The sequence below is a fragment of the Nelumbo nucifera genome, chromosome 8 (genome assembly GCF_055504915.1).
Source record: "Nelumbo nucifera cultivar China Antique chromosome 8, China Antique-T2T, whole genome shotgun sequence".
Classification (NCBI taxonomy): Eukaryota; Viridiplantae; Streptophyta; class Magnoliopsida; order Proteales; family Nelumbonaceae; genus Nelumbo; species Nelumbo nucifera.
This window is the reverse complement of record NC_142656.1, coordinates 18783560-18847812: the sequence shown is the minus strand read 5'-3', so window position 1 is coordinate 18847812 and position 64253 is coordinate 18783560. Positions and strand designations below refer to the sequence as shown.

Genomic DNA, 64253 nt, shown 5'->3' with positions numbered 1-64253 from the left:
GGGTCAGACGAGTGGTTCTGGCTCCAGAAATTGTCCTGATGGGTCGGTTCTGGTTCTTGAAAAAGATTCCCGAATATTATCGGGTTGGAACCAGGTCCGCTTTGTCCCGAACTGATCGGGACCTAAACCAATTCTTAAAAAAGATTCTCGGTTTTTAATTGTTTTTAGTAGGATTTTCGTTGCATTTTAGGTTTTTACAGGGTTTTTATTGCATTTTTTAGCAAAGCATTATTAGCATACATATCAAAATCGGGTTGAATCCGATTGTCCCAAGAACCGATCGACCAATGTACATACAATAACAATTCTTGAAACAAAAATTATAAAAGTTCAGGCTATGTATGTATGTTTTTTGTGGAGAATGGACGAATTTTTTAAGACTGAAATGTTTTAGCTATTTTCTACGCCCTCCTTTATAGAAAATACGTTCGTTTTGTTTTCTGCCCCCTTATAATTTGCTTTGAAAGGACATAAAAACAGAGTTTTTATCATAGATTAATGCGCCAATATTTGAATCTTGATACTTTGCCATGTCTACCATATATCTAAATACTGTTGGAAGCAAGCCACTTCAATGACAAATGCCAATTTCTCTTTTTTCTTTTGATAAAACCACAAAGGCCAATTTCTCTAATCCAGAGCATGGATTCTCCAGACTCAAGACTCTGAATCTCTGATAAACTAATAAAAGCATAATCAATCTCTCTAATTAAATACATTTATTATGTGACCGTACCGTGCATTCACTCACACTTGGAACTTGGATACGTAAAATCAGATTCCACTGTTCGGCCACCCGTGAAGGCCGGTCGTCAGTTGCAACTTGCAGGTGCTCAGGGAGGAGTGAAAGTGCGAAATCTTTTCTTCTTGTACATTTTAATTCCGGTTAGACGGTTCAGATGCGACGCATTTACTCCTTCAGCCTGATTGCTTGATTTGGCTAATGGCTAAAACTCTATGGGTACCCATCAAAAGCTGGCCTCAAGGAACCTGTACTGGTGGTGGGGGTGGCCATATGTACTGCACCACCACGCCCGGAGGGGGTATAAACTGGGGTATTGTCGGTGGTTGTTGCGGAATAACCGGTGGTTGCTGTGGCAAAACTGGTGGTTGTTGCGGAAACACCGGTGGTTGCTGTGGCAAAACTGGTGGTTGTTGCGGAAAGGCTGGTGGTTGCTGTGGAAACACTGGTGGTTGCTGAGGGAGACCAGGTGGGTTGACAGGCATAACCGGTGGAGATGGGTAAATGTAAGGATATGATGGCGGGGTAGTTATTGCCGGAAAAGATGGTGGTGGCGGTGGTATGTACGGATAGTAAAATGGTAAAGGAGAGGGGTTAGTTACCGGCTGCGGCGGCGGATAAACTGTAGGCAGTGAAGGTGGGAGTATCACTGGCAGTGGTGAGGAAGGCGGAGATGGATAGACGAAAGGAAGAGTTGGTGGTGGTGGAGGGAATACGGCAGGGATAGTTGCACCGGCAGCAGGAGATGGAATTGCACTGGGTGGTGGAAATGTGGGGAACACGTAAGGAAATTCTGCTACTGGCGGAGGAGGAGGTGGTGTCAGTGGTAAATATGGAAAGACATACACTTGTGGTTGTTGTGGTGGCGGTGGTGAATATGGGTAGACGTATAGAGGTGGCTGTGGCGGTGTCGGTGGCAAATATGGAAAGACATATACTGGTGGTTGCTGTGGTGGCGGTGGTGAATATGGGAAGACGTATTGAGGTAGTTGTGGTGGTGTGGGTGGCAAATATGGAAAGACATATACTGGTGGTGGTGGTGGTGGCGGTGGCGGTGGCAAATATGGAAAGACGTATACCAGTGGTTGTGATGGAGCTGGTTGCACCGGGAATGTAGGAAGATCCGGCGACGATGGTATTACAGAGGGGAAGGCTGGGGGTGGTGGGGTGGCAGCAGCAACTGCTGGGAGTGACGGAGAAGGGAGGAAGGGATAGGCGGAAACAACGGTGGCCGGAGGAGTTGGGCTACTGTATGAGTACCCAAACGAAGAAGCTGACTGTGGTGGAGGGAGGACGACAAATGGTGGTCGGCTTATACCGGTGAGAGCACATGTCTTGAAAATGAAAGAGTAGATTGGGTGACAGAAGCGATCGTTGCTGTAAGGATTGTCTGCTAAACTGAAGATTGCTAGCTTCAAGAGATGAAAGGCGAGAAGCAGAGATAAAGGATAGGATCTTGGCATTGTTGGCTAATTCTAATATATGCGTCCTTACTCCTTTTTTGATTGGTATGTTTTGTTGTGTTTAGTTTGTGTTACATGGTTGTAATATAGAGATGAAGGCAAGAGAGAGAGAGAGAGAGGAACTTGGCCCACTCCCTTAAGGAGCGCTGCAAATTGTATCTGATTGACACAATTTAAATTGGATCCTTTAAGGCCCAAAACGAAAGAGTAGAAATGCAAATATGTACGGTGCAAATACATATAAAATAATACAAAACATAAGATTTTGTACTCCACATATTTGCATTTGTACTCCTTCTAAACTGAGCCTAACAGTTGTATTGAACTTGGATTTTATCCCAATCCCATCAGTTAATATTTAGTGTCAGCATTTACATTTATATGCAAAATCTATGGTACATCCATGCATCAGAAGAAGTGAATGCGATTAATTGAAGATAATAGCAAGTACAAGTACACCATGAAATATGATCTAATGAAAAGAAAATTCTAAATTTAGGGTAGTAGCCAATATTAATGAAGTTGATGGAATTCTTATGCTTATTTGCACAAAATTAATATGTAACGATAAAGTTGGTTTGAATTTTGTATGTTTACTAAAACAGTTGCGTTGTAATAGAAGTAAATTTCAAGCCATTTTACTGATGATATAAAAAATGAAGTTTAATTTTAATTTATTTTATTGATGGTAATATAATGTTCTGGTAATTTTAATTTAATTTATTAATGATATTCAATATCCAAATCTGATTTAAATCCGATGAATAAGATTCAACTTGAATTTGAATATTAATGAATTTAACTGGACTTCAAATCTGTCTACCTAAAGGTTTTATGCAAGTTAAAAAATACGAATTTAAATACAAATGCTCTGGAAATACATGGTGTGAACCAGAAATGGGAAGTTGGAAATTTTGTGAAGGTCTGATTTGCAAGCCAGATTTCTGCGAAACCCGCGGAAAACTATTTCAATTTTCACAGGCTGACAATAGTACTAAAGTACAAAATTAGAAAACATGTAGAATTTGGAGGTATTTTCATGGTTTCTTAATCCTTTATCTACCCAAATCACCATTTTCTCAACCTAATCCTTTTATCATCTTACTATTCTAATTTTTGTTATGATCACCATTATCATATCATTGTCAACATCATGTTTTCTCTTTCTTTTATCATTGATAAAAGAGAAATCTTATTCAATTAAGTGAAGGAAAAAGGGTACAAAACCTAGTTAGTAGTCACCAACCCAAAATAAGTATGGAGTGTACACCACAAGATAATTCTGCTATGCAAGGCCAAGAATATAAATCACTCCAAGTAACAAACATTCTAGAGAGCAATTGGGCCAAGTTGGCAGACCCAGCAATCTAAGAGAATGAGCTGCCACAGGCACCCAGATGACTTATTTATTCGCAAAGAGAGAGAGAGGAAAGAAAGAAAGAAAGAATAATAAAACATCATGACAATTATTCTTCTTTGTCTTTCTCATTTAACATATTGCAGATTTTCCCTATTTCAGTGTGAAATGTCTGACAACATATTAACTAACAAGCTTTTACCAAGAAAAAAGAAAAATCTCTTCCTTTCATGCAGTATAGATACTGAAGTTTTTACTTCAAGGTTAACGTTAGCCAGTAAAACTATCATTTCATTGAATTAGATACAAAATTCTTTTACATATCTGCACCACCTGCACAAGAATATGTTCAAGAGGAAACAAAAAGGAGGTAACTTTACCTACCTTTTAGTGAAATATATTGTGCACACTTCTTATGTGTTTTCAGTGCACAATTCAAGATTCCTGAAAACAAAAATGAAAATAAACTCTAAATGAATCAACTGAAATATGAGACTAACTTGTTTCACAGACATAACCCCTGCCTTTACCATACCCTTTTATCATAGAGATCTGCATGAGGGAATTGTAATAATTACAAGCATGATACCCCCTTTTACTCCTTTTACTTAGAGAATGCCACTCAAGAAACCCCTACAACAGAAATAAACAAGTTAAACCAGTTCACACAGCAAACCACTTCTAACATTAAGGAATAAGGACATTAAGTTCTCTCACCAAATTCCTGAGGCTCTTTTTTCTTGGTTTCTGTGGATGTTCGTAAAAAAAACAGTGTATCAAGACATGTGCTTCAAAAATCAGGAGGTAGAGAAAAAAGATCGCCTTTTAATAATAACTAGAAAAGATGAGAGGAATTACCTTGGCTTTCCTTCGAAAGCGTTATTAATTTCATCAACATTTGGCTTTTCCGGAAATGTGGCAAGAATGACGTACTTTTCCTTCCCAGAAGGTTCATCAACCCGCTTATAGAGTTCATATCGGTATGGATAGGACATCCTAAAATCATGAAGTGGCTATAGTCACAAATCTTGGGAATTTCAGTAATGACGGACATGCTGGAGTTTAAAAAGAAGAAAAAAGAAATAGGAAAATATATATTATAATTTGGAAATATCAGACTTCTAATTCAGTAAGATATCAATATGGAATTAACATCACACTAGACTCCTATTCAAAATCATTCAGAAAACACAAAGGAGAAAAGAAGTCTTACATGACGGATGACACAATTAATCATCATAAAAAATGAAGGATTCCAAAGCCCCATTTAGATTTTAGAATTTTCTAAAATAGAAACTAAAAGAAAGTAGTCCCTGTTGGTATGTTATATTTCCCACTTGGAAGCACTTAAAAAGTGAAAAACTTTGGTTGTTTAGGAGCTTCCTGCACATGACACATTGCCATGGGTGTGGGGAAAATGAATATTGACCCCTTAAAACGCACTACAAAATTGGTTAAACTGTTTTTCCCAGCTCTTGCCACCACCAAGGAGAACTATTAGATACATGCAAGACTTTCTCAATATATATGGTTTGTAGTTCTGAAGCTACCAGTATGCTTCATGCCAAGACATGAAGAGAAATCAAAGAGGTTATGGATTAAGGGGCATAGTCACTGTTATTAAGGGTATATGTTGATGCACCCCTAGTGTCCACGATTAATCCATGTGAAGCAGTGTAAATTGTTCTCCATTGTTCCTACAAGACTTGTCAAGATGAGTGTTAATAATTTTTTATTTTTGGAGAAAGAGCCATATAGGAGGATGTTATGGAGTTTCAAGTCATCAAACAAAGTGGTGGCATTCTCAAAAGAAGAATTTCTTTTAGTTTATTTAACTTGTTTAGTGTTGCTAATAGTTCTATAGGTTATCAATTGGATTTAAGTTGCTATTTTCTATTTCATTTTGAGCCCTAATTTGATTAGGATTGGTTGAGGTACTTTGTACACTTTATCCAGATTTCACTGTAATCAGGAATCAATAGTGATAACTTGTTGTACAAGTTTGACCTTAAAATGGGATTAATTGGCCTTCATTTATTTCCAGTCCTAATACAAGTAGGAAATAGTCTTACAGATAGGTTCAGTAGGGAGTATGTGGTCAGGATTTGAATTGTTAGTGTGTTTTCTGGAATTAATAAAGAAAGCTTTTGTTAACCCATTTGTTCTGATTTCTAAATTCTGTAGTCATATTAGTCTTGACCTTGCACACAGTAGAAGTCCTATATTTCTAAATTTTCTTGCAACTGATTCAAGCGCACTGTAGATTTTGGCGATCTCCAATACACATCAGTACAGGCTGCAAACTAAAAGTCAACTGTCGGTATACTTCCCTTTATTCTTTGCTGCTGTAGCTACAGTTAGGGGTGTCAATGGACCGGTTTTGGGTTGGATTCCATCCAAATCAAAATCCATTTGGATGGATTGGACGGACCAATAAGACATTTTGAATTTGGATGGACTGGACGGGCCAATATGACATATTGATTGGACCTGGTCCATCCATAATGAATTTATATTGGATTGAGCCAATATCTGGTCCATTGATAGAAGACAAAAAAATAGGTGTCAATGGACCAGGTTTGAGTTGAAACCAATCTAAATTAACAGGAATTTGAACAGATTGGACAGTCGCTGGACCAGTCCAAAATGGTCCAAAATATTCATTGGACTGGATTGGACCAGGTCCATTTGTAATGGACTCACATTGGACTGGACCGGATTGGACCAAATCCAGTCCAATTGACACTCCTGTCTAAAGTACTCATGAATAGTATTTACTGTTCATACAATTAACTTTTTTTTTGGTAATGCCATACAATTAACTTTAGGTTCAACTTTATTCTAGTTGAATTTCAGAAATTCTTACCATCAAGGTATGATTTTCTCAGATATCAAGTACTGGTATTCACATGATCAGGTAACTTTTCTAGTCTTTTTCCATTTAAGATACAAAAGGTAGCCAATCAAGAATCCATTTATGAAACAAGGGAGGCCATGTCAAAGTTGGTTCCCTCCCCTTTTTTCATGGTAAAAACAAATTTCATAAAACACAAATAAGAAACAATCTAAATTGGTAAGGCATCACAAAAATAAATACAAGAAACTAAAATCTCATTCCATAACCTTAAAGCATAGACATTTTCCACTCAACAATATTAAAAAGAACCATAAAAGTAGAAACATTACACAAAATAACAGATTAATTCCATTAATAGACATCCACCCACTCCTCAGACAGATAATACAAATCAACTGTAAAATTCCTTGTACACCCTTGACTTTTCACCAAAACAAGATAACATCCCAACCAGCAAACCTTTTAGGGAAGCTCTTGCTTCCCTCATTTGTTTAATCTTTTTGAACTCCTTTCTACAAAAAACAACTCATAAAATGATCCCATTAGTAGACATTCACCTACTCCTCAGACAGAGAGTACAAATCAACTATAAAAACCCCGGTACACCATTGACTTTTCACCAAAACAAAATAACATCCCAACCAGAAAACCTTTTTGGGAAGCTCTTGCTTCCCTCACTTGTTTAATCCTTTTGAACCCCTTTCTACAAAAACAACTCACCCACTAGTATACATCCACCCACTCCTCAGACAGAGAATACAAATCAATAGTAAAAATCCCGGTACACCCTTGATTTTTCACCAAAACAAAATAACATCCTAACCAGAAAAACTTTCAGGAAGCTCTTGCTTCCTTCATTTGTTTAATTTTTTCTGAGCCCCTTTCTACAAAAATAACTCATAAAATGACTCCCTTTCTATTCAAGGAGGGAAGGATCTCCAATTTCAGGGAAGCTTAGATGTTGTTCGCTCGTTTAAAAGCAACATGTGACTTTCTTTTAGATCAATAAACAACACAGGACTTTGAAACTCGTTTAAAAGAATCAGAGTTGTTCGCTCGCTGGGGACACAAGCGCTTTCTTGGATCAAAACAACTTAGCTGAGACATCTCCAAGCAACAGAACCTCAATGGTGTTGGAGGATTAAGAAATTGTTGAGTTTGGCTTGGAACGAAATCAGGCTGATTTAGAAAAAGTTGATTGCCTAATGGAGGTTGTTGTGGTACTGGTACCTGACTTTGAGGCTGGACTTGCAGAGTTGGAAAAGATTGGGTCAGATAAAAATGAGGGGAAGAAAGAGGAAACAAGTCTTTGTTAATGATTTGGGAGAAGAGTTAGAGTTGAACTCCTTAAGAGATGTTACAGAGGTGTTTGCAGGCAAACTAGGAGTCGATTTAGTATGGCAAAAGATGGTATGAATAGATGAAGGGATTAGAAATGATGACAATTCAAAGGAGATACAGAACAAACCATAATGAGAACTTAGTTCATATCACTAAGGTCTTTCATCGTCTGAAAGATGGTCTTCTGGGGGCATGACCCTCTAATAAATAGAGGGTATAAGAATAGGGGTGTCAAGAACAAAAATAAAAAGCAGTTTCGCCACAAGAAGAATAGCTCCATCAACAAAGTTCAGAGAAAGGTTAATAAGAGTAAATTGAAAATGAGCTCTGTTGCTCAAAATGAAGGAAACAGAATGGAAGTGGAAGAGATGGAGGAAGAGAGCATTGATGGGGGAGAAGATGATAAAAATCCAAATGAAGACAACAAGCAGGCTTTGGATAGAGTGAGGGAGATAGAGAAGAATGTTGACACGGAAACAATTGTTGAAATGGATGTCCAAGTAAGCAAATTGTTAGGGGTGGTTTTCTTGGGAGGGGAGGAATTTGCAAGAAAAAAGTTCATGGAATTAGAAAAGAAATTCCCTTTTCATGTTGATTAAGTGTTGAAGAAGATTGTTTTTCTTGTTTTAACTGTAATTTGGGGGAAGGATTTCAGTTTGAATGCTGAGTGTGATTTTTGTTATGGTGGGAGGTTTGTAAGAGGCATATGGTGGGCTTTTTATTGTTGGGAAATCTGAGCAGGGGCTCAAATTTGTACTTCAAAATTGATTGGAGGGTAGTGATATTTAATTTGTATTTATTTTGGGTGACAACTTATCACCTATTTTTTGTAATTTCTTTTTTTTCTTTGAATAAAATTTTCTTTTTATTTATTATCCAAAAAACTGAAAAAATGGAATACCAGTATACTAAATCTATAATCTATAGACCTTATTTAACTACATTTTGAGGGAAGATCTCCCTCCTTTTATCATAAATCCTTCTTACTTATCAAAAGAAAGTGAGAATTGCAAAGTTTTTAACACAAGTTTCTTTCAAAATTTACCTAGAGTTTATCAAGAGCATAAAAAAAATAAAAGTAAACCAAAATATTAGTCAATGAAGAGAATAATAGTAAAAGTAAACTATCAAACCTGAGAGCACCCATAATTGGGTACTGAGTTCCAGCATAGTAAAGAAGTCGGAAGAAATAGCAACTTTGGAATGATGCTGCGTACTCCAACCTCTTATCCCTCCCCATTGTCTGCAATAGAAATGATATAGTTAGAAACTACAAGGTAAAGTTTTGTTAACAATAAGTCACACCTAAAAGTTTGCACTTACTTGCATAATGCCACTTGAACCAGGTAGATCCTAAATTTGAAAAACAGAACAAATGTCAGAAGAATGAGAAAATTATAACACGCAATCAATATGGTGGAGATATTTGTGCTAAAGAATCTATTGTATATTAATCTTTTTTTTTTTTTGAAGAAGAAGAAGAAGGTAAAGTATTGAATTGCAAAAGAAACCCAATTACATCAGCCCATGTACAATGAGAACCTGTACATTGAGAATTTACAAAAAGGTCTGAGAAATCAGATAAAAAAGATCCAGCTTGCAAAAAAGGTAAAAGTTGAAAACCAATGAAAGCTCTTTGTAGTTTGTACACTTAACAGGAATATAGAGAACCTAAAACTTTGTTCTCGACTGAAGCTATGTCATTGGAAATATTGTCAAAAATCCGGATGTTCCTTTCCTTCCACAGGGCCCAAAGGATAGCATCTGGAAAAATCCTCCAAAGCAGCTTGCCTCACCCCTGAAGAAGCTGTAGGACTGAACCAGGTGGGCAAGAAGAAACCCCAAAGCAGGATAGAGCCATTTCCCAAAGCTGCTGAGAAAAGTTGCAGTGAATAAAAATGCGATTAGAGGATTTAGGAACCTCATTGCAGGATAGAGCCATTTCCCAGGAAGGCAACTTTTGAAGGAGCATGGGATTTCCAGATTATAGCCCAAGGGAAGTCTCCTTCTTGACCAGCCACAATGTTTTTGTAGAAGGACTGAGAGGAGAAAGTGCCAGAAGCCTCCCAAGACCAAATTCTTTCATCATCTGACTGTGGATTGGGCTTGATACTATGAATGACTTAAAAGATCTGTTAGTGGACCAATTTCCCACTCGTTAAGATTTCTTCTGAAAGTAGGGCCCCAAATAATCTCACCATTCATCAATTCAAATCAGTCTTCCACCATAACATCTTTATCCTGTGCAATATCAAAGAGAGAGGAGAACCTTTCATTTAAAGCAGTGTCCCCACACCAATTGTCAGACCAGAACTTAAAGTGATTACCCTGGCCAACTTTGCATTTAATCCACTTCAAGAAGTCAGGAAGGATAGAGACAGCATTGCTCCACAAGGCACATCCCCTTGGGAGAAGGCTAGGACCCAAGTCCCACCCCAGATTTGTGAGTCCATACTTATCTGCAATGGTTCTTCTCCAGAGGCTATTCCTCTCTTTGCTGAATCTCCAACACCATTTACCAAGAAGAGCCTTATTAACAGTTTTAATATTTCTGATTCCTAAACCACCAGTTCTCCTTGATTTGAACACTGATTTCCAGCTCACTATATTAAACTTGAAGTTATCCCTCCACCCAACCCATAAGAAGAGTGGGCTTACCTCCTTTTGATAAGTATTTAGATTTCCACATTGACAGTTTTCTGTCAAATCTGTCAATAACCGGATACCAAATCTTCTTAGAATTGCTTTTGGCTCCCAAGGGAAGGCCAAGGTAAGTCATACTGGGATCAGGAAGACCCTCCTCTGTCTTCAATAATTCACTCTTAAATAGGTTAATTTTGAGACTTGAAACTGCTTCAAACCATCTAAGAATGTAACCCAAAGAAACCAGCTGATCAGAAGAGCAGTCATAGAAGAAGATGGTGTCATCAACAAATTGAAGTAAAGAGATCTGATCACCTCTCTCACCAACTTTAAACCCATGAAGGAGACCACTATCTGTTTCCCTACAGGTGAGCTTACTTAAGGCTTCCATTATTATATTAAAAAGGAAAGGAGGCAAAGGGTCTCCTTGCCTTAAGCCCCTTGAGCTTTGAATCTTCCATAGGAAACACCATTGAGGAGGACTAAGAAAGTGGGAGTGGTAACACAGACCTTGATCCAATTTCACCACTTGGAACTGAAGTTCATTCTGGAGAGCATATAGTCCAGGAAATTCCAACCAACATGATCAAAAGACTTTTCTATATTCACTTGAGAATCAACCCCTCTCTACCTTCCCTTCTACGTGAGTCAACAACTCATTAGCAATGAGGACCCCATCAAGAATCTGTCTCCCTTCTACAAAAGCACCTTGGGAGGGAGAGATGATTTTGCCTATCACCCTCTTCTTGAAGCTAAAACTTTTTATAGTATTTTATAAACACACCCTAAGAGACTGATGGCTGTAATCATTCAACTCCAAGACCCCTTCCTTCTTAGGAACCAAGGTGATAAAAGTTGAGTTGAGACACCTTGATGAACTCTGCAAAGACCTTCAGCAAGTCCTGCTTGATGAACTGCCAACCCAGTTTATAGAACTCCAAAGTAAAGCCATCTGGGCCTGGGGCTTTATCCCCCTCCATTTGAAAGATAGCCTCCCTGATTTCTTCCTCTGAGAAAGGTTTCTCTAAATCAGCAGCATCTTCTTCATAAATTCTGTTAATATCAAGACCATCCAATCTTGGCCTTTTTTTCCACCTTTCTTTATACAGATCTGAATAGTAACCCACTACGGCATTTTTAATTCTGTTGTCCTTTTCCAACACTTCCCATTTACTTTCAAATATTTAATACTGTTATGTGCCTTCTAGCATTAACCATTTTGTGGAAAAAACCAGTGTTGTTGTCACCTTCTTTCATCCATAGGTCCTGGGACCGCTGCCTCCATGTAACCTCCTCCTGAACTAAAAGTTTATCCAAAATCAGCTTGGCTTGGGACCTTTTTTCCTGTTTTCTTCACTCATAGGGCTTCTTTCCTCCTCCAAATCCAGGTCAACAATTTTCTAAAGATACTTAGCTTTTTGGACTCAACTCCTTTAAAAACTTCTTTATTCCAAACTTCAATTTTTTGTTTCACTTCCTTCAGTTTTAGATGGAAAACATGGCTAGATGAACCCATGAAATTCATGTTTACCCACCATCCCTGAATCAAGTTCATGAAACCATCTCTTTTAACCACATGTGCTCGAACCTAAAAGGGCCCATGGAGGAGGCATCCCTCCACTGTCTAGGAGAAGGGGGTATGGTCTGAAATGGATTAGATTGGGGAAGCTGTCTTCCCAGTCAGGGGAGATAAGGAAGCGATCCAACTTTAATAAGGAAGGAGCAGCCTGGTTATTTGTCCAAGTACAATTAGCACCAGCCAAAGGCAAGTCCATCAATCCCCACCACTGTACAAAACTTGCAAAGCCTCTCATACCTCTGTCTCTTCTAGCCTGTCCATTTTTCTCCGAGGAAAATCTGATGGTACTAATATCCCCTCCTATGCACCAAGGGGTGGAGTCGTCTCCCTCTCTGAATGCATTTAGCTCATTCCAAAATCTGGGTCTGTTACCAGCATCAATAGGCCCATAAACTGAGGTCAACAATCCCAAGAAGCCCCCAATTAACATCTTAAATTTCAAAGAGACTGAAAATTCCCTGATCCGGTCGTCAGTTACTTCTATGGTGTCACTGTTCCAAATCACCAGAATTCCACCTGTCGTGCCTATAGCTAGAAGAGCAAACCAATCACAACGCCTTTGACCCCAAATGTTTCTTACTAAGAAAGCATCCACCTGCTGAAGTTTTGATTCCTGTAAACACAGCACATCTGGCTGCCATTTATTCAAAAAAGAGCAAATGAGCATTCTCTTCCTTCCCGAGTTTAGCCCCCTAACATTCCAAGAAATTATCTTTAGGTTTGACATGGGGGTAAGAATAAGTTATTTCTGCCTCCTAGTCCCTGTACCCTGCTACTAGAGTCACCTACCCTATCAATGAGTCCCCAAACCAACCTAAAGAGTTCTCGGTCAGTTCTCCTCCCCTTCCTTCCTTTTTCCTCAATGAAACTGTGATTCAACTTCATCGGGGATTACACCAACCCGCAGCACAACTGGTATGGGTAGTGAAAACATGATGTTTCCCATGCCCATTACCCCTTTAAATGGTCTAAACTACTTGGAGTGGGCTAAAAGTGTAAAACTTTATGTAACAGCAAGGGGAAAAGCTGGTTACATAAATGGAAGGGTGAAAGAACCCAAGAGTGAGACAGCTGAACATGATAGGTGGGACCAAGAAAACAGTATGGTGATGTCTTGGCTCCTTGCAGCCATGGAACCTGATGTGGAGAAGAACTTTATGAGGGCAGACATCGCTAGTGAGATTTGGGAACAGGCCAAAACCACCTATTATGAGCAAAGGCATTATGCCAAGGTTTACCAGTTGCAAGCTGAATCCTCAACCTGTAAACAGGGAAATCGTAGCTTGTCTACTTACTATTCAGCCCTTACTTCTGTATGGAAAGAATTGGATCATTATCAGGCTATAGAGTGGAAACATGATGATGATACTAAGGCCTACGGGAAGCTGGTTTCTTAGCAGCGTGTGTTTGCCTTCTTGTTGGGACTGAACCCTGTCTATGAACCCTTGAGAGTTCAGATCTTAGGAAGTAAAGAGTTGTCGTTGGTTCACGAGGTATATGCCCTTGTTCAATCTGAAGAAAGTAGGCGGAGTGTGATGGTTACAACTGAGGGGGAGCAACAAGTTGCATTGGCTGCAATGAGTAATAACAACATGGGGAAGAAAAGTGACACCAAGAAGGCTGATGATAAAGACAAGTTGTTTTGTACCCACTATCGGCACTCACAACATACACATGACACATGTTGGGACATTCACGGAAAACCCAAGTGGGTAGTGAAGAACCAAGAACAGGGTAAATGGCAAGGTCAGAAGAAGAAGAACACAACACATAATGCAACACGTGGCAACCCAAGATACTCAGGTTTCTGGTACTACCCGGGACCACCTTACTAATTCTGACCCCAAGGAAGATATCACGAATTCCTTCAGAGACCACTTGGAGTCATATGGTAGGGCTTTGTGACAGATGGATAGTTCAGTCACTGGTACTCCTACTTCATTTGCATCTACATCAGGTAATGCGGCTTCTGCATTCCATGTCACCACTACCACTGGTTCCCCTTGGATCATTGACTCAAGGGCCTTTAACCACATGACCGGTAAGTCGAACTTGTTTCAGACTTATAGCCTTTTGTCAGGAAGGGATAAAGTGAAGCTTGCAGATGGATCATTTTGCTCCATTGCAGGCCAAGGATCAATATCTCTTCCCCATGGCCTTAACCTGAATTGTGTATTGCATGTCCCTCAACTTCCTATAAATTTGCCTTCAATCAGTAGTGTCACAAACTCTTTAAACTGTAGTGTAACCTTTTTTCCTGGTTCATGTGTTTTTCAAGATCTAACTTCTGGGAGGACGATTGGTAGAGGGAGCCTAGTGGATGGTCTCTACATTCTCGACAACAAAGTTGGTCTCTCGGTGTCATCCTCAGAGTCATATAGTCAATCAAATAAGAGTCAAATTTTTTTGTGGCATAGTCGGTTAGGTCATGTTTCTTTTGAAATAGTAAAGTCTGTGTTTCCGGTTTTATGTAAGTCATGTTCAGTGTCAGAGTTCCAGTGTCAAACGTGTCAGCTGAGCAAACAATGTAGAACAATTTTTCACTCAAATAATAAAAGATCAAGTGTTCATTTTCATGTTGTGTATTCTGATGTATGGGGGCCTACTACTATAATCTCTAAAGGTGGATATAAGTACTTTATCACATTGATCAATGACTTCTCTCGCTATACATGGGTATTCCCTAAGCGTAGTAGAGACGAAGTTCCAAAGATTGTGAAAGGCTTAGAGAGGATGGTATTTACGCAATTCCATGTTGAAATATAGATCTTCCAATCAGACAATGCAAAAGAATATTTCCATGGCGAGCTCAATGAGTTCTTTGCCTCCCACGGATCTATTCATAGGAGCTCATGCGTAAGAACACCACAACCAAATGGTGTTGCAGAAGAAAAAACAGACACCTCCTTGAGGTAGCTCGTGGGATGATGTTACACATGAATGTTCCAAAAAGGTTTTGGATGGATGCTATACTTGCAGCTGCTTATGTCATCAATCGCATGCCCTCCAGAGTGCTGAACTACATGGCCCCTCATCAGTTGTTGTTCCCTCAGTCCCCTTTATTTTCCATTCCCATGAGAGTTTTTGGTTGCCGTGCCTTTGTCCATGATTTGTCTCCGGCTCGAGGTAAGTTAGACCCTCGGTCCATTCCTTGTATCTTTCTGGGGTATCCCTCCTCTCAAAAAGGGTATCGGTGCTTTGATCCCGCTAGTCATAAGTTTTTTGTGTCTATGGATGTGTCCTTCTTTGAGTCTGAACCGTTCTTCCCTGCTTCTCCTCAGGGGGAGTGTAGTAGTGTGGAAGAGGAAAAGCAAGTTCAGGTCCACCAAGTCTCTCTTCCTCCTATTCTGGACCTTGCTCCCTTTCGTGTCTTCCAATGTACACACCGTAGAGATCAGCAATGTGATAGAGATGTGGAGCAGCCAAATATTGAGCAACCAACACTGTTAGACTCCCAGGAGGTAAGCCCAAACCCTATTGCACCTACTGATACTCCTACTCCTACTGTGGATGACCTTGACATTCCTATTGCTCAAAGAAAGGGAGTTAGGTCATGCACTACCAAACACCCCATTACCCAGTATGTCTCCTATGATCACATTTCCCCCTCATACCGAGCCTTTTTATCTGCAATTGATTGCATTCCTGTTCCCATAAATGTTGTAGAAGCCTTAAAATGCCCTGAATGGACAGATGCTATGAAGGAGGAGATTAATGCCCTTCATAAAAATCAAACTTGGGAATTGGTGGATCTTCCAAGGGGGAAAGACCCAGTGGGGTGTAAGTGGGTGTTTACAGTTAAACACAAGGCAAACGGGACAGTTGAAAGGTACAAAGCAAGATTAGTAGCCAAAGGGTACTCTCAAGTGTACAGGGTTGACTATGATGAGACTTTTGCTCCAGTAGCTAAGATAAACTCAATTAGGGTCCTCCTATCATTAGCTGCTAACCTTGACTGGGAATTGCATCAACTGGACATAAAGAATGATTTTTTAAATGGTGACCAAGAGGAGGAAGTATACATGGTTCAACCCCCTGGATTCTGTGCCAAAGGAAGTGAAAATAAGGTGTGCAACCTAAGAAATTCTCTTTATGGTTTAAAACAATCTCCCAGAGCTTGGTTCAGTAAGTTTCACATGGAAATTCAGCAGGTAGGCTTCAAACAATGTTAGTCTGATCACACACTCTTTGTGAAGAGATGTCAGGAACAGGTTGCTGTATTGATAGCTTATGTGGATGATATCATCATTACAGGAAATTGGAGTTCAAAAATACAAAAATTGAAACAATTCCTTGCATCTAAATTTGAAGTGAAAGATTTAGGTCCCCTGAAGTATTTCCTTGGAATTGAAGTTGCCCGCTTAGAAAGAGGTATCTTCATTTCTCAAAGGAAATACACCCTTGATCTATTACAAGACACAGGCAAATTAGGCGCAAGGCCAGCAGATACTCCCATGGATGTTGATCACAAGTTGGGTGACTGTGATGGTGAACCTCTGAAAGATGTGAAATAGTTCCAAAGGTTAGTGGGAAAGTTGATTTATTTGTCCATGACCCATCCAGACATTGCCTATTCAATTGGGGTTCTAAGCCAATTCATGCACTCTCCTAAGAAACCACACATGGAGGCAGTAGAGAGAGTTCTTAGATACTTAAAAAAGTATCCCGGAACAGGTCTACTATTCAGTAAACATAATCACCTAAAGGTGGAAGTCTTTACAGATGTTGATTGGGTAGGTGCTGTGGATGATAGAAAGTCCATAAGTGGGTATTGCACATTTGTGGGAGGAAACCTAGTGACCTGGAAAAGCAAGAAACAAAGTGTGGTAGCAAGGTCAAGTGTTGAAGCTGAATATAGAACTATGACACATGGGGTGGCTGAAGTCCTTTGGCTAAAAAATCTTCTAGGGGAGATTGGAGTTGTTGTTCATAATCCTATGTCTCTTTACTATGACAACAAGGAAGCCATAAACATCGCCAACAACCCTGTCCTACATAAGAGGACCAAGCACATCGAGGTGGACAAACACTTCATAAGGGAAAAATTGGAAAAAAGGGAAATTTGCATCCCTTATGTCAACTCCAAGGAACAACTCGCTAATGTCCTCACAAAAGGACTTCCATACTCGCGGAACAATGAGTTATGTGACAAGCTGGGCATGATAGACATATTCAGCCCAACTTGAGGGGGAGTGCTGTTAGTGTGTTGTCAGCTTAAGATGTTGTCAGCCAGTTAGTTTCTTTCTTTCTTATTAGTTTGTTACTAGGAGTGCCACCAGGGGCATACTTGTAATCTCCCATTCCTTTTATATTAAGTTAATATAAATAACTAAACTGGCGGTAGCCAGAATAGTTTTTTTCGTGTCTCTCAATCATATCTTCCTCTTCTCCTCTTTTCTCTCTTCTCTTCTCTTCTCTTTCTCTCTCTCGTCTCTCTCTCTCCATGAATGATTACAACCTTTTCAAAAAGAAAATATCACTGAACATAAAGGAATGGTGAAACAAGATTTATGTAGCTGACCCATATAATTGGGACAAGGCTTAGATAATGATGATGATCTTATGGTTGTTTGTAGATTGATCTTTATATTGAGATGCACTTTAGGTTGCACCAACTATCACATGCATGTTTGATACATTTACACACATACAAATGTATATGCACAGATAAAGGTATTCATATAATGCATGAAATATAAAGTTAAGTGATTAAAATACTGTAAGAAATACAACCTTGAGCCTTGGATTGATAAGAATAACAGGTTTGCTACCAGCAGCATCAGTCATAGCTTTTAGATCCTGCATATTCAACCTTACAATTGGTAAAAGGGAAAAAAAAGGCAAAACTAGAACATGTAGTGCGCATACTCCAAAAATCATTATGGAGAGAAAGTTACTCACATCAATAATACAATTTCCAACAGCATTTTGAGGTGCCACCAGAATAAATATGTCATCTTGTTCACTAACCTCTTTCGCACCTACAATTATAAACATTTATGCTACATTGATTTTTGGACAAGGAAAATATCCATAATATATGCACATTTTCTTAGTTATCCATTTAAAAGGAATGTTGGGAATGAAGCAAACATCCATCATGAATTAACATGTTTAAGAGAAATGAATTATGATTAGTATAAACTAAACTACATTAAAATTTTCACATAAAATCTGGGTCCCAAACCTATAGAACCAATGTTGATAAAGGTCCCCTTGGCACCATAATCCCCCCAATCCATGAACTCCAAAATATTTCGACTTCCAGCAAGCTGCAATGGCATCCCAGAAAGTGCACCTTCTCCCATTGATCCTTGAACACAAACCTGAAAGGTAAAAGCTTCATCAATCAAAAACTATCAACTGCTTCTCCATTGATCCATGATTTCACTGTCAAGGAACAACTATATATACCTTCACACGTTTTCCATCATCAGCAAATGAAAGAGCAAGAACCCGAACAAGTTCCATTAAAGTACCAATTCGATAAACATCCTGTGCATGATAAGGTGTTTTAATTCACAAGGCCCTCCTTCCTCTCCACCAAAGAAAGAAAGAGAAAAAAAAAAGAAAATAAACAGATAAACTGTCCTACCATTTCTGGATTCAGCTCTGGAATGCTAATTTCCACCTGCCAATACAAATTGTCATGTAAACTCAAACTAAATTTAAAAGACTCCTGATAGCAGAATTTTCATAAATTATAAACTAATTGAGGGGAGGGAGGATTTCCTTGAAACAACTGAGTATGGATTGGAACATAATAACAACCATAAACCAGTATATAAGACTCATCCTTATCAGCTTTGCTTACTTGCATGGGCCATACTACTAAAATAAAAAATTATTACCATTTTTCACCTATGAGTAAAATGGACAATGTTAGGTTTTCTATTTTACTGGGGTTACACATATCACCAGTTTCAATGCCCCTCCTCACCCAAAAAAAAAAGAAAAGAAAAGAAAATGTATATTGCATGATCCTCATACAATACATGTAGAATTAGCAACTAGATTTTCCAAGTGATTTAGGAGTCTGGAGTTAGAAGCCGGCAGCATGCTTCACCGAAGGGGATCAACGTGCATCTGGATTTTCAAAGCAGGCAGATAAAAGGGATAAAACAAGGAGTTATATAATAATGTCATTTTGACCCTAATGTTGAAAGTGTGAGATCTGAACTCAGTTTCAGATTGAAGGTATGCTAAAGAGGGCCCTCAATACATGAAGTTAAGGATACAAGTTTTTCTAGTGGGGATAAAGTCCAGAGAAGTAATGTAATTGATTCTATTGTAATTTTAGGGGCTTGTAGGGGGTTGGAGTAAAAGGTTACAATTTTGTGGTGTTTGAGATTGTCCATGCTTCATGGTTGTTCCCATGGTTAGTTGTGGCTTCAGTGTGATGCATTACTGTAACATCTGGAAATTGATAGTATGGGATTAGTTTCTATGCCAGTGCCCTCCTTTAGAGTTTTGAGTTTATGGGAGGTGTCATTCTAGGGGAAATAGTTGTATCTGGTGCTGGGGAGTTCTTATCTATCCTACATCACATATTTGTTTTAACCAAATTATAGAACATGATTATTCAGTCAAAGCATAGCTTGATAATTCTTGAGATGATTACATGTTTTATATGTAATAGCCTCAAAACTTATCATTCATAGAAGGTACATGCATGAAAGAGTACCATGAGGAACCCAATGCATTTAACAAAATAAATAGAATGAACTACTAACATTGAAAAATCAAGGGTAACTACTAAATGGAATCACAGATTCAGTAGTTTGGCTTCCCATCTAAAAGCCAAGGTGAGAAATATCTGACCTTCAATCGAATTCCTCCATCATTAATGGCCCTTTGGGTAGCTTGTAGCACATCATCATAGAAATACTTTCTTATTTCTCTAGAATGAGGAATATTATTCAATCGAGTAGGAATTCCTCTCCAATTATCCTGGAAGAAGCTTTCAAAAATAAGGAAAAACCAAGCTGTGGGAGTTACGGGTTCATTTTATACAATTTGACATATGGGAATATTTGAAAGCAGAGTATTACTGACCATCCAATTAACAAGGGAAAAGAAATTACATACCGGACTTGAAGACACCAAACTTGAACGAATGTCACTTTCAGGAATTGATATTCCTAAATAAAAAAGAGGCAAAATGAGATAAATTTGATGGTTTAAAAATTCAAAGTTCTAAAAGGGCAGCCCAGTGCATGAGGCTCCCACCATTGCGGGGTTTGGGGAGGGACAGATGTAGACAGCCTTACTCCTGCACGTACAGAGAGGTTGTTTCCAAGATTTGAACCCTGGTAGCCCAGGTTACAATGGAGCACCCAACCATTGCACCAAGGCCCACCCTCAGTATTGCCAAAAATGTTGTGTAATACATAGTGACCATCCCATATGGAAAACGCAAAGTAATATTGAAATCCATAGATACAAGGATTAACAAATATTACATAAAACTGCAATTCCAAAATCATAGGAGATATTTTTTATCAGTAACTGATCAGTTTATAAATAATTGAAAATGAAATATACATGTTGTGCCAGGCATGCCTCAGAATTGGCTAGCACTGCTATGCATCCCTCAGTTGCTACTTTTTAATTCATTAGTTACAAAATTCCCCCTTGAAAATTAACCCCCTCCCAAAAAAACAGTAGAATTGATCCCTGTTCACTCCTTGTCTTGCCAGCATGTCAAACATACTATTGGATGATCTTTAGAAGTAACATTTATTTCCTCAGCCACTTGTTTTACCTTAATTACATGCCTATGTAACCATGGGCCCGTACTATTTTGCTTAAACCAACCCACTACTACTTTGAATCCCCTTCCACCATTATATGTAAACTGTAAAGACTCCCCAACTCCTTGCTCATACAACACTTTTTTTGGTAATAAATGAAAAGAAAAATATATTCAAAAGAAAGACAGAAGTACAAACAAAGGTGATAAGACATCACCCAGAAGAAAAAAGAGAAAAGCTCAACACCCTCCTAACAAATATTTTAAAGAACAACTTTGAGCTCTTTCCCAACCTTTTACAAAAATAGATCCCTTCTCTAGCCTTTTGCAGAAAACACCCAATCAGCATTCTAAAACCATCACCCAAGATCCAAAACACCTTTCCAGTAAGACTCCAATGGTACAGAATGCATAGGCATATTCTTTTCCAATTCCAAAAACGCTTTTCGTGCAAATTGCTCTCCACCTTCCTCACTTGATCAAGAACCACCTCCTTATCTTCTTGGTCTTTATCATCCCTTTCATCGACTTCAATCTCTTCTTCCACCGCTTCCCAGCCTAACCGAACCTCTTCTCCTTGAGAACCTAGAGTCATTTTCAACTTGCTTTTCCTAATCTTCCCCCACTCTTTAACAACACAACTATTCCTCATCACCTCTCTGAATTTTATTTTTGGTCTTCACTCCCTTCTTGCTTGTCCAACACAGCCATCAATCTTGCCCTAATGGAATGATAATACATTCCATAAGTATCTCTAAACACAATGTCAATTCCTTGAGATCCCCTGGATTAGCCAAACTACAGCCATCAAAGTTTAACTTTATGAGGTTAATGGCTGAAGGGATCAGGATCAGATAGTGATCACTTTTTACCAATGATGAACATGCTACAGTTTTCCAATTTTAAATAATATCATTAGTAGAGAATGATTTGAACAATTTTCAAGGCACCTTTAGAGAAATGCTTTCAATTGGTGCATCTTTTGTATAGATTTTATCCATAATGATTCTAGCATTCCTTTCTTCCCAAACCATTCAAAGTAAGTTTTCCCTAAACATTATTTTATCCCTCATTTTTCTTGGTGAAAAAAAGCTGTTGAACATACTTCCCACATACCCTATAGGATACCACCTACATCTAAAAAGAGGAAAGAAAAAAAACTCCCAAATGATCGATATAAAAGGAAAAGAGATTAGCAAGTAGTAAGTTAAATTTCAGCCTGCTCTACAAAGAAAACATGTATGAAGTGATAGACACCAAAACAACCCTCTCTTCTAGAGATTCTCACAAGTATTTATTTTCATATATACATCTCAACAAAAACACTTTAAGTGGTGCCTGCCCCCCCCCAAATTGATTTCACAAGGAAATATCTCTAATTATAAGAATTTGAAAACAATGTTTTGAAGAATTAAGCACAATAGAATAAACCCAATGAAAAGGAAAACCAAATTCCAGTATCCAAGGAAGAATGACCAAGACAAACACCTTCCATAAACTCAACGAGGGAAAGAGCCTAAATAATTTCAAGCTCACTTAAACCTCTCCTAAAACCCAAATTCCAACTGAGTCTTAATTCAGAAAATGATGTGCAATAAGAAATTGTTTTGTCTTCATGTAGATAAAGGGAATAAAAAGATGGAAATTGGGCCATTCACATCACCCCATCTCAGGCAAGCAAGCATGAGAATGCAGGTTCAAGTCTGAGGGCGGCCACTATGTGTGAAAAAATGCCAAAAGCTAGGACCATACCTAGTCTATCCCCCCCCCAAGACCCTAGATAGCTGGGACCAACATTGGATAACGACCTTTGACAAAGAAAACAAAATCACTTTAGGTATGGCTGGTACTGGCATGTATATGTACATGTAATGCTATCAAACTATTAATAAAAAATGAAAATCACATCAAAGAATATTAGAGAGACTTATTTAATAAAAGTACCATTCAACTAAAGTTCTTGGAGAATTATATAGTAAATAAGCAGAAGAATATCATACTGCTCTATATGAAGTCATGAAATGCCAAATTATAAATGGAAGGCACTGTGATGTTCTCAAAGAGTCCATATAGATGGTTATGAATGGATTTGCACCAACCATCTAGTTTCCTAGGTCTCTATTTAAAAGCCAACATAGAGTCCTATCTCTAACTTAGGTCACCTAACCGTTAACACCTCCCCTGTATCCAGACAGATGATTGATATCTAGTGGGGAAAACACCATGTCTATGCTGTCCTAACTCCTTCCTTGTCCTTGTGGCAACAAAATCAAGGTTCATGATTTTTTTATTCTCAACAACAACAACAATATACAATAATAATGATGATGATGATCAATGTTGTAATATGGACCGGAAACTAAAACAAATGCCTGCCAGGTCATGGGTCAGACAGTCTGACCGCCATGTCAAACGATTTGACAACGGATCATATATAATATAGTATTTTCTGTTTTTTCAATATATGTGTAAGTGATGGCTAGATGGTTGATTTCTTGACTTTTGATACAAGTGACCAGAGTTCAGGTTTTCTAACTCACATTTTATTCAAAAATACATACATATTTAATCAATATAGATAAATCTGCCAGTTCAAGTATTGTCTTGCACTACTAGTCCCAAGCTTGGATAAAGGAGGAGGGTTGCATCAAGTTGGCAGTCGACACTAAAACTTTTGCCAAACCCTCATGAATATGAATTTAATCAATATAGATATTAAAGAGACAAGGTAGAATAATAGATTAATTGTAGCATGTTAACGTACATAACAAAGAAGTCACAACTCACAAGTCAAGTCTCCTTATTTTCATTTTGAAGTTTGTGGTAATTTAGTGACCCAGGAAAATCATTGAAATCCAGCCGGTTTTCAATGGTTCTCACTGTGTTTTGACTGGTTTGCCAGTTTTTTAGAAATTTGAAAAACCAATATATCAATAAACTGGAATGGCTTCTAATTCCCAAGTTTCACAATCCGAGCATCTAATCCGGTCCAAGTGTTGATAATAATAACAACAACAACAACAACAACAACAATCAAGTGTATAACCCTCCAAAAGGTATGAATCAACAATAACTTTGACTAGAGTTACAAACTGGTTAACTAAACATATATGTGCTTAAAAATCACTTGATAACCTTACATCAAACTTACCATTCAATGGATCGAAATCCACCAATTCTTTGGTTGTTATAACAAATAATTCATGAGATGCATGTTGAAGGAAAGAAAACATTGAAGCATAACATATAAAAATGCTACCTGTTATTAGATAAGGGGCCATTGCTTGATACTATGGAAAAACCTCAGGCTGAAAAGGATGAAAAGAAAAATTGAAGACTGGGAGCAACCACTTAATTCAAAAAATGCCATATATTAGGTCCAAATTCAGTTCACCCCTCCCAATACTCCAGATAGTTGGGACCAGCATTGAGTAGTGCCCTTCTATGTATTAATAGACATCTTTTTAATTGTTAACTGAGAATTTTTATTACTGAAAAGAAAAGAGAGAGTTACTAGATGATGTTATTCTATTTTACATGATTGAATATTGACTTCAAGATTACCTAATTTTTTTGTCTCCACCTTATCCTTTTGCAGTCGCAGCAGCAGAGAGTCTATCTCCCCAAAAACTACATCTTTTGGACGATTTCCATCTATCTGTATTTGTGTAAGTTTTGAAACAAGTGAAAATTACTTTACATCTCCATATAATGTATGGGTTAAAGGAAAAAATTATAAATTACATATGCAACCACCTTATTCAGTATATTCAAGTACGTTGAAGAGATAGCTTCAGCATTTTTCTTATAAGTTGTTAGTCGTGATTTCACCTAGTTACGCAAAAGGAAATATGTGTCAATGATACACCATAGAGACCAGAATAAGCATCTCAAAGAACCATACTTTAATAAAAGCATTTTGATTCATTTGGAAATAATAGGTCTTACCTTTGTAGCCTACCAAAACCTTATAGAGACTAAAGGAAGCAGATTACATCCTACACTAAATATTTGGATATACATTTTTCTATTTGCTCATTGAAAAATAAATATATTCTTTCAGGATCTATTACATGTGTTAGACAGTTTTGTATGCCCTTAGCTTCAATCAGAATGATGTACTTTATGAGTTTATTGTAAATGAATAAAAGTGCATATTTGATTCATATTCCCTTGGTATGTTTCTGTGTAATACCCTTAAACTGGACACTTAATGAGACTCGTGTTAGTTTAGAACGTTCACAGCCAGTGGATCGGTCTGGGGAGACCTATCCTGACAAGGCTGACACTGTGGTGCCACCAAGTCGGTTGGGGTGGCCTGTCTTAGCTGCCAGGGTGAAACCCTAGGCACATACAGTGTAGGATTAATAGAACCTTTGAACCGGACCAGATTTCCAGTATTGCCCTGGACCTTGGAGATAGATGGGCAAAACTGGAAAGTTACACCTAACCCCTAGACTCGATTATGATACTACACTAGATGTCGGATTGGGCTGTCTTTGATGCACCAATCAGTGAGACCCTTAGCGGGGGTAAAAACCTGGGTATGTTGGGACAGTGCGAGAATCCATCTGAGTGGGTGATCATAGTGACAGGATCAGCCCCTTTGTCGGACAAAGGTAATGCTCGGGGATGCACTCTCTCTAATGGAAACCAAGACTGCTGGCAGCCAATTTCAATTGTTGAGATTTTATTTTGCAAAATATATTTATATAAAGATATTTATATGTTATGGTTTCAAAATGGTTTGCAAAAGGTTTTAATTCCCGGGATCCATGTAAGCTGAGAGTGCAACACTGCTCCTTGCAGCCGAGGGAGAGGTCCTCTCTTGTCGGGCAGTGTTTGATCATTATGGGCTGAGAGGTTAAGTGTAAGACCATTGAGGATAATACCTGATGGGCTAATCTTGCATCTACCCACAGTCCCTGGGTGTTACAAGGTGGCTTGGCCCAGGGACCACTTAGGGTAAGTGTTGGACCCATAGAGCCCATAAGATGGGTTTCAAGGGGTGCACTGTCCATAACAGTGTATTCGGCCAGGCCTTGTAACAAAGGCTGGGCCGAACCCATGTGGCTGATGTGTAGATCAATGTTTGGGTCCCACGCCATACAAGGAAGCCCAACTGGGCAGCAGTTTGGAAGGCTAAGTGAGTACATAACCTTAAATGGGCCTTAAGCCCATTTCGAACTGGGCTGATTTGATCAGTCAATTAAAAGGGGGCGAATTCTGAGATGGATCAGCTGATAGGATTGGGCCTAGACCCTATCCACTTAGAGAGTCCAAGATCTAAATGAGATTTAGATCTGGAAAACTCCTAATTAGATTAGGAGATGGCTGATCTGATCTACAGATAAGATAAGGGTTATCCCTTATCACTTAAAGGGACTTCTAACCCAAATATGATTTGGATTAGCAACTCCTAATGAGATAAGGAGCTAATCCCTTTAAGATTATGAAAGGAGAAAGGGGCGAAATAGAGTTAGTGATTGATGTTCAATTCTCTTCAGAGCTGAAAATCACAAGAAGAGAGATTTCTGCACCCTACGAATTCTCTCCTGCCGCCTCCTTTCTGCCGCCGCCATTACCTTCAGTTCGATCTCCAGTTCTTGGGAGAAATCAAGATCTGATCTTGATTCCAATCTTTTGGAAAAGATTGGTTGGAGCTGTACTCACAAGCCATCCAGTTGATTCTTGCGAAGGGTCAAGTTCTTTTGGAAGAACATTGTTGATTCTACTCCATCCTGCACTGCGCCATCTTCAGTGGGAGCAGATTTTGGATCCTTCCTTGGGCGTGAACACCTCCATTGGGAGATATTGTTTCTCCGTATCAGGTACATCCTCCCTCCTACTCCTTTTGGTTCAGATCTGATTTGGTTCATGGTTCAAGATTAATCCTTAAAAATATGTTTTCCAAAATAGGGAATTCAATTCCCTGCAAAGATGGGAGAAATTTTTTTTGAAATTCGCCCAGTCCATTCCGCAAGACTTGGACGTCCATGTGATGGATATCCCATCCCTTCAACATGTACTGGTATCAATCCTAAAATCTCAGTTTTCATATGCTGAAAGACATAAGCAGGCAATGTGTGGTCGGTAAACTGGGGCATCTGCTACTTTAAACTTTAAAGAGAAGGAAACTTTTCAAAAGATTAAAAAAATAGAAAAGAGAAAGAAATACATTTTTTAAGATGTAAACAAGAATATTCAGAATCCAGTAAGCACATGTGGAGCTGTATCAAAATTTTCTGATGCAAAAGCTTCCTTATTTGGATATTATGATTATTGTATTACCTTTTTTTGGGTACTTAACACAACACACTAACTTTTTCAACGCAGGTGGTAATAGCGGCATTCATATCCGCATCTCTTCTGGGACTACCCAGCTAACATGCCAACCGAGCCACCACTCAGTTGGTGATTATTGTATTACCTTTTGCTGAATAAATTTAATTTTCATCATAAATTAATCCTTTATTTCTGATGAAGAATGACTAAGAAACTGAAGTGCAACTATTCGCAAAGTCAAGTCAAGGGATTCACATAGTAAAAGCACAACTATTTTGAAAGAAGTGTTTCATTTAAACATCCAGATATGCCAGATACTTGGGAAGTGGCTTCCAGGATATTCCTATGAAGACCTTTCCATCTGCAGTAGGTAGTCAAATATAGCCCCCCTCCCCCAATAGACCATACAGATAAGTAAATAGTTCCTATAGTTTTAGCTTTTCAAAGGGAATCCTGAAAGTTTTTCTGATCTCATGCCTCTTATGGGATTCCAGGTGGGTAGGGATAACAGAATCTGACTTTGATCATGTTACTTTTGTCTATATCCACCACATGTATTAGACCATGTTGTTTCTCCTTCAGCATAAAAGGAAACTATGAAGTTAAGATGGCTTAAGGAAAAGTGAAGATCAGCTATTATGGATAGATATTGTAATATTATGTCACAGTCTATGTGGAGAAATTGAACATTATGCAGAACCCATAAAGAAAAGGGCAGAATATGAGGGACAGAAAGGGAAAATATGGATGCAAGTTTAAAGAATATATGACCATACTTTCTCTGAAGTATCATCAGTACGGGTTACAAGCCTTGCTTTGATTTCCTCCGACTCTGGGGGAAAATTCTTTATATGGTAAATTTTTCCAGTCACTGGGTCCAACCTTCTTCCAACACATCTGTCGATTAGAATTTCATCAGGAACCTGAATATTAACATATAAGATCTCTGTGATCAATTAGATGAAACTTGGTAAGGCCTAATGGATATTTCAGCTACAAATATATACAAGGTTCATGAACAAAAGATACAAATACAGTAAAACTTGATCTCTATATCAGACAATTTTGAAAAAAGGATATTTTTAAGTTTGATTGAATCATCATCATGATATTGACTATTTAAACATCTAAAATCCTATATGAAATCAATTAAAACATAAAGAGAAGATGGAACATCTCTGCAGTGGCAAAGATGTGATCAAAGTGTTTTAGATTAGATAGTTACATTTATTCAATATGAAGTTGTCCGTTGCCTCATTCTAACAAAATCCTACAAATATACATGAGAGGACATAAAAGAATACAAGTAAAGAAAATTTTAAGCCCCATCACTCAAATGTTATGATCACATAGAGCTATATCTGTACATAAAGCTCTTCCTATGTTGCATATTCTACATTGGAATTAACTTATAATGTTCGGTGATTTTATTTTGTCTGCTCATCATTTTATTTCCCTACATCCCAATTGTACTGGTTTTTACATTCGACTGTTTCTATCTTGTTCTACCATATTTCTTGCCTGCAAAATAGATATCTAGCATAACAATTAAATTACTTCCTCCTCCCCTCCCTAACCTAGCCATTGGTAACCAAGTTAAGCTCTTGGGTGTCAATCTTAATTGGAAAGGAAAAGAAGAGGAAGTGTCCCAAATCTTGTTAAGGTAGTGTACAATACAAGCTCCCAAGGGCCTTGACCATAACCCCTGCTCCATGGAATACCACTTCTCCATCCCAGGATGACAGAACAAAGCAACCCCCCCCCCCCCACTGGAATTGAGGATCAGGAGCAATTTCAGGATCTAAACCATGCTCCTCTGTATTCTATTTAATGATATGCCCTTAAACTCCTTGCAAAGCTTAACAAGGACTTCTCTCCAGACACAGAAATTTCTCTCTTCCCATACAACCTATGTAACAGCATGAATGACAGATTCCCCATAGAGACAACCTCTGCCTCTGATCCCCAAAGCCAAAGGAGCAATTTCAAGATCTAAACAATGGTCCTCTGTATGTCATTTAATGAGATGCCCTTAAACTCCTTGCAAAGCTTAATGAGGATTTCTTTCCAGACACAGAAGTTTATAGCCATGTGAGTGGCAGCTTCCTTGTAGAGTCAACCTCTGACTCCCAATGGTCCTCTGTATGTCATTTAATGAGATGCCCTTAAACTCCTTGCAAAGCTTAATGAAGATTTCTTTCCAGACACAGAAGTTTCTCTTTTCCTATGCAACCCACAACCATGTGAGTGGCAGCTTCCTTGTAGAGTCGACCTCTGACTCCCAAAGCTATGGACCTCAAAAGGTGCCACCCACTCAAGCCCCACTAGGCCCAAGAAAAAGTGTCAAATTATTCTAGTGACCACGAGATAAACAATGAGGAAATTAACTGATTCAGGATCCTCTGGGCACATAATACACAATCGGAGGGATAAGTAATGGCACTTCATTCATTTCCTTTCAGATGTCAAAAGACAATCCTCACTGTAATCAAACTGTCTCACTTTGCCTTACTGCATCACAAAACATCCCAACACCTATGATACCTGGATACATGGTGCCATATCATGTTGGGTACTTCAATTTTTAGTGTGAATTTCATATCCAATACTGTATCCATATATGTCCTAGCCAATTAACTAGAGATGGTCAATTATCAACTTTTTCATATCCTAAGCATATAAACATTAAATCATCACATTTCCCTTAATTACTTGATAACATATCAAAATATACTCAAACCGTCCAATATTTGATGCCTCACTGAATTCAATCTCTCTTATTGAAATGCTGTTATTTTGTATGTTTAGTACCGCAGGGGTACTTTAGTACTTTCAGCCTGTTTTATTTTAAGTTGTGTCGCCCTAGTATAAATAACAAAAAAGCTGGCACCGCCAGAAGCTTTCTGAGACTCCAAACTTTTGTCTCTCTTCTCTCTTCTCTCTTATCTCTTCTCTCTCTCTCTCTTCCTTCTCCTCTGGACAACATGGTATCAAAGTGGGACTGTTAGATCCGAAAGAAGAGATCGAGCACACCTTCCCTGTCTTCTCCATTCGCCAGATCCAGATCCAGATTCATTGAAGATCCATATCCAGATTCAGATCGAACTGAAGTACTCTCTCTCCCTTCTCCTTTTTTTTTTATTTTTTCTGGTCATGTGCCAGAACAGAACCTGTAATAGGTTCAGACTGTTAATGTGAGGCGAGCAGTCCCTCTTCTTCCCTTTTTGTGGGATCAGCTGATCCCTGTAACAGACTGTAGGTCAGTAATGACCTTTACATGCTGAGACAGCAGCCTTCTGGTGAACTTGTAGGTCAGGGGATGACCTGTATGTACTGCAACAGCAGCCACAATTGATTTGTAGGTCAAGAGAGGACCTGTATATGCTGCTACAGCAGCCATACCTGATTTATGGTAGTCCAGTGATGACCTGTGAGTTCGGTAAAATATTTTTTTGGGTGTTCGGCTGCTTCCTTTTGGCCTTCCTTGTGTTCAGTTGAAGTGTAACCTGAAGTTGTGATTATGAGTGGTGAAGACTCTGCCACATCTGGAGTCTCCTCAATGCAGAACGGAACAAGTGGGGGAATAGATTTATCTTTCCCTATGGCTGTTATACCCCTGGATGGTCTGAATTACTTAGAATGGTCGAGGGGGATCAAGTTATAGATTACTGCAAGGGGAGAAATAGGGTATATAAATGGGAGAATTAAATAACCAAATTCCAAGAGTGTTGAGTAGGACAGATGGAACCAAGAAAACAGCATGGTTATGTCCTAGCTTTTGGTGTCTATGCAACCTCAGGTGAGAAGGAACTTTATGTGGGCTGTGTTAAGTTGACTGTTTTTATGTATTGTTGGTTCGGCTGATAAGTGTACATGTTAGTTAGTATTGGGTTTTAAGCTGTTAGGTACTGGGCCTTTGTTATTGGGCCTAAGTCTGTTTAGTGTTTTAAGCAGTCTGGGTGTCCCATCACTAATCAGAGGCATTCCAGACATTTCATGTAACATTGTATTGTAATCTACTATAAATAATAGTACTGTCGACTGGGTTACTCAGTTCAACATTCTCAGCACTTGTTTGCCTTCACCTCTCTTCTACTACTTCAGCTACAACCTTTCAGCAAACAGGCTGAAATGGCTTATGAGATTTGGGAGCAAGCAAAGTCGACCTATTCTGAACTGCGTCACTACGCAAAAATCTATCAGTTATAGGCAGAATCATCCACTTGTAAACAGGGGGAGAGGAACCTTTCTGCATACTATTCAGATTTGACCTCCGTCTGGAAGGAGTTAGATCACTATCAAAGTGTAGATTGGAAGTGTGATGAAGATGCAAAAGCATACAAGAAGCTTGTTTCCCAACAGAGAGTGTTTACATTTCTCCATGGTTTGAATCCACTATATGAATCCATCAAAGTCCAGATCCTAGGCAGCAAAGATCTTCCCTCTGTCCAGGAGGTTTATGCATTAGTACAGTCGGAAGAGAGTAGAAGAAATTTAATGAACAGCTCCGGAGGGGATGTAGTTGTGTTGGCAGCAAAAGGGAATGTTACTATAGGTGGGGGAAATTTTTTTAAGAAGGGGGACCCTCAAAAAAGGGTGGAAGGCAAAGACAAACTATGGTGCACCCACTGCCAGAAACCCCGACATGCCCGGGAAACATGCTGGGATCTTCATGGGAAGCCCAAATGGGCCCAAGATTTAAGCAAGAAGCAAGGTTCAGACCTGAATAAGAAGTCAAGACAGCAAGGTCCAAGAAAGTTCACCACAGCAAATGTGGCTTCTCAGGAGAATCAGCCCCCTACTACAGATATGGCTCAGACATACACTTTTGGTTCTAACCCGAGGGAGGATATTATCAATTCCTTCAGTGACCATTTGGAACTCTATGGTAGAGTAATTCATCAGATGGATTCTTCTCCTCCTTCAACTTCATTTGCGTCTACATCAGGTAACTCTGCCACAGCTTTCCATGTATCGTCTCATCCCCTTAACTCTCCTTGGATAATTGATTCTAGAGCGTCAAAACATATGACTGGTGAGTCCACTTATTTTCAGACCTACCACCTCCTCTCTAGAAGAGACAAGGTGAGACTAGCTGATGGTTCATATTCTACCATAGCTGGTCAAGGAACCATCTCTCTTCCCTATGGCCTCACCCTGACTAATGTCTTACATGTTCCAAAATTCCCCATTAATTTGTTCTCTGTTAGTAGTATCACTAATTCTTTAAACTGCTCAATAACCTTTTTCCCTTCTTATTCTGTACTCCAGGATTTGGCCTCGGGGAAGACGATTGGTAGAGGACGTATGGTGGATGGAATCTACATGCTAGAGAATAAGACTGGTCTTACAGTCACAGAGTCTAATAGTTAGTCTAGTACAAGTCAGGACTATTTATGGCATAGTCGTCTCGGTCATTTGTCCTTTGAGTTTGGTATTTCTAGAGTTGTTTAAGTCAGTGTTAGTGTCATAGTTTACATGTCAAACTTGTCAATTGAGTAAGCATTGTAGAACTCATTTTTCTTCAAAAAATAATAAATCTGAATTTCCTTTCCATATTATTCATTCTGATGTTTGGGGCCCTGTTACTTTATCGTCCGAGAGTGGCTACAAATATTTTATTACCTTTATTGATGATTACTCCAGATACACATGGATATATCCTATGCGAACCAGGAATGAAGTACCCAAAATTATCCAAGATTTCCAACGAATGATCTTCACCCAATTTCAAACTGATCCAAATTTTCCAATCCGATAATGCAAAAGAATATTTTCATAATGATCTCACGGAATTCTTTGCTTCGCATGGATCACTTCACCGTAGCTCATGTGCCTGAACACCACAACAAAATGGAGTTGTTGAAAGAAAGAACTGACACCTTCTTGAAGTGGCTAGGGGTTTACTCATCCATACGAATGTCCCAAAACGTTTTTGGCTTGAGGCGGTCCTTTGTGCTACCTATCTCATTAACAATATGCCCTCTCGCTGGTTAGAGTGCAAAGCCCCACATTAGCTTCTTTTTCTCAAGTCTCCTCTTCTTTCTATTCCTCCTCGTGTGTTTGGTTGTCATTGCTTTGTTCAAAATCTGGCTCCCATCCGTGGAAAATTGGATCCCCGTGCTATTCCTTGCATCTTCTTAGGGTACTCCCTCACTCAAAAGGGGTATCGATGCTTTGATCCCATCTCCCGGAGATATTTTGTTTCTATGGATGTCTCTTTCTTTGAGAGTGAGCCTTTCTTCCCTGTTTCTCCTCAGGGGGAGTGTAGAAATGAGGAGAAACTAGTTCAACTGCCCCCTATTCCTGATCCTCCTCCCTTTCGTGTTTTCTTTCGACGTCACAAAGGCCAGCCAAGTTCAAGAGTTGTGGAGCATCCAGAAGTTGTACCACCAATACCATCAAACTCTCTGGGGCTGGATCCTTCCCAACCAAGTACCTTGGTTCCCATTGATGTTCCTGACCCTATTGCCATTGATACCTCTATTGTTGATGACCTTAACCTTCCTATTGCTCATCGAAAAGGTGTTAGGTCTTGCACCACTAAACATCCCATGTCCCACTTTGTTTCCTATGAGAACATTTCACCTTCCTTTCGGGCCTTTCTCTCTTCCATTAACAGTGTTCTTATTCCTAAGAATGTGGTAGAAGCTCTTTTGATACCTGAATGAACAGATGCTATGAAGGAAGAGATTAATGCTTTACATAAGAATGGTACATGGGAACTTGTAGATCTTCCTAAGGGGAAGGAACCAGTTGGATGTAAATGGGTTTTCACAGTAAAACATAGGGTTGATGGCACAGTGGAGCGGTATAAAGCTCGTCTAGTAGCAAAGGGGTTTACACAAGTGTATGGAGTGGATTACGGAGAAACTTTTGCACCCGTTACTAAGATGAACTCCATTAGAGTTCTTTTCTCCTTAGCTGCTAATCTTGACTGGGAACTTCATCAACTTGATATCAAGAATGCATTCTTAAATGGTGACCTTGAAGAGGAAGTATACATGGTGCAACCCCCTGGTTTCCGAGCTCAAGGTAAGGAACAGAAAGTGTGCAAGTTAAAAAAATCATTATATAGCTTGAAACAATCATCAAGAGCCTGGTTCAGTAGATTCCATGTAGCAATTCAGCAAAGAGGATACAAGCAGTGTCAATCTGATCACACACTGTTTGTGAAAAGAGAATGAAGGATTGCAGCACTGATAGTATATGTTGATGATATAGTTATCACTGGTGATTGGAATGATGAAATTCAAAAGTTGAAGAGTTTACTTGCTTCCCAGTTTGAAGTGAAGGATCTAGGTCCTCTAAGGTATGTCCTTGGGATTGAAGTGGCCTGCTCAAAAAAGGGTATCTTCATTTCCCAAAGAAAGTATGTCCTAGATCTACTCCAAGATACAGGAAAATTGGAAGTGAAGCCCGTTGATTCCCCTATTGATCCTAACAACAAGTTAGGAGACTATCAAGGTGAACCCGTCGAGGATGTGAAACAATTTTAGAGACTTGTAGGAAGACTGCTATATCTTTCTATGACTCGACCAGACATTGCTTATGCAGTGGGAGTTCTTAGCCAGTTCATGCATGCCCCTAAGACTACCCACCTTAAAGCAGCAGAAAGAGTTCTCAGATATCTTAAGAAGTTCCCAGGTGCAAGCTTGTTGTTTCAAAAGCATGAGCATTTGAAAGTTGAAGTGTATACCAATGTTGATTGGGTAGGATCCTTGAATGACCGGAAGTCAATAAGTGGCTATTGTACCTTTATAGGAGGGAACCTAGTTACCTGGAGAAGCAAAAAGCATAATGTGGTAGCTAAGTCTAGTGCTGAAGCTGAATATCGGGCAATGTCTCATGGAGTGGCAAAAATTATGTGGTTAAAGAATTTGTTGAGTTGGGCTTTCCAGTTGATGGACCTATGACGCTTTACTGTGATAACAAAGCAGCCATAAACATCGCTGTTAATCCTGTACTGCATGATAGAACTAAACATATCAAAGTTGACAAACATTTCATCAGAGAAAATGTTGTCACAGGGGAAGTGTGTACTCCCTATGTCAGTTCTGAAGACCAACTTGTAGGCATCTTCACAAAGGGGTTACATCACTTGCGACATTATGATTTTATACAAGTTGGGCATGATTGATATCTATGTCCCAACTTGAGGGGGAGTGTTGAAATGTTGTTATTTTGTATGTTTAGTACCGTAGGGGTACTTTAGTACTTTCAACCTGTTTTATTTTAAGTTGTCGCCCTAGTATAAATAACAAAAAAGCTGGCACCGCCAGCAGCTTTCTGAGACTTCAAACTTTTGTCTCTCTACTCTCTCTCTCTCTCTTCCTTCTTCTCCTCTGGACAACATCTCTAACAGAACAATAGTATATACAGAAAGAACTAATTAGATAACATTTTTATTAGTAATATTAGTTTTAAATATGAAATCCCCTAATTCAGGTTTCAAGGCTTTCCAATGGTTTGGTTCTAATGTAGTTACTCTGGTACATAGCAAGGACACCAAGTATTCAGGTGTCCAGATACATGAACCTCCACATATATAGCATAGGAGATAAGGAAATAAATTTTGTTTAATTATAAAAAAGGCCATTACCCAATGTTAGTCCCAGCTATCTAGGGTCTTGGGAGGGGTACACTGGATACAGTCCTAACCTTTAGCATTTTTTTTTTTTTGCACAAAGTGGATGCTGTCGGACTAAAACCTGCATTCTCACATTGACAGCTAGAGATTTTACCATTACACTGAATAATGGCCCTTAATATTTAATTATATAAATAATTTAAAATAGTAAAAAAGGACTCGGAGTGCAGACTCATTATGAGTTGTGTCCTTTCCTGTGATATACTGTTTATGAGTACAAAGTGCCAGGTTTCTTCCTAACTTCAGATTTGAGCATCATCATTATGCTAAAGTAAGTTTCATGCCAAGTGCTAACTTGCAGCATGGATTCTAAATGTCAGCACAACTAGACCCTTTAATTTCAAGCCACCCTGGTAACACTGGGGTTCCAGTTCTAAATGGATATCTAACATTTAAGATGATCAAACAATAGCTTGCAAAACTTGAAACCTGTTCACATAATAGAATTAGAAATAACAATTTCAAAGGAAGCAAGAAATCACGTAAACTTTAGGGGTCGTTTGATAACAGCTGAAGATGCTGAACTGAAAAACTTATTGCTTTGTCTTTTAGTGAATATGTTCTTAAGGAGATTGTGAACTCTTTAATGGCTGAAACTGAAGTTGGGTAGATCACTATACCCTTGAAATTTTTATTATTTAATTATTTTAACAAACTAAAAGACAAAGCAACAAGTCTTTAAGTTCAGCAACTTCAGCTGTTATCAAACAGCTCCTTATACACATGTGATGTAATTTTTATAAATTTCAGTACAGTTCATTTGGGTGGGTTTAATTCATGTACAACAATTAACCAACAAAGATGGGAGAATAATTACATACGTCCAAGACAATGTATATGTCTGGTCTAATCTTCATTTGTTCCAAACTTTGTGCTTGGGCTGAGCTTCGTGGGTATCCATCAAGGAGCCATCCTTTCTCCTTTGCATCTTGTTGTGATAATCGTGATTTCACCATCTACGAAGAATTATTGGTTTAGTGATTTTCTGGAAAGGAAAAAAAAGCACAACACAAGGTCTTGGAAGTAATATAATACAGCAATGACAATCTCATCTGGAACTAGACGGCCAGTCTCCATATATTCTTTTGCTTTATTTCCAATCTCTGTCCCTGATGATACTTCAGCTCTTAGAAGATCTCCAGTTGATATGTGCACCAATCCATACTGAAGAACCAAGGAAGATTAATCATGTTAAAAAGGTACTGAATAATGAAAGTTAATGGAACAAGGAAAATAAAATTCTCTATTAAGGTACTGAATAATGAAAGAAAACATGAAAATTGAAAATAAATTACAAATGAAATTAAAATGAACATAATCATGTTAAAAACACTAAATTAATTATTGGAAAATTATTATAAAACTACAGAAAAAATATGCACACATACACACAAACAGACAGACGAAAGAATTTGGACCAGTCTAACAAAAATCACATGGGACAATGTGGAAAGCTTAATGCATAAACAGCTATACCCAACAGCACGATGCATTTCCTGAGAATGAAATTTCAGGTGAAACCATTTTACTAAAAAAGGATTAATTTCATGAAAGATGAATCTATGTTTGCATTGGACATAAACTCAATTGACATGAGGACAAAAAGGGCATGGATGGGTGTCCTTAAAGTCATTTTGTTCAGAGTTTTTATGGGGAATAAGATAGAGAGTGGAAACTTTCTCTAGAAGGCACATGGTCTAGGGACTCTGTGATACAAGACAATCCTGAAATAGAAGTATTTCACTTTGTACAAGGATTGAAAAAGCTTCCAGCAAGATCCTCTCAGAGAAAAGAAAATTTGCAAAGAAAGAGAGAAAAGAGATAGAAGGAGAAAATGATAAATGGGTAGATCCTCAGTACCTGATCCCAACTTTTTATCTGAGTCTGACCAACCAAAAGGATGAAGATGATAGAACCTAACAACCAAGGACAATAAGTTCTTTTCTTTCTTTAGAGAAAGGAGAGGAGTCTTCTTTTTTCAAAAAAATACATAAGCATGTCGCAAAAAAAATCACAAATTTGCATCACTTCATTCTGACACGGGCTAAAAAAGATCAAAAACTCAAAGTTGGAGGTGAATTACTTGAATTTCAAATCAAAACTAGAGACAGCATCTCAAGTTCACCATTCTACTTGCAGCCACAATTTGGAATATTGAAACTCACACAGTTAGCTTGATTTTGATGTCACTGGAAAACTCATTTGATTATTCATCCAACAAGCCCAAGATCATGCAATTTTGGACATAAAATGAAATAGTTATGTTTTGGCTGTCTTGTATCTGAAATAACCACTCCCTTAGTCTTTTATTTCCCATTAAAATAGACCACCGTTTATCAAAAATAGAAATGGATTTGTGACAAGGCTTCTATTATTTGGTTGCTTTAAATTTTAAGTTAGAGTTAGGATTTATTTTTCTAGGTATTTGTTTTAGAAGTCGTCTGCCTACAGGAAATTCATGTTTAACTTTTAATGGGTCAAATAAATCAATTTCCTAAAGGTTTTTAACAGTTCTAGGCAATCTGACTCATTCCAACATAGGTATGAGCATGAATTGGAAAGTGATTAGAAATCATTAGCTCCTCTAAGTGATGATTTCCTTGACAGATTTCCTTGATGATTTCCTTAGGCTTTGTTTTGTTTGGTGTTAATGACAGATTTCCTTGATGATTCTAATTCCTTCAAGAAGCTATTACATGTCGATTCCTAATAGTTCCTCTAAGTGATGATTCCTATGTTATTCTCTTATCTTTTTCTTATTTTGCAGGTCTATCATGCATCATATTCCCTCTTATAAGGCTGGATTCTTTTTGTTTGGAAAAAAATCCTAGCTTGTTGAGAGAAAGACCAGACATAGTGACACATAGATATGACTAACTTATACCAGCATTTTTCTCTTCAAGGTGATAGTGCTTTCTGTTCTCTGGGTATTCATATTGAGCTGGAACCAAAAATAAGGAAAGGAGCATTACCCCAGTGTGCCTCATGTATCAATGCTGGGTCCAGCTCTATAACTCATCTCTGTTTTATAACAAATGATTGCTAGATTTGTGTGATTTTAGAGATGCAAAAATCTCTAGTCGTTATAACTGCAATTCCCAAAGAAACATTTCCTTCTCCAACAGTATCTAGGAACAACTACCTATTGCATGTAGTTTCCTTAATGAAGAAGTTCTACTGTTCAATCTATATTTTATCTCTCAATGACTGCGTCCCATCCTGTACATTATGCAAGTTGTGTCACCTTTTCTTCCTCACCTTATTTTGATTCTTTTTGCATTCTACCCTTCTAAGCTAAGCAGACCAACGGATCAATCAAAACTAGGAAAATAAAGAAATCACCTTCTGGACGATCAACTCACACTGAGTTCCTTTCCCCGAAGCTGGGGCCCCTGATATCATCACCTTCAATGGTTCGCCAGCCAAACAATTCACCCTAAATCCCTGCCCAAAAAAAGAAGCTAAGGAGAAATATAATACAAACCGAAAATCTGCAAAACCAATATGCAAACCTTTGGTTTAGGGTTTCTCCTTGGTTGAGTTCTTGAAGAACATCGTAGCGATGACAGATGGAGCGAATACGGTGAAGGAATGGAGAGAGAATATGACAAGGAAGTCAAAGAGGAGGGATGATAATTGAAGGAAGAAAGAGACATGGTGGTTATGGGGAATGGAGCTGAAGCGCCATTGTTGTAGTAAATCGAGATCACTGAGCTAAGCACCATTTCTGCGCTGCAGAGCTCTTCTTTGAAGGTTACAAGTCGAAAGGATCTTCGTGTAGCAAAGTGAGGTGAGGACTAAGGAGAGTGGCTGATATTTTGTAACTGATAAACGGCCACCATTGGTTTGCTCCTGAGAAATGGTAGTTATCCGCTCTGTGAACAGTGAAATCCACCGAGCCTTCCAAATTGGCGGTTAAGTTCAGAACATATCATCCAGTAGGTCCCACACCTTCCTACACTACACGAGGTTTTTTCTGTAGACGGTTGACCATCCTGTGCGAAATTGTGGATACAAATTGAGCAATGCCACCCGATTGTCCGAATTCGAATTCGTTCCCATCGAGAGTGATCCGAGTTCGATTTATAATGGGGTCCGACTATGATATGGAAAACCATATCATATCTAAAACTTTTACTACTGCCACGTATACAGCAGTTACCGGATTTAATTAAGTAACAGGTAATTATTATTTCATATATTAATTAAAATTTAAAACATTGTTTTAACCAATCCATTAACCGAATCTTCCGTTTTCCCATTCTTTATCTTCTTCCGGTTCCCTACTCTGTTCAAACTTCTCCCTCTGGAAATCGTAAATCCATAGATCACAATGCATTCAATCAACAGCAAGAGGTTATTCATCTCCCTCGCTCTCGATCACAAGTATTTTCTTCTTCTTCTTCTTCATATTTTCTACAATCGCCATATTTTAGTAAATAACCTCACTAAACATTTCCCTAACAGTCGATTCATATTTTTTACAATCACTAAACATCTCCCTAATAGTCAATTCCATATTTTCTGCAATCACTAAACATCTTCCTAACAATCGATTCCATATTTTCTGCAATCCAACAGGTAGCAGTCGATTCCATATTTTCTGAAATCAAACAACCACTTGTTACAGGCTAGAAGTTTACTACAAAAATATCTTGCTCTGGCTAATTATAGAAAGCTAGGTATTTGCATTTTTTGTCAAAAAATTGTGTGGCTTCTTGATTCCTACGGGTATATATTAAGGAATAAAGTAAAATAGGAAAAAAAAAAAAAACAAGGGAAGAAGAGTTCCATCTTCATCTTTCTACCATACGGCATAAACAAATGACAAATCCATGATCACCTGCAGAACAAATATGGCACAGAAGGGAGAAATTTACTGTTTATAAAACCAAATCCTTTAAAAAGAACAATGACATAACCTTTTCAGAGAATATCACAAGAAGATGGAAGGCTTAAAATGCATTACCTATACAAGGATGCTAGCTCATGTTATGATGCTTCACGTGGTGCACCCAATCGGTCAGAACCTAACAATAATAGCAAACAAGAAAGCATATCAGTAAACACATTCAGAAACGTACTAAATAGGTTAACCAGAATTTTTGGAAAATAAATTTTAAAGAATAATGTGATTATGATTATTCACTTGTCTTTTATTATGACTGTGGCATATGGTAGAATACAATGGATTGGACCAAAAGCTATTAAACTCAAACAATAATCCAATTCTAATAAGGAACTATTGTTTTTTCAAAACAATAATATTCCTTGATTAATATAACTGCATGCAGTCCTCTCTCTCTCTCTAGATCTCCAATGCAAACGATTTGGTTGGTTTGATTGATTCTTAAGTGATTCCATCAACACTATGATGATTGGTTTAATTCAAACTATATTTGTCTTTTATGCATTTCTTTAGAGCAGCTTAAGGGTGAATCAAAAACCAAATCTTTTCTAAAGTAAAATAAAGTGGCTAATATACTCTAAGTTCACAAGAGATCCCAAAGTTCATGTATATACTTGTTTTCCCCAACTCCAAGTATCATAAAAGCAAATATAATTGAAAGCTCAACTAATCATCCTTTAACTTCCTTACTTAACAATCCAGCTCACTATCCTTTAACTTCCTAGACTTTTAGGAACTAAATCTGGTGTTAAAACGAATCCTCTATTCTAAGCTTTGAAGCAAAAAAGCTTTAAAGCTAGAAGCTTGGTATTCATAAATATTATTTTCTCTCTTGGGAAATAAACCACCAGCCATTGGGGCCCGCATATATCGAAAAAATAAACAGACATTAAAGCCCCTGTGGGATTCCACAACCAAGTCTTGGCCACTCTAGAGGGAAAACAAAAAAGCAAGAAGTCTAAATATTAAAAGGCTGATTGTGCCCAGTTGTCAGCCATTACACTATGTTCATAGTTTCAAACTGCTCTCATGACTTGTTCCAAATTACTGATTTGTAGCTCAGGTTGATTATTAGATTGGGCGGTTCGGTTTTGGCTCAAGGTAGGTTAGACCAGATCTGTGCCGGATTATATGTCCACCCTCCTATATATAAGAGCATAGACATTCTACCTGGTCAACCTGTCTTGAATCAAAACCGAACCAGTCCGATACCCAGCGCATTGGCCAGTTAACCGAAGCAGCCACTTATGCTGACTAAGAAAAATTGAAATTCTAGAAAATTCTTTAATTAAAGAAGGAAAAGAAAAATATAAAAAAGGTAACCCATTTCCAAATGGGGCCCCAATTCCCACATTCTCTCCCTCCTTCCCAGACTCTCGTCCCCTCTCTTTCCAATCAAATTGGGATTGCAAATTGTAATTGGACATTGAATAGTATAAATAAATTAAACTAATAAGATCAAAATATTATATATTTTTAATAAAATAAAAATGAACTAAAAATGACTTTAATATTATATATCATCAACAACAAAATGAATGGAAAATTATATAAAATATGAACCTATAGCAATTTAGTAAAAATATAAAATTCAAATAAATCTTACCAATAGATACAACATAATTTTCAAACTTTTTAAGAATATATGAGTAACGTTTAAATCCAATCGAATCGGATTATACCGGATAGGATTGGGGTGGATCCACAGTTGATCCCATTATAAAGGGAAAATATATGATATGGAAAAGATTCCATATCATATCGGATGAGATGGACCAATCAACTTTCGAGTTTTTGTTTCGGTGAATACGGATTATGGCAAGTAACCGGTTTCAAAAACAAAAATTAAAATCACATTTGATTCTTAAAACAAGAATTAATAAAGACGTTAACTTACGAAAAACTACTGACCGTCATTCTCCCTGATATCTTCAGCTCACCACCCCTGTTGAATCATCCTTGACGATAATGGTTTCTCTTCGGTGTCACCTCGTCACCCTTGTGCTTCTTCAAGTGATCCTATTGCTCTTTCACCCTTGTACTGATTAGTTTTATTTCTCTGCCAATTTATATATGCTCATCATTCTTTCATTCTTGCATGATTTGGGTCTTCATTGTAAGTCCGAGTTGGCCGATTAATGGGATTTTTCTGATAGAATAGCATTCGTTTGGTCGGGAGGAAGATCCCGATGCCTGATTCTCCTAAAACGTCATTAGGTGACCATCTGAACACATTGTGTCTGAAAAGGGGCCTGGATAGGGGAGAGAAATGCATGTTGCAAATATCCATTTGACTGGGTATCATGTTCTGCAGTGTTACTGATTCTCTCTCTCTCTCTCTCTCTCTCTCTGGTACTTCAATGATTCAAAGAACTAGTTTTGAGATTTTTTTGCGTTTTTCTTGCTAGGCTCTTGTAAATTTGATCTGTTTAGAAAGAGTTATGGTTATTTTAGTTGTAGGGTGCAAGTCTGTGATGAGATTACAAAACTTTTATTCTCAGGTTTTTCTTGCAGTTGCTTTTAGTTTGTTTAACTGCAGAGGAATTAGTAGGGTGTTGTTAGAATTGTTTTTAAGTGTTACAGTCCTTATTTGAGAATCCTATGGATTACCTACAGGTTTGCCTTAACTTTTCACTAATTAGAAATTTTGGTTCAGTTTCCTAGTTGAGTTTGGTACCATTACCTTCTTTGGATCGTTTTCTCTTTGTTAAATAGGTTATATCTGGCGTAGGACCCATAGAATGGTGGATATCATTAGTCAGAATGTGCATATCAGCATATGCTAGTTTGCAGCTCTGAGATGTCATGCTATTATACAAATACCTCGTGTTTTCTTTAAAATGTAGATTCAAGATTGAGGCTAATGAGTAACTGTGTAATTGATATTGCTATAGTTTTCCAACACCACCATTTCTCCATGGAAGTTGATTATGTCTTTTCTGATCCTCCCCATCTCCTTATTATAATCCACCTCTGAAGGTTGATCTCCATTTGATCCATATGTTGTAATCACCTTCTGGATCCTCTGTTTTAGCTCCTATATCAGCATTTCCGACCAATTATTAGTTCAACTGTCTTACTGTGTGGTGATCTCCAAGGAGAATAAGAGACTTTCAAATAAGCATTTGGCACTACTAGTTGTAAAAACCTCTGCATTTGTATTGTGAGTGCAAATAGTAACGGTAGTTGAGAGTTTCACCACATGAAGGATCACAAGTAAAAGTACCAACCAAATAAGCTTCATGTCAAAATGCCTGAAATGGTAATGGTACCAAACACAACCTATGAAAGGCAATTTAAGAAGGTAACTCCATATGTGATCCTCAAAACCCCAAGTTAGATGAGAATGGTGTTTCAAGGATTGGTTCAATCTTTAGATCTTGATCTGCTTGCGTTATTTACATGTATGGGAGCATTTGCATGGTTGTCATTGCCATGAGCCAATCTGTTGATGGTATTGATATATTGCCTTGTAAATGGGATTCATACTTTGTTATTTATCTGTTTAAACATTAATTCATGTTGGTATTACTTGCAACAAGAGGGTTATTTCCTGACTCTCTGTCATAGGGTATGTGTATTTTGCTTCTGCCAGTAGTCGTTTGTGAATTGTAAGTAGGCTTCTTATGTGGGCCAGTTGTGCTTTAGCCTTTAGGTCATGGACTTTTTTCATTGTTATGGTTTGAGTTTGTGAAGGGGATATAGAATTCATATAGTATGTATGGTGCAATATCTGCATGGTGTTGGCTTCTGCTGCTAAACAAGTAAATGTACTTGGGTATTTGGGTATCAGGGAGTGCGTTGTCTCTTTGAAAGGGATAAATCATTTCGAGAATGTCTCTTTGCCCACAATATTTCACTCGAGAAGTAATTATTGGTAGCTAAATGAGCACCGTGTCTCTAGTTTTTCTGGCTGGATTTGTTCAGAAACCGGTAAGCTTGCTATGAAAATGATCTCAGGTTTCAATTTTTGGGGATTTAGTAAACTGTTAGTGTGAAGGGTAGTGGTAAGCGTAGCAGATATGGCCTACTAATATGGCAAAAATACTTGTTCTTGGTGAGTTGGTGTGGAGTAGGATAGATACCCTAGAACACTGCAGCAATTTGTCTTGGCCCAAAATAGTGTCTGTCTTCCTACCCCATATTTAGCAAGAATATCAGCCAAATTATTGGCAGTTACCTTGCTGACATGGCATATTTTTTGGAGATCTGATGGGATCTAGTACCCACAAGTTGATCCCACATCCCAACCCACAAGCAATTACAGCTGCAATTTGGAAATATTTCCTTGTCATTCATGGTGATTACTGGGTATGAATATTTTTGTTTTGTAAAGCAAATTAAACGTACATATTAGTGAAGACTTCCAAAATGAAACAGGTGATTTCATACTTTTCTATAATATTAAATTATCACATCAGCAAAAAGAGGTTGAAACATATTCTTGAATTGTGTTTTTTATTCCATTGGTTTACACAAGTAAAAATAAGTTGATTTTGTTAATAACTGTTCATGATTTTGGTTTGGACCATGGACATCGTGCACTCCGGATCTGCTATCCAAAATTGTTTCTACATCCATTCCCACAAAACATCACCTTGAATGGTTAGGGAGATTTCCCCTGTAATTACTCATGGGATAGGGATTTGAAACAACTTGTGTGTAGCATATCTAAGCCACTGGCATAAGGGGTAGGGATCTGCTACCAAAAAAATGCTCCTAACAAGTCACTGCAGTTACATATTGAGAACATCTTGTCATTCATAGGAAGATGTTCCCAACATGGTTTTCGAAACACTGTTGACTCGAACAGTTGGATAGTTCGGCTTGGGAATCATTTAGTCAGCCAGTTCTGTTTTACCTCAAACCTGGTCCTTAGCCAAAAATTGTTGAATCGGTCAACAATCCATTGACCCGAGCGGTCAAATCATCGGCCCGTTCAATGGTTTTAGCTGTTTTTTATTTTTAGTTTTTTTAATTTTTTAACTTTTTGTTATCAAAATAGGTCATCCATTCGAACCAGATGGTTGAACCGTCAATCCGAAAATCGGTGGCTGGAATAGTTCCATTTCTAGGTCATTTTTTAAAACCATGGTTCCCAATATACGATTGCAATGAGCTATTGGGACTTTGTTGGGGCTGAGTCCCGATCAGATCTTCACACCAACCTCACAGCATTTTCTAACTACACGTCGAGCTCTCGTACTTATGGGTGTAAACAGATCGGATTCAAATTGGATCAAGTAATATCCGAATTCGAATCTGATTAAAAAATTCGATATCCAAATTCGATTCAATATCCAACGGATATTGTAAATTAATATTCAAATTCAACTAATTAATTATTTTAGGTAATTAATAAATATTTTATTTATATAAAGTATATAAATATATAAATTATTTATATAATTTAATTGTTATATAAATTATATAAAACATTGAAAAAATTTATATATTATATGTAAGAATTAAATAATAAATCAAATTTGGATATTTATCAAATCGAATTAGGTCATATCTGAATTCGATCAATTAAATATTCGAATTATCCAAATGCAATTCAATTATGTCAAATTTCAAATTCAAATTTGAATTTTCGAATACTATTGACACTCCTACCCGTACTTTTATATTATTATTCATGGGAGATGTTCTTGATACAAGGTGGAATGTGACTGTAACGTAGGTGTGAGTAGCAGATCTCAATTCCCATCATGCTGGCATAAGCTTCTTTAGGCTATAAGGTTTTCCTAATGAATTCCGAAGGACTCTCCAAATCCCATGCCTCACAAGCACCCCACAGCACATCCCTTTCAGTGAATTGGAAACATTTCTTGTATTAGAAGCATTATCGTTTGTGATTTTTGATTTGTTTTTGTTTTTGTTTTTTTTTTTTTTTATATAGCAGGGGAATAATTAGCACCAACAGTGCATAATCCAACCTACGATTCCATTTATGCTTTTAAAAGCATTTCTATTGTTTGCCTACATATTCGATTCAATCTGATAAGAGATCGATCCGATTCCAATAAGAATCTATTGGATTTTCAAAAGCATGACTCGAAATCAAATTCATATATTTTATCAGATATCCTATTCAAATCCGATTCAATTAGAATTGTAATAAAAGATTATGATATAATATAAATAATATATTATGCTATTTATATAATATAATAATATAAATAATATATAGAACATAATATATACATTTTTATAACTAACGAATGGGATCAGGTCTGATGGATCGGCTCGGGGCATATCTAAATTTGACCCATTAACTAAATAAATCGACTTCTCCAATTTGTTAAGATCAATGGAAGCATTCAAATTTATCTCTTTATTTAATTGAACTTGAATTTGATCCAACTTATTTGCAGCCCTATCTAAAATGCTCAAAATACTTTTTTAATCGTTTTTATTAATCACATGCCACAGCCCAAAGCTCCACTACTGCACCCCAGTCTGCATATGCGCAACGTTACATCCTGCCCTGTATTGGCCTATTGGGGAGCCCAAATTTCCTATTTACTTTTCCTATCCACTCTCTACCCGCTATGAATTTGAGCCACACATCTCTTAATTCATAATAGAGATGTATGACAGCAATTCACTAAGGGTAGAGAGTGGGTAGGAAAAGTGAGTAGGAAATCCCGACCTCCTATTAATAATATGCAAGTACAGAAGATGTTTCCAACGTACAACTCAGCAGTTGATACATACTGTGAGGTCGGTGTAAGGAACGCTCACAAATCCAGACTGGTACCAAAGACTCAGATTGGCCACTCTAAAATCTGAATTGTCCACTGGTTCAAAAAACATAGTCCGGATTTCCTACCCACATAGCATCGCAGTCACAGATGGGGAACATCTCATCCTCTTAATTGTTACTAGCGGAGACCCAAGCAACGCATGGGACTTATTAAGTAAAAGCTAAATAATAGAAAGTGCCATTTACTAAAACACCCCCTGTAGTTTCATGGATTTACTAAAATTTATCCTATAGTTTGTATTTTACAAAAGCACTACTTATAATTTGCAATGGATTTAATCAATTTTCCATTAGATAATAGTGGAAAATGACAATGTTGACCCTAATGTTCATTTAAATAAATTTATTAAAAATAAATAAAAATACTATTTTTGCCCTTAATAAGACACGGACAACCACTCTATTGGCTATATTTGGTCAATTTTGTTTTCTGTACAAAAAGGTGTTAAGGATATTTTTTGAATAAAAAATCATGAGACTAATGGCAAAACAAACACTCCTTAGTGAAAAGGTTGATTAAGTAAATAAGTTGTAAAATATATGGGATGTTTTAGTAAAATGAAAGTTGTAAAGTAGGCTTAAGTAAATATGTAAAACTATAAGGTGTGTTCTAGTAAATGACCATAAATAGAAACACACATAAGAGTGTATAATTGTTTTATATTTTCAACATTTTAAATAGTTAATAATTATATATTCATATTTTATATACTACTTTTAATAAATTTTTTATGATACAAAAGTAACAATAGTTAATTTCAATTAGGTTTATTCATCAAAATGATAAAACTGACCAACCCGATCAAATTGACCCGAGTTGGCAAATTTCCCAACTCAACCAAGTTGGATTAGTTTCGCTTTGGCCATTTGTAAACCGACCAAAATCGAATGACTTAACCATGGATTACATTTAATATTTTATATTTTAAATGTAATTTTTAAGATGGAAAAGTGGAAATTTTCCCATATTTCTTAGTCTAAAATGTTTTATATCATAAATTTAATTTTTAAGTTTAAATCTTTTTAATCGACTCACCAAACAAAAAAATTGACCCAAATCGATACAACCTAAGTGAGTCGATTTTCACAAATAGTCAAATCGGCTTGCTTGTGACCAAACGAAACCAACTCATTAACACTCATAACTTCAGCTAAATTAATAGTCTCATCTCTGATAAATAGCAATAGCTTAATCTCCAACAATTATTGAAAATTTATAGCAAAAATACACAATTATTGAAAATATATATTGATAACGAAAAAGACAATAATTACAATAATTACATGAATACAATAAGTACTAAAAATGTATTAAATTAGTCAATAAATAGTATAATTGTAAATAATAGTTTAATCTCTAATAAATTATAACAAAAATACAATAAATACAATAAGTACAATAAACAAAATTTAAAAATTTCAATAATAGTAGTTTAATCTCCAATAATTATTAAAAGTTTTTGTTAAATAACAAAACAAAAATAAATTTATACATAATTATTGTAAATACATTTAACACAAAAAATAATATATATATAATTATATAGTAAATATAGATTAATAGTTTAAAATTATTATAAATAAATATTAATTTTTTTGAAAGCTATTTTCTGGAATTATTAATTGATATAAGTGAAATTAGTTATTTACAATATTCCTCAAAAATATTAAATTATTATTAAAGTTATTTTATTATTAATTTTGTAAAGTATTAAATAATTATTAATTTCAATATTATATTATCATTATTTTTCTACTTTTCAATTTTTTTTAAATTTATTACATAAGTTCTTTATTTCAACTATTTAAAATCTAGTTGTGTTAAATATTTTGTTATTTAAATACTTAAATAATATGTAAAATATTAATTATTCATTAAATTTAATAATCCATAAAATTTATAATTTATATAATATATAATTTCATTATTAATTTTTTAAGATATTAATTATTATTAATTTCAATATTATGTTATAATTATTTTTCTACTTCTAAGAAATTTTTTAAATTTATTACATAATTTCGTTATTTTAACTATTTAAAATCTAGTTATGTTAAACATTTAGTTATTTAAATATTCAAATAATATATAAAATATTTAAAATTTTTGTTATTTATTAAATTTAGTAATCCATAAAATTATAATTGATACTATTAATACATAGTTTCATTATTAATTTTGTAAGATATTAATACAATATTATGTTACAATTATTTTGATTTTTTTTTTTAAATTTATTACATAATTTCGTTATTTTAACCATTCAAAATCTAGTTATGTTTAAATAATATATAAAATATTTAAATTTTTTTGTTATTTAAATTTTATTTATTTAAAGCTATTACATATTACTAATATTTTGTTATATAATTTTTTAGATATTTATAATATTTTGTTATTTAAGATATTTATTTATTCAAATATTTAAATAATATTTTATTATTTGAATAACATTTAAATTGATAATCTAGAAAAACAGAATTTAAATTATTAGTAGATAATTTTGTGATGTATTCTGTAAAAATATAAAATTATTTTTCTTGTTTTTAATAAATATTTGAAGTTATTATATAATTTTGTTCAAATATTTAAAGAATTCTCAATTTTTTTAATCCAAACTTTCATTAGAAAGATATAGATAAAAAGTGGGGTTGAGGATAAATAGGAATTAGAGATAATTTAGGAGATAAATAGGAATTATAGATAATTTAGGAGAAAGTGGGGGAGGTAGTTTAGGAGAAATTTTAGGAGAAGAGATTATTTAGGTTATCGACAAAGAACATCTCATTAGTTATTTCAGAAATGATAATCTCAAATACAATAATTGGAAAAAGATATTAAGTACTAAAAATATATTAAATTAGTTAATATATAGTATAATCTCAAATAATTGTTTAATCTCTAATAAATATTAATTAATAAGTTTTAACAAAAATAAATAAATACAATAGTAATTTAAAATTTTCAATAACAGTAGTTTAAACCCAATAATTATTGAAAGTTTTCTGTTAAATAAAAAAACAAAAATAAATTTATACATAATTATTGAAAATACATTTATCACAAAAAATAATAAATAATTATTGAAATACAATAAATATTAATATTAGTATATATAATTGTATAATAGATATATATTAAGAGTTTAAAATTATTTTTAATAAATATTAATTTTTGTGAAAGTTATTTTCTTAAATTATTAATTGATATAAGTGAAATTATTTATTTACAATGTTATGTAAAAACATTAAATTATCATTAAAGTTATTTCATTATTAATTTTGTAAAATATTAAATTTTTATTAATTTAAATATTATGTTATAATTATTTTTCTACTTTTCAGATTTTTTAAATTTATTTACATAACTTTATATTTTAACTAATTTAAAATATAGTTATGTTAAAGATTTTGTTATTTAAAATATTTAGTTATTTAAATACTTAAATAATATGTAAAATATTTGAATTTTAAAATATTAATTATTTATTGAATTTAATAATCCATAAAATTATATTTTATACTATTATTACATAATTTGATTATTAATTTCGTAAGATATTAAATTATTATTAATTTCAATACTATGTTATAATTAAAGCTATTACATATTACTAAATATTTTGTTATTATTTTATTTTTTATTATTTGAATAACATTTAAAATGATAATCCGGAAAAACAGAATTTAAATTATTAGTACATAATTTCGTGATATATTTTGTAAAAATATAAAATTATTTTTTTTGCGTTTTTAATAAATATTTTGAAGTTATTATAGAACTTTGTTCGAATATTGAAATAATTCTTAAATTTTTTAACCCAAACTTTCATTAGAAAGATATAGATAAAAATTGGGGTAGATGATAAATAGGAATTAGAGATAATTTAGAAAAAAAATCTGTAATAAATTAGAAATAATTTTGGAGATAAATAGGAATTAGAGATAATTTATAAGATAAATAAGAATTAATTTAGGAAAAATTTTAAGAGAAGAAATTATTTATATTATTGGAAAAGTGCATCTAATTAATTGTTTCAAAAATGACTTAAAATTAAAAAATAAAAAAATATATATATTTTTTCAGAAATAAAATAAAATATATAAATTATACACCGTAGAATTGTAGATAGAGTCCCAAAAAACATAATCATCAAGTTATCCCTGAATATCCGCAAGACGCAGACGCCAACCAGCTGGTTGATAAGGTCTCCTTCAAAAGATATCAAAAGAGTCGTCCTGAATATCCTGCTTTGGAGGAGTTGCAAACGTGTAACAGAGGTGGCAGACAAAAATGCCCTCCTTAATCTGAGATCGGATCTGCTCAGTGCTCCTCACTGAGCGCGCCTCACTTGGTCACTCTGATCTCACACAGGCGCGCTCTGTCAAAACAACCTTTACCTACATTTTTCCACGTGGCAATAGTCAGATGAAGTGGGACTCAGGCTTGAGGCTTTGAGCCACCTATGAAGGGAATGTGTGAATGTGATACCCATTCAGGTCCAATGTGCTATTTGAATTTCAAAAACACCGATATCTAAATCTTTCCATTAAAATATTCGGTACTTCCGCATCCACTACTATTAAAATCCGAATCCTCCCTTCCCCCAAAATAACCACCACTAGTCACCGGTTAACGGCTACTAGTTCCCATAAAAAGGTGGTTTCTCTCTCCTCCTCCGGTACCGAAGAAACCCTAACGGAGTTTCAGCCCCGTCACAGGAGAAAATGGAGGAGTGGTGTCAAGATTTGCCGGAGGAATGCTGGGAATCGGTGTTCAATCGCCTCGACCATCACCAACACTTCGAAGCCCTCTCCTTGGTTTGCAAGCGGTTTCTTTCCATCTCCAATCAGCTTCGATCCCGTTTGACGATCTCCAATCCCACAATTAAACTTCACCGAGGCGTTTCTAGTCTCCTCCAAAGATTTCGTGGGATCAAACGGATAGATCTCGTCGATTTCCATGGCGATCTAGATCGCCTTGTTCGCGAGATCGCGCGGTCTGGATTGAAGATTGAAGTTCTCAATATGTCCAAGCAGAGAAGAGTCCCTACCAGAAGCTTGGAGGAATTGGGTGCAAAGATGAGGTCTCTGAGGATTCTAATCTGCTCGAGACTTTGCTTCTTGCAGGACAGCGATCTGATTGCTATTGCCGATTCATTCCCGTCACTTGAAGAACTAGATATCAGTTATCCCGAGCAAGATTTCGGTTCTTCGGCTGAACAAGATTCTGTTTTTCCAGGTATGGTCACCGATGCGGGGATTACGGTGTTATCGTCGAAGCTTTCTTCTCTCCAGAAAATAAACATCTCCGGAAACCATTTAATTTCGGATCGATCTCTTGTCGCTCTTTCATCCAATTGTAAGTTTCTGAGAAAAATCGCGGCATTTGATTGCAGTTTCATAAGCCAAAATGGCATCGGATGGTTAATCCGGCACAGTCCGAATTTGATTTCACTGGCCATCAACGGAAACAAGCTCTCTCTTCCTTCAACTTCTATGTCTCCTTCCTTCACAGTTGAAAGCTCCCTCGTTTATGCCAAAGCTTTGTGCACTATCGAGTTCTCTCAAATGGCCCTTTCAGATGATCTACTCCATTCAATGTTCAAAGCTAATCTTCCATTGCAGAAGCTCGCATTATCCCGTTGCCGAGGATATACATACGTCGGAATATCATCCCTTCTGAGTGCATACCGATCTCTGAACTACTTAGATATAGGAGGAGCAGATTTCTTGACCGACCAGTCCATTACGGAATTATTCCAGTACCTCCAGAACTTGTCCTTCATCAATCTAAATTCTTGCTCTCACTTGACAAATTCGACTCTGTTCAACCTCGCGAGAGACTGTCCTTCACTGGAAGAAATCCGAATGGAAAGAACGAGTCTAGGAGAAGAGAAGTTCAGTACAGAATTAAGGAAGAACAATCAAATTCGGACTTTGAAATTGGCTTGGAACAAGTGTCTAAGCGACACAACACTGAAGAAGGTTGGCATCGTTTGTCCTAACCTGAGATCGCTTGACCTGAGCCATTGTTGGAGCATCACAGAGAAAGGAATAGAAGCAATAGGGTCTAGTTGTATCGGGATTATGGAGCTAAAGGTGAATGGGTGTAAAGAAATGGCAAATCTCGGAACGACCATGGGATTTTCCAAATTGGAGTCTCTGCGAGCTGCTGGATCGGGGATGAACGATGAAGGGTTGTCGATGGTCAGCCAGAGTTGTCGTAGATTACTGTGCTTGGACCTGGAAGGTTGTCTGGAAGTGACCGCGAAGGGGGTGAAGGAGATGGTAGGGAACTGCAAGGGGTTAAGGGAGCTGAATTTGAAGAAATGTTGCAAAGTGAGCGCTGATATCTTGGCATGGATGATATTTTCAAGGCCATCTCTTAGGATGGTTGTTCCACCAGGTGGTTTTGTTCCCACAGAGAAGCAGAGGGACTTGTTCTTACGCCATGGTTGTTGGGTTTGTAACGGGTAATTCTGTTCTTCATTTTCTATCTTATGGAATAGATTGCTTTTACTAGATTACAGGTAATTGAAATTGTAATTCTTCCCATTTCCACAAAGTTCTGCATGCCAGTTTTTGTTTGTATTGTATACCTAATTTTTTTAGTATATTAACCATGATCATAATCCATTTTTCTTTATACCAAGTTTGGTATTGGTAGGCATGTGTCATTACTATGGGTCAATGCTTAATGGATCTAAAACCAACCATTTCCCACAAGTCCATTGCCCATTTTGGATACAGCTCTAGCCACCGACATCAATATATCAAAATCCAGCGATGTGTTGTGGTCAGCAGATCCAAACTCCACCAGTGGGTTGTTAGTCAACTGTTTCATTTTAGTGGATCTTTACCCAACTGAGGAGCATTACCAAATGGATCCTCCATGATTCGCTTCAGTTAAAATTTCAATTTCCTGTTTGTCAGGTCAACTATTATCCTTTCTCATAAGCCCAATAACGAAACGTTTAAACTCCAGAAAAAAGAAAAGAGCGGCCTGGTTAAAGTTACGTCTCGGATATATATACCTATTAACAGGTAGTGAATGCATACAGAATCTCTGTCAAGTAATAAATACCTCTGGGGTTTTAATTAAATACTAATACCTCCCCCCTCGGATATACCTATTAACTTGTACCCCTTCGACCATGAAATACACAGGGTGTTTGTCAATGGAAGAGAAGGTAAAGAATTAAGCCAGGAATAGATATTTTACCAAAATACTCTTAATAGAAAACTATTAATTTTTCCTTACAAATATATATTCTAGAATTGATAAAAGTGACCTTGTTTATAAATATTAAATACAGTTTTTTATTATCTCAAATTTTTATTTTATTTCATTCCCATTTCCCAACGTTTTATTTTTTCAAATTTATCACTCTAAAAGATATATACTTTTGAAAGTCCCAAATGTCATGAAAACACTGTCAATAGATTGATGGCACATTACTGAAGAGGCGGAATAAGCATCTAAGCCGAAATTGCAGAGGGTGTTATAAAGTTAATAGGTAAACCCAGGGGGAGATCTAACTTGTGGGAGACAAGCAATTTACCCCAATAAAGAATTACAAATTTCCCTTTCTCATGCATCACATGAGATTAGAATGTTTTTCGTAACTGTTAGTGTTAAAAATTCTCTAAATAGGTCTCACCAAAAAATAATCTTCCAAATAGGTTGTTTCTTAATCTTAATGTCCTAAAATAAATGCTATGAGGGGTCAGCTGAAGGTTTGCAGGGATTGATGATTTCCAAGTCTAGTGAGATAGTTGTTAAGGCGATGCCTAGGCGACAAGGCGCCCTTTGAGGCTCGCCTCACCTAATCGCCAAACAGTTTTCTACTTCCTACTATAAAATACTTTTTTATACATTCTTTTTTGAGATTATAATTATAAAATAGACATTATTAAACTAAAATAATCATTTTGTGTGTTTATATACTAATTTCTTTTTATTATTTTCTTATTTATTAGGGCTTAATCAACACAAACATTGCTAAATGCTGTATTGAACCCTAAAAGACTTAAAAACCTGAACCAATAAGGAAGAACTTAAAATTTTATCTAATCAGTACATTTTCCTCTTCCATATATTCTTCTTCTACTACTTCTACTTCTTCTACTACTACTACTACCACCAATACTTTTTATTTTCTTCTTTTCCTATAACAAAAATAAGGGTTCAGCCCCTATATTTTTTGAAATTTCCTTCTTCCTTTTCTTCTCATGAATATGTTGATTTTCTATACTTCAATATATACTTTTCTTAGGAAAATCATGAATAATTATTAAAGAAATATGGTTATGGTACCTAGGGAACTACCCTAGGATTTATGTTTTTAACATAAAAAAATCCATCGCCTAGGCAACTAGGTGACAAGGCGCCCCCCAGTCGCCTTGCCTTGGCACCTTAAAGACTGTCTAGCGAATTTCAACAGCATAACAACAATGAATTAGGGCAACTGGTTAGTTACTTGGTACCTGCCATGAAGCAGAAGCATTACTCAGATTTGCAAAATGCTTTTGATGGTATGTCTTCCACAGGTAAAGCATACATGAATACTAAACTATGAATCTGACCATTCACCACTTGCAGTAGCCTAGCCTGCATAATTGGCCATAGAAATGATGCGGGAGCTTTAACCTAATTTAACCAATTAATCTGAAATCCATCACAAGGGGTTTAGATAATGACAATGTGACCACAATCATTTGTTGCAAATTGCCAGTTTGCTACATCATTTCCTAGATACAATTTGTTCTTGAAGATTCACATGTTTAATATAGAATTTTCAACAACAGAAATCAGAAGGTAACTGTGGATCATAAACTGAAGATCCATGATTTTCTGCATTACAATTCATACATGAAGTCATAAACTTTTCTTTTCAATAACCAAATATAGAGAAAAGAAAGAAAAGGAAATAAAAAGAAGCAATACACCTGACTACCAATAACTGCCGCTACTCCTATCCCTCAAAATGCAAGTAAACAACCGTATTGTGCAGCAATTATCTAACAAGAAATTCAACCAAAACTGGATGAGGCTATTATTACCTTCACCAAGTTTCTGAACAACAGAATGAACCCAAGATAGAAGGTACAGAAGTTCAAAAGGCCATGATCAGGATTCACGCTGCATGCTTCCATGTATCTCCACCATTGCTCTTGAAAGAATGCTTCTCAAGGTGGGAAGGCTTAATCTAGTTTTACTGAAGAGAATAGATAATGAACAAACCAGAAAGAGGAAAGGAACCCAACTGTACCAGTTGCAAGCATAATTGCTAGAACCATGAAAAGTGAGTAGCCCAAGTAAAGAGTGGCGGACACAGGGCCACTCAGACTCTTGAGATCAAATATGAGGTAGTTTATGGAGTATAAGAAGATGTAGATGGCAACTGAACCAGAGGCAAAGAAGGACTTCCACCACCATTTCCAGTCTTCCACACAGAGGTGCATGTATGTCAGAACTAGAGATACTTCAGCACAGACCACAACGAGAAGGATCAAAACGATGAACAGGAAGCCAAAAACATAGTAAACACGTCCCATCCAAATGCTAGACATTATAAAGAAGAGTTCAATGAAGAGGGTGCCGAATGGGAGGGTTCCAGCTCCTAGGACTAATAGCCAAGATGGGTATTTCTGAGATGGAATTTCCCGAGGGATCTGATTGGTTCGAACTGGGTACTCAATGTGAGGTGCCTTGGCCCCAAGATACCCACCCACAAGAGTAAGGGGTACTGAGATGCAGAACCAGAGCAGAATGAGAATAACGAACAAAGAAATTGGAATGGCCCCTGTGCTGTGGCTACCCCACAAAAGGAAATTGAGAGTGGTTAGTATCAGGAAAGCAATACCAGGGAAGAAGCAGGAAACACGCCATGAAACAGAAACCCATCCTGTGTAATCACCACACCCAATTGTCCTCCAAAGCCGAACAGCAACATAACCAGCAGCAATTCCAAGCACCATGTAGAAGAACAGCATACCTGTGATGAGTGTCCCACGAGAAGCTGGAGACATGAATCCCAGGGCAGCAAACAAGATTGTCACAACTGCCATTCCAAGAATCTGAACCCCATCCCCTACCATTATACACAACAGTGCAGGATTGCTTGGAGCCCTGAAAACATCCCCCACAACAAGCTTCCACCCAGACAATTCCTCATTCATCTGGGCCTGAGCCTCCTTGTCAAGCTCCTCGTACCGGGTAAGGTCTCTCCGGACGGTCCTCAACAAGATGACGAGGACAATTCCGGCAAGGAAAGTGATAACCATTAAAGAGTTGAGGATCGAAAACCAGTGAACCTTCGACCCCTCCATCTTCAAGTAGGCATCCCACCTTGAAGGCCACTTGATATCACTCTCCTCGAATACGACTTCATAGGTGAACACAATAGGCTGACCTTCCTTAACAGTCATTGCTACAGTTGAGGGATCACAGTTGATCGGTGATGGGTACTTTTGGTACATCTTCGCCTTCTTTACCGCCTCTGGGTCGTGTTGGTAGCTGCAAGGGGTAACCTCAAACCCAACAACCATGTAACCTGGTGTACCCGATCCAGTCTTCTCGATTGTGGGAATCATCTCAACTGCATCTCCAGTGCCCATCACCCGAGCCACATTGGTCTCCTCGTACTTGTGAACCAGAACCTTGAACTTCAAATGGTTGAAGACATAATACAAGTCCTGAACCTTGATCCCGACCGGGTAACCAGTCCACCGGAGTAGATAGCCGTCCTTCTTGGTGTACCGAATGGTGGGAAGGTTGTCGAGTATCAGATTGACCTGATACATCTCCTCGATCCTCTTCTTCAAAATCTTGAAGTTATTAGCTGATAAGGGGTCGGTTCGGCAGAGGAAGATGTCGGTTTCGTTAGTGTACATCTTAAACCTGTAAGGAGAATTCTCGATCCTATCTCCCATGAGAAGCTCACCCAGGTTCTCGGCACTGTCCTTAACACCCTCGAGAGGCTTACAGAAGGGAAGACTGTAATAGCTGAATGGCATCTCAGTATCGATGGAGGTGAGAGAATTCACCTTCACCGACAACTGGTCGCCGACCTGGTATTTGTGAGGGTAACTACCCGGAAGATAAAACCCATCTCCAGATTGAAGAAGTAAGAGCGAAAACAAGACCCAGATCGCAAATTGATGGGAAAATCTCATCTTTAACAGTTTCTGCCGAATATCTCTCAGATCTGCAAGGAACCCAGTCACCCAGATCAGAAAATAGGTTATGAAAGCCAAATCTTTGGGATCTTTCAAGTGGGCATTGGATTTCAGAGCAGATATATAAGTTGAATCTTAGAAGTTGTATACGGATCTAACTGTTAAAATGACTAATGAGAGGCAATTCTCTAGGCTAGAAATAATAACAATACGAATGCAAGGAATATGAAAAGAAAAAAAGCTTAAGAGAGAACCGTTTCAGCTGTAAAAGAAAACCGACCAGACCTGTTAAAGCAGATACATATAAAGAGAGATAAAGAGAGACGAATCTCTCTGTGAGAGATTTCTGGTTTCTGCAACAACGAAACCCACGAGGGCACGAGGCTTATGGGATTTGGAACGGAGGAGGGAAGAGGCCCAGAGACTGGATTTATTTCTTCGTCCAGGTCCAGCTTAGCGAGTAAAACCATTGCACACGCTTGACTTGTCACGAAATGACCACAATGCACCAGCCTCATTTTCCAAATGACAATTTACGACAAAATGATTACCTGTTGCGGACAACGGTGAGTTATGGTCTTATACACGATCCTTGTGTCGGACCTGTCGGTGAGTGGGAAAAAAAGTTAATCGGTGCCAGATGATTTTACTTTTCAAAATAAAACAACTGTTTGATTTTGTTTTTTACTATCGTGTTTTTTTATTTTTTTTCATGGGAAACAATGAGGGTAACGGGCAGTCCATCCCAAAACCCATAAACCCGAAACCCTAGGACAGGCGGGATTTGATTCTAGGGGTTTATATCATTCAGTCCACTCTTAGGTGGAGTTAGGATTTTTTAGGGCTGGATTGAATTCAGCCCGTGGATTGATGCTAAATTCATAGTTAGGATGTGATTTATAGGGGGGCTATTAATAGATTAAGAGATAGCTGCAAAAAAGATTTTTGAGAGGAAATGCAATCTAAAAATTCCTTGATTTTTAACCAAATCAGACCTTACCAACAAAACCTAGTGTTGTTGTCTTGCTGAACACCCCTAAATTTATCAAAAAGGTATTATAATGTCAAAAATGATATAGCACTTGATGAAGGAAGATTTGGCCCAACCTCATAATCACTCGATACGTGGCAACGGCAACAACTTGGCACAGCAGCATGTCCGAGGCATGAGCCCCGAAAGGAGGAACCAGCGGTCCGAACTCCCTACAAGGAGCCCGAACTCCCCGCAATGAGCCCGAGCTCTTCCTTAGGCCCCGAGCCTTACAAACAAAGGGCAATAACCCGAACTGGCATGCCCTATGGCAGTTCGGGACACACCTCTATCCGAACTCAAGACTTCACATCGCTCACCACTCCAGCACTTCGCCTCAGGGACGCTAGACTGAACAACCGTACCATGCCTGACACCGAGGAAGTCCGTATCAAGGGGCGGTGCACCTGACTAACTTGGGATCTGACACTTGACAGCCGCACTTCAACAGCCACCTGCCACCGCCATCTCCAGTTGCAGAGACGGCTCCGACAAAAAGAGCAGTGGCGGTTCTGCCACAACAGAGGCAATGACACCCGAACTGGCAGGAGCGCAGAAATAATCATACCCGACCTAACAGAAGCTTAGGAGTGAGTGCGCGAAGTGGTATAAAAGGCTCCCTACCCCCCAAGAACAAGGTATGTGAATTTTGCGCCATCTGGTTTTATCTTGCCTTTGAGAGAATACTAACTTGAGCTTCAGAGTAATCTCACCGGGTTCCTCCCCGGAGATTCCTCATCTTCTCCGTTTCAGGCTCCCTGTTGCTCCAGTCAGAGGCAAGGTCGTTGACAGCTAGGACCGGCCGGATTGCGCACCATCAATTGGTGTCGTCTGTGGGAAAGCTTCCAAAAGCCTCCCTCTGAAACTCTCATGACCTCTTTTTTCTCCAAAAAACCCCAACACTCATGGCTTCTTCCAGCAACGCCGGACGTGGCACGGAGATGAACACCACCGGGGAACAACTTCAAGTCCCCATGGTGTGCATCGGGCAGTTCACCATCCCCCTTCCGGTGGATGGGATCCCTAGCCTGAATGTGCCACGAACAATGGCGCCCGTAAACCTTCCCGCCAAGAATGTCCCCTTTTCACTCCCTATTGAAACAACCTTTACTGAACCAACTGCTATCCCCCTGGCAACTAGTCAAAGCCAGTTTGACAACCTGATGCAGCGCATGCGGGCAATGCAAGCCCAAATGCATCAGCTCCAGCAGCACCAAGCATTGCACCACCTCTCTCAATATCACTATCAGCAGCAGCTCCCCCAACTACCTATCAACCAACTGCAGCTTCCACCGCGGCATCCTGCTCCAAAGCCAGTCAAGGCTTCCCCCCAGGGTGGATGCCATCACCGAGGAGAAGCCTCCCAACTTCAGAACCCCCCTAACAGCCAGGCCTCATCCTAGGGCCGAAGGGAAAGAAAAATCACCCCCGCCTCGCAGCTCGCAGGCAGGTCGGGAACCTCGCCCGCAAAGTCAACACCTCGGCGCTCCAAGACTGAGTTCCCGCTCACAGAGAACCGATTCAGTGCCCTAGCAGTGGACTACCAACATTCCGGGCCCATCAAGCTTGGCAACACAAAGGCCAGCAGCGCCAGTACCAGGCCCACTCAACGAAGACGCCGGCGAAGTCGCCGAACTGCCACCCATGTCCTAACCGAGCTCAGAGGTAAAGAAGAGACAAGCTCGGATGAGGTAAAAGCTGCCCCTATTCTCTTAGTTCCTTCCCCCCTCTCATCAGAACTCCTTGCAGTCCCCATGCCCAGAGACTTCAAACTCCCCCCTTTAGACAAGTATGATGGGTCCTTCGACCCCAGCGACCACGTCGATGCCTTCCAATCCCAAATTCAACCGGCAAGGGCCAGTGAGTCGTGCATGTACATGGCCTTCACCACCACTTTCAGGGGGGTGGCCCGCACCTGGTACAGGAACCTGGCCCCTGGGTCAATAAGAAGCTGGACCCAGTTCATGTAGGTCTTCACTGCACACTTCGTTACCAGCAAGCGGTACCCCAGAACCGAGGAAAGCATCTTCGGAGTGGTTCAGAGGGAAGGAGAGACCATCCGGGGCTACATCAAGCGGTTCAATGACGCGTGTTTGCAGATATAGCGACTGGACCACGCGGTACAGCTCGCGGCAGCCAAGAGAGGAGTAACACACAAGGAGTTCAAATGGCACATGGTAGCCAGCCAGCCCGCGACCGTGGCCGAATTCCTCAAGCTCGCGGACAAGTTCATGAGAACAGAGGAAGAGATCAATCAAAGGACCGAAGGCGGGGTCGAGAAAAGGAAAAGAGAAGGCGAGCCCTCCAACCCAAGTGACAGAAAAAACCCGGCCCGGGAGGAGAAGCCAAGCCAGCTGCCCCGAGCTCCCTTAGCAGCTCGGACGGACTACACACCCTTAAACACAAGGCGGACTAAGATCTTGATGACGATCAAAGACGCCCCATATGTAAAGTGGCCACCTCGCCTAAAGGGGAACCCAAACGAGAGAAATAAAAATTTGTACTGTAGTTTCCATAGAGATCACAGTCATAGTAACGAACAGTGTAATAATCTCCGGGGCGATATAGAGGGACTCATCCGTCGCGGGTACTTAAGAAATTTTGTACAACATAATAATAATAATAATAATAACGATAAGATATGCCGGCAAGGGGAGCACAGTAAGGAAGCTCCCGAATCCAGCAGCAGGCCAGCTGAACCATCGCAAAGACAGCCTCCGGAACAGAGGCCAACTCGGGGAACCATCCACGTAATAGTGGGATGTTCGGTGGTAACAGGTTGTACTTCGGCGGCGGCCCGGACGTCAGTTCGCGAAGCAGCCCGAGAAGAATAGAACCCTCCAAAGAGGCCGAAGACGGAAGAACCAATCTTCTTCACGGAAGACGACGCACGGGGTGTTCGCTACCCCCACGATGACACGCTCGTCATAAAACTAAGAGATGGTGCGCAATCCGGTCGGTCTTAGCTATCAACGACCTTGCCTCTGAACTGAGCAGCAGGGAACCTGAAACAGAGAGGATGAGGAAGCTCCGGGAGGAACCCGATGTAAAGGCTCCGAAGCTCAAGTTAGAATCCTTCAAAGGCGAGATAAAACCAGATAGCGCAAAGTTTGCATACCTCTTCTTTGGGGGGTGGAGAGCCTTTTATAACCACCTCATGCACTCACTCCAAGACTTCTGTCAGGTCGGGTATGATTACTTCCGTGCTTCTGCCAGTTCGGGTGTCATCACCTCTGCTGGGGCAGAACCGTCACTGCTCTTTTTGTCGAAGCCGTCTCTATAACTGGAGATGGCGGTGGCAGGTGACGGTGGCAGGTGGCCGTTGAAGTGCGGCTGTTAAGCATCAGATCCCAAGTCAGTCGGGTGCGCCGCCCCTGGATACGGACTCCTTCGGTGTCAGGTACGGTGTGGTTTGTCTAGTTCGATGCTCCGGAGGCGAAGTGCTAGAGCAGTGTGCGAGGCGAAGTCTTGAGTTCGGATAGGGGAGTGTCCCGAACTGCCATGAGACGGGCCAGTTCGGGTCACTGCTTTGTGTGGCTCAGGGCCAAAGGGAGAGTTCGGGCTCCTCGTAGGGAGTTCGAGCTCTAAGTAGGGAGGTCGGGCTCCTCTTAGGGAGTTCGGGCTCCTCTTAGGGAGTTCGGGCTCCTCATAGGGAGTTCGGGCTCCTCGAAGGGAGTTCGGTTTCCTCGAGGGGAGTTCGGACTGCTGGATTCTTCCCTTTGGTGTTTGCACCCTGGGTACGCTGCTTCAAGTGCCGAGCTACTTGTTTTTTGCCACGTGGCATGATTGCGAGGCCGGGCCAAATCTTCCTTCATCAATTGCCCTCCACTCCTCGTGCTAAGGGTCTTGCCCTGTCGCGTGGAGTTCGCAAGGTGTCAGGTAGATTTGCCCTGCACTTTGAATCTTGGTTCTAACGGCGCGAGGTGTGTTGTCAGGGTTCCTTGGGTTTCTTTGAGCGTCCAAAAGAAGGGAAGCGTGCCGGCCTGCCTAAACGATGATAGATGTGGCGGCGCGCGCTTTATTTCAAAATTTCAAAAAAGCGCGCCACTTGGGAGGCGTGATAGCGGGCGTCTTTTCAAATTTGAAAAGACGTGCCGCTGCCTCTTTTATTGAGGAGACGTGCGCTAGCGTTCCGTCAGTTTCAAAAAGACGTGCGCCGGCGCTCTGTCAGTTTTAGAAAGACATGCGCCAATCATGTCTCGGTCTCAGGGGGCGTGCGGTCAGTGCGGCTGTGGGCCGTCGGATTGGCTTTGATCTAAGCCGTCGCTTTTTGGTCACTGTGAGTATAAATACTAGGGGGGGCCCAGTCGTTGTCACTTCTGTATTTCTTTCGAGCTCGCGTCCGAGTTTCAGCTCACATTCAGTTCGCGTCCAGGCTTCTTCAGTTCGCATTCACGGTCTTCTGCTCGTCCGAGCTCCTATGGTCTACAACCTTTTTCCGGGTGAGTACTTTTCTGGATCCCATCTCACTCCCCGATGTCTAGCTCAGATAGTCCTTCCTGCGGGTCTGATGCAGGTTCTACAACTCGAGTTGCATCCCCTGATAGCCCTAGCGAGCCGGAGGTAGAGCTCGAGGAAGAGTTCGAACTCGTAGACCGAGGTGCTTCGGCCAGTTTGGCGTCCACCTCTCGTCGGGGTCAGATGTTAGACAAGTTTGGTCCTTCGACCATGACGCCCGAGGGGCTCCAA

The 64253-nt window shown here is 38.3% G+C and overlaps 3 protein-coding genes across 4 annotated transcripts; 1 reads left to right on the top strand and 2 right to left on the bottom strand.

Annotated features, from left to right (window-relative positions):
• Window positions 1-3645: 3645 nt before the first annotated feature.
• LOC104588527 (adenylate kinase family protein) lies at window positions 3646-39571 on the bottom strand. 2 transcript variants are annotated; one of them, XR_733812.3, is made up of 20 exons: window positions 39182-39571; window positions 39012-39113; window positions 36705-36833; window positions 36491-36625; window positions 27796-27942; window positions 24491-24565; window positions 24299-24392; window positions 20071-20123; window positions 19804-19932; window positions 18578-18613; window positions 18397-18477; window positions 18170-18308; window positions 17884-17963; window positions 17716-17781; window positions 9084-9113; window positions 8894-9003; window positions 4421-4558; window positions 4280-4309; window positions 4098-4195; window positions 3646-4006 (listed from the first exon to the last, which is right to left on the bottom strand). XR_733812.3 is itself a non-coding variant. In XM_010246491.3 (19 exons), the coding sequence occupies exons 1-19, from the start codon at window positions 39392-39394 to the stop codon at window positions 4171-4173; spliced, it is 1812 nt and encodes a 603-aa protein (XP_010244793.1). In that variant the 5' UTR covers window positions 39395-39571; the 3' UTR covers window positions 3833-4170. The 2 variants fall into 2 exon arrangements, 1 of the variants encoding a protein (XP_010244793.1); XM_010246491.3 differs by having other exon boundaries at window positions 3833-4195.
• Window positions 39572-51931: 12360 nt separating this feature from the next.
• On the top strand, window positions 51932-53918 carry LOC104588526 (RNI-like superfamily protein). Its single transcript, XM_010246490.3, has one exon. The coding sequence runs from the start codon at window positions 52079-52081 to the stop codon at window positions 53828-53830; it is 1752 nt and encodes a 583-aa protein (XP_010244792.1). The 5' UTR covers window positions 51932-52078; the 3' UTR covers window positions 53831-53918.
• A 2196-nt stretch (window positions 53919-56114) lies between these two features.
• LOC104588525 (transmembrane 9 superfamily member 11) lies at window positions 56115-59045 on the bottom strand. The gene is made up of 2 exons (XM_010246489.3): window positions 58820-59045; window positions 56115-58563 (listed from the first exon to the last, which is right to left on the bottom strand). Exon 2 carries the CDS (start codon window positions 58529-58531, stop codon window positions 56558-56560), a length of 1974 nt encoding a protein of 657 aa, XP_010244791.1. The 5' UTR covers window positions 58532-58563; window positions 58820-59045; the 3' UTR covers window positions 56115-56557.
• Window positions 59046-64253: the final 5208 nt, after the last annotated feature.

Bases quoted from the DNA above. Each gene is read 5' to 3' on its own strand.
- LOC104588526 (XM_010246490.3), top strand. From the start codon at position 52,079: ATGGAGGAGTGGTGTCAAGATTTGCCGGAGGAATGCTGGGAATCGGTG.
- LOC104588527 (XM_010246491.3), bottom strand. From the start codon at position 39,394: ATGGTGCTTAGCTCAGTGATCTCGATTTACTACAACAATGGCGCTTCA. The intron at 39,114-39,181 runs GTTTGCATATTG...TTTTTTGGGCAG, and splicing joins GGAGAAACCCTAAACCAAAG to GGATTTAGGGTGAATTGTTT. The intron at 9,004-9,083 runs GTAAGTGCAAAC...TTTCTATTGCAG, and splicing joins GTTCAAGTGGCATTATGCAA to ACAATGGGGAGGGATAAGAG.
- LOC104588525 (XM_010246489.3), bottom strand. From the start codon at position 58,531: ATGAGATTTTCCCATCAATTTGCGATCTGGGTCTTGTTTTCGCTCTTA.